This window comes from Apium graveolens, chromosome 8 (genome assembly GCF_009905375.1).
Source record: "Apium graveolens cultivar Ventura chromosome 8, ASM990537v1, whole genome shotgun sequence".
Classification (NCBI taxonomy): domain Eukaryota; kingdom Viridiplantae; phylum Streptophyta; class Magnoliopsida; order Apiales; family Apiaceae; genus Apium; species Apium graveolens.
In genome coordinates, this window is record NC_133654.1 from 124631835 (window position 1) to 124703923 (window position 72089).

A 72089-nucleotide genomic window follows, 5' to 3' on the forward strand; every position below is an offset into this window, starting at 1 on the left:
CCTCTCTTTCTTTAGCTAACTCCTTTTCAAGATAAGCATGTGTTTCTAACAATTTTTCTTTAACAAAAACAACATTATCTCTTTCTTTTTGATTTTCTAGCATGGAAAGCAACTCAATTTCTAGATGATCATTCCTTTTCTTTAACTCAGAGTTTTAACTCTTGATTCTATTATTCTCTAAGGTTTGATCCCTATAACTAACTGCTATATCTGACTACAAGTTATGAACAATTAACGAGTAAGAAGCGAAGAACAAGCAAGATGATACTTAAATTAAGACCAAGTGTTTGATATCCTCACTATTCGAGAGGTGAGGTGCTCTCCCAATTCTATTCTAATACCCTTTACCAATATCTCATGCGCTCCCCCTCTCAGCTCCCGTTCTTATTATCTCCCCCAGTAGACCAGCTGTGTAATGACTATTGCGCCCCTGGACTTGTACTAATATTCTCCACATGCCTTTTTCCTCTGTTTTTGTATTTTTGTCTCTTGTATGTGAGTAAAGTGGTTGGACCTCTGTCTAGCTTAGCATTACCCCCGGCCAGAAGTCTCACCTTGTCCTCAAGGTGAAAGTTTGGAAAGAACTGGGTGATATTCTCGAATTGCTCCCACGTTGCATCAGCAATCGACATGCCTTCCCATTTAATTAAGACCTCAAAATCACTTGACTGTCCTGTTAGTGCATTGCGAATTCCCAGAACTTGCTCCGGCTGATTTTCCAGAACCATGGAGTCAGACACACTAAGAGGTATGCTTGAGGTGGAGTTCACGTACGCTACTACTTTTTTCAACTGCGAGACATGAAATACCGGATGAATCCATGACTCTGAAGGCAACTCTAATTTATAGGCCACTGGTCCTATACGTTGTAAAATCAGAAATGGGTCGTAATACCTTGCACTTAGCTTCTCAAAAGGCCGTTTAGTAAGTGACTGTTGTCGATAAGGCTGGAGTTTTAAATAAACTTTCTCCCCAACCTGGAACTCCACCTCTCTTCGGTGTAAATTTTCCTGGAGCTTCATTCTATGTTGTGCCCTCAAGAGATTAGTTTTCAAGTCATCCAGAATAGCGTCTCGCTCTAGTAACTGATCCTCGGGAGAGGATAGAGCTGTTTTTCCTGGAAGAAACTTCACCAATGTTGGGGGTTCACGACCATATAGAACTTGGAATGGAGTATAACCCGTAGAGGTATGGCTACAAGTGTTATACCAATACTCCGCCCATGGCAGCCACCTTGTCCAAGATTTCGGCTGGCCAGCAACAAAACAACGCAAGTACGTCTCAACATACTTATTTACCACCTCGGATTTCCCATCTGTCTGTGGGTGGTATGTCGTGCTGTGACATAATTTAGTCCCTTGTACTTTAAATAATTCCCTCCAAAACAATGATATAAACACCTTATCCCGGTCCGAGACTATAGTAGCCGGAAAACCGTAAAGTTTTACCACTTCCTTGATGAATAATTGAGCTACAGATTGGGCTGTGAACGGATGCTTCAAAGCCACAAAATGTCCATATTTTATGAGCCTATCAACTATTACCAATATGGTGTCTACACCCAAGGATCTTGGGAGGCTCTCAATAAAGTCCATCGGTATATCTTCCCACACTTTGTCCGGAATCGGAAGCGGTTGTAAGAGACCAGCGGGACTCAAACTAGAAACTTTGGACTCTTGACACACTTGGCAGGCCAGCACATAAGCAGCCACGTGTTTGCGCATACCAGGCCAATACCAATTGGTTGCCAGCCGTTGGTACGTCTTAAATTCTCCCGAATGTCCACCGATTGGAGAATCGTGGTAATCTTGTAGTAAAACCTTGACCAAGGATGAATTTCCAGGATATACAATCCTCCCTTTGAACTTCAGAACCCCATTATCCAACTGATACCCATTCGACACCTCCTTACCGGCTTCTAAATCCAAGGTCAGTTGTCTAATGAAAGGATCTTTTACAAGTAATGGTTGAATATCAGCCCAGCTTGGCCCTTCCATAGATATCAGCATGCCAAATTCAACTGGTACCGGAAACTCCCTCGATAGTGCATCAGCCACCCTATTCGATGCCCCAGTTCGGTAGTGAATCTCAAAGTCAAAACCCATCAGCTTACTAACCCGGCGTTGGTATTCATTGCCTATTTCCCGCTGCTCCAGAAGGAACTTTAGGCTCTGTTGGTCAGTCCGGATAATAAACTTCCTTCCCAGTAAATAGTGTCTCCATTTTAATACCGCCAACACAATAGCCATCAGTTCTTTCTCGTAAATTGATTTAAGCCTGGCCCGAGTTCCCAACACCTTACTAAAGAATGCAATCGGATGCCCTTCTTCAGATAAAATTGCCCCCAAGCCAAACCCTGAAGCATCTGTCTCCACTACGAAAATTTTACAAAAATTAGGCATTGCAAGGATCGGGGCTTCCGTCATCGCCTTTTTTAGGCGTTCGAACGCTGATGTTGCACCAGGCGTCCACCCAAATTGATCCTTCCGAGTCTGATCCGTCAACGGATGAGCAATGTGTGCATAACCAGCTATGAACTTGCGATAGTAACCCGACAACCCCAAAAACCCTTTTAATTCTTTTAGATTACGGGGTACAGGCCACTCCTTTATTGCTCGCACCTTATCAGGATCCATTGCCACCCCACTAGCAGAGATAATGTGCCCAAGATATGCCAATTTAGGTTGTCCGAATTCACACTTCTTCTCATTAGCATAAAGCTGATGGCTGGAGAGGGTCTCTAATACCTTGGACAGATGTTTGGCATGGTCCTGCTCAGAGGGGCTGTAGACAAGTATATCGTCAAAAAAGACGAGCACAAATTTTCTTAAAAAAGGCTTAAAAACCATATTCATCAACGCTTGAAACGTTGTTGGGGCATTCATTAACCCAAACAGCATGACAAGAAATTCGTAATGCCCCTCGTGTGACCGGAATGCTGTTTTTGGAATATCCTCGCTGCATATACGAATCTGGTGGTACCCAGATTTCAAATCCAACTTAGAAAAAACCGTTGCCCCATATAGCTCATCGAGTAACTCATCAATCACCGGAATAGGGAATTTATCGGGGACTGTGGCTTTATTAAGGGCCCGGTAATCAACACAGAACCGCCAAGATGCATCTCTTTTCTTCACTAGCAGCACGGGACTCGAATAGGGACTTGTTGACTCCCTAATTATTCCAGCCTTCATCATATCCCAAATTAATGCTTCAATTTCATCTTTCTGAGACTGTGGATATCGATATGGGCGGACACTAATAGGGTTTGTTCCTTCTTTTAAGTTGATGCTGTGCTCATACCCCCTGGATGGTGGCAAACCTGTTGGCATTCTAAACACCTTTGAATGTTGTTGAATTATTTGTTTCAGGTAGGGTGGCACAGTGGATGTAGTTCTGGCATGCTCTTGTAAATTCTCATCTGCAACCAAATGATTGAACTCCACTAGGAATCCTTCACCTCCTTTGCGCAAGGTTTTAATCATGGATTTCAAAGATATTAGTGATCGCCCCAATGAAGAATCTCCTTTTAAGGTCACACTATTTCCCCCCAACTGGAATTTCAGTGTTTGGGTCTTCCAATTTGATGATACCGTGCCTAATTTTTCAAGCCACTGTACTCCCAATATCATATCAGAATTACCTAATGCTAAAGGAAGGTAATCTTCTATTATTGTAACCCCTTGTAAATGTAATACAATTGATTTACACTCACCCTTCCCCTGGACTCCATCACCTGTCCCTAAAGACACATCAAAATTCTTGGATGAAGAAACTGGAATTCCTAATTTTTGTACCGTTTCGAGGGACATAAAATTATGTGTATCCCCGGGATCTATCATTACTACCACACGTTTTCCTAAAACCTCTCCGATTAATTTCATAGTCTTTGGACTCGTGATTCCTACCACCGAGTTGAGTGAAATTTCTGGGCGAGGTGGCTCCTGGTCATGACCTTCATTCTCAGCCTTAATTATATCCCCCTCACTAATACATTCCTCCTCTCCCCCATGCATCAAGATCGTATTTTCTTCAGCACAATTCTTGTGAAGAAACCTCTACAATAATGAGCGCTCAGCTCTTTTTTTTACAACGATGGCCTACTGACCATTTTTCATCACAACGAAAACACTCCCCTTTTTCACGCTTGTGACGTAATTCCCTTTCTGACAACCTTTTAAGCTCACCCAAAGGTTTAGCAATTGGATAAGACCCCTGATTCCTCACATTTGTGGCGGTAGGTGAAGTGGAATTGGACGAATAAATAGAGGATGACTTCACAGGACTGAACGAACTAAACGAACTTGCTTGACTCTTAAAAGGCAAATAATTAGAGTTACCTGAGAACGAAGATCCGGTTGATACAAAGTGCTTTGAGTCGCCATTGAAGTGTGGCCTCGTTCTCAGTTTTTCCTCCACTTTCATAGAGAGTTCCATAGCATGATCCAAGCTTCTGGGCCCAAGCAACCTGACCTCCGCCTTGACATCCTCCTTCAACCCAGTGATATACTGTCCTTTAGCTATCTCCTCCGGTACGCCCACTAACGGTGCCATTAATTCAATAAATCTGCGACGATACTCCACTACGCCTGTAGTTTGCTGGTGGTTTAACCAATATTCATACAATGTACCTGCTGTTGTAGGGCGGAACTGATGAAGCAGCATCGACTTAAGTTCTTCCCAACACCGAATTGGTCGTCGACCTTATTTCCACTAATACCATAATAAAGCATCGCCATCTAAGGTATGACGGCGGCCTCCATTTGTTCATCATCTGTAAGCCTATAAAATTTGAAATACCTATTTGCATGCAATATCCACCCATCTGGGTTATCCCCTTCGAATGTCGGTAAATCCAACTCCCTGAACCTCCAGTTTCCCCCAGACGACCCACCGTGATAGTTGGACCCTGCTTCTCCAAAACCTCGAGTTGACCCGAACTCTCCCACTCGACCCGACCCGACTCCGGAAACTTCGGGTCGCCATGGCCCGAAATCATCTCCACTACCCACAACAGTACCTCCTTTACCCATCCTATACTCCGATGATGATTTCCCGACCTCCCTCTGGCCAGTGTTTGTACCCTTGAGAGATGTCATCGTCGAATGAATCTCTTCTTGAAATCTCTCTTGTTCATCCTTTAATATATTCATGAATCCCTCTTGTTTCTCTCTTGACCTTGAAATTCGATCTTTCAAGCGTTGAGACGTTTATTCCAATGTATTAGTGAGATGGTCAATTAGGGTTTTTTGCATCTCTTGCGTTGCGGCCTGAACAGAAGTGGTAATCTGATCGGCCGTGGTGGCTCGAAGGTCACTCATTCCTTGTTCTAGCATTTCGATGCGATGCTGATTTGTTGGTGGTGCTCCCATGATGTCCGAATCGCTAGGCTCTGATACCAATTTGCTATATCTGACTACATGTTATGAACAATTAACGAGTAAGAAGCGGAGAAGAAGCAAGCTTATACTTAAATTAAGACCAAGTGTTTGATATCCTCACTATTCGAGAGGTAAGGTGCTCTCCCAATTCTATTCTAATACCCTTTACCAATATATCATGCCCTCCCCCTCTCAGCTCCCGTTCTTATTATCTCCCCCAATAGATCAGCTGTGTAATGACTATTATGCCCCTGGACTTGTACTAATATTCTCCATATGCCATTTTCCTCTGTTTTTGTATTTTTGTCTGCTGTATGTGAGTAAAGTGGCTGGACCTCTGTCTAGCTTAGCACTAACATGCAGAGTCTTAAGAAATAATCTTAATTCATAGATATCATCAATATCAAAAGCAAGAATAGTCTGAGGTACCTTTAATTCAGCATTATCAGCCTCAACATCAGCATTTGCCAGTAGAGCATATTTGACCTAATCATCTGATTCTGATGAATCATCCCAATTTTTCTTCTTTGAGATCAAGGCTTGTGTCTGACTTTTACATCCTTCATAATATATGAAAGATCTTAGGAGAATATTCTTTTCTGTCTTTATCAATCATCTTTTATGGTTCTCCTGCAACAAAAACAACTACCTTCATTGGTTTATGAGGACCATCATAAATCCTATTTAGATATTCAGGATCTGTGGCTTCCAAACACATGATCATCCTGACTTTCCATATTGGATATTCATGTATATTCAGGATTGGCACCTTGATTGATTTATACCTACTCATGTTGCTGCTAATCTGTGATGTGGCTGGGGGTGGGGGTGGTGGATTCTATGGTGCTTCTTCTTTGTCTGACATTGTAGAATTGATTTTCAGATCTTCAACTGTTTATATGTCAACATCAAGCTCTGATACCAATTGTTAGGTCCGTAATCAACTGTAGAGGGGGGGTGAATACAATTTATGCAATCAATTCGACAAAGCTTCAACAGAATCAACAATTTTTATATTAACAAATTAAAATTGATTACAAACATACTCTCTCAAAAGGATGAACAAATATCCTTGAGAGCTTCTAGGTAATGCGAATGATATAACAATGTTCGCAATGCATTTAGCATGAACCTAATCTATGCTTTATATAGAGCACAACTACACAATCAAATAAGAAATTTTATTCAATTACAATAAGGAAACCTATCCATGTATGAATACTTTTGAGATAAAGTCCTTCACCGCCTTGAATTCCTTCTTTCCTTTTCCATATCGAATATCTAATGAAGTGACAAATCATGATGACATCATTAGCTGATCATCAAGTACTGATATAAGTACTGATGACGTCACTCTTTAGTAAATACTGATATAAGTCCTGATATGAACTTCTGATAGTTTCTGCTAATATCATCAATTATATCTAACAGAATCTACAATTGAAGAACCACTACAACTCATGCACATGGACTTGTTTGGACCAGTCAATGTTTTGTCAATCTCAAAGAAAAGATATTGCCTAGTAATTGTGGATGATTTATCAAAGTTCACTGGGACATATTTCCTAAAATCTAAAGATGGAGCTAGTGGAATCATTATCAATCATATAAGGCAAGTCAACAATCATCCTGATCTCAAAGTAAGAATAATCAGGAATGACCATGGAACTGAGTTCAAGAATTCTTTAATTAGGTTATTTTGTGAAGAAAATGGGATCATGCATGAGTTTTTAGCAGCAAGGACTCCACAACAAAATGGAGTGGTGGAAAGAAAGAATAGATCTCTTATCGAAGCTACAAGGACAATGCTAGAAGAATCAAAGTTACCAACTTATTTTTGGGCAAAAGCTGTAAATACTGCATGCTACACTCAGAATATTTCTTTGGTAAATCAAGCAAAATGCATGACTCCTTATCAATTGTTCAAGAAAAGGAAGCCAACACTAAATTTTCTTCATGTCTTTGGCTGCAAATGCTATATTATAAGGAATCAAACTGAGCAACATGGAAAGTTTGATGCCAAAGCAGATTGAGGTATTTTTGTTGGGTATGCAGTTGGAAAGACATACAAAGTCTATAATCTCAGACCAACATTGTTATGGAATCTGTACATGTTGTATTTGATGATAAGAAGATTGAAGAACTACAAGATGAAGGTTTCCATGAAAGCCTCAAATTTGACAATGTCGAGATGATCTGTGATGACAGTGATGATGAAAATGATCAAGAAATAATTTCTATGGAAAATGCAGAAAAGTTAGCAAAAAATGAAGCACAGAATTCTACATCCATCGAAAAATAAGGTCCAACATCCGTCGAAAGACATGATGCATCATCCGTTGACAGACAGACTGCATCACTCGTCGAAAGGAAAAATTCAGCATCTGTTGAGCCATCAATAGGAGTTGAATGTCAATTTAGATCACACACAGAAAGAACCCCTACTTTTAGTCAAAGATCCACAAACTCAGGGGGAGTTTCTTCTAATCAAAACTCAGTCACACATCAAGACAACTTTGAGGCCTCTTCATCTAGAGCTAATCTACCACAACAAAGGAAATGGACTCGAGATCACCCATTTGAACTAATTATTGGTGATGCACCTTTAAGAGTGCAAACAAGAAAAGCAACTCAATAAGAATGTCTATATAGCAGCTTCCTGTCACAGGAAGAGCCAAAGAAGATGGAAAAAGCTTTGTTGGATCCTGATTGGGTTTTAGCTATGCAGGAAGAGCTAAACCAATTTGAAAGGAATAAAATATGGAACCTGGTACCCAAACCTAAAGGTAAGAATTCTATTGACACCAAATGGGTATTCAGAAACAAGATGGATAAAAATGGAATAATAGTCAGGAATAAAGCTAAATTGGTTGCCAAGGACTACTATCAACAAGAATGAATAGATTTTAATGAGACTTTTTCTCCTGTTGCAAGACTTGAAGCCATCAGAATTTTTCTACCCTATGCAGCCCATGCCAATTTCAAGGTCTATCAAATGGATGTTAAGAGTGCATTCCTGAATGGAGATTTGGAGGAGGAAGTCTATATCAGTCAGCCTCCTGGTTTTGAAGACCCCAACTTTCCAGATTATGTGTACTATCTTTTGAAAGCACTTTATGGATTGAAACAAGCACCTAGAGACACTTTGTCAAAGTTCCTTTTAGAAAATCATTTCACAAGAGGTACTTTTGACAAAACTCTTTTCTTTAGAAATGTTAATGGCTCTAGTATACTTGTTCAAATTTATGTAGATGATATTATATTTGGCTCTATAGATGAAAATATTTGCAAAACTTTTGTCTAACTAATGCAAAGTAAATATGAAATGAGCTTGATGGGAGAACTAACTTACTTTCTTGGTCTCCAAGTTAAGCAAGTTAGTGATGGAATATTTATTAGTCAAAGCAAATACATTCATGATATTTTAAAAAAGTTTGACTTAATGAATTGCACATCTGCAAAAACTCTCATGCCCACTGCCACTAAGCTTGAATTGAACACTACTGAAAATTATTTGGACATTTCAAGCTATAGACGTACGGTTGGCTCACTTTTATAATTAACAGCCAGTAGGCCAGATATAATGTTTGCTACTTGTCTTTGTGCTAGATTTCAAGCTGATCCTGGAGAATCTCATTTAGTAGCCATTAAGAGAATTTTCAGATATCTCAAAGGAACACCAAAACTTGGCATTTGGTATCCTAGAGATTCTAGTTTTGATCTAATTGGTTATTCAGATGCAAAATATGCAGGTTGTAAAATAGGCATAAAAAGTATAATAGGAACTTGTCAATTTCTAAGAAACAAGCTAGTGTCCTGGTTTAGTAAGAAATAAAATTTATTTTCTACTTCTACAGCTGAGGCTGAATACATTGCTGCTGGTAGTTCTTGTGCACAGATTCTATGGATGAAAAATCATTTATTGGACTATGGTGTACATGTGGAAAATATTCCAATTTTATGTGATAACACAAGTGCCATTGCCATTACTGAAAATTCCGTGCATCATTCAAGGACAAAGCACATTGACATCAAGTACCATTTCATTCGAGAACATGTCATGAATGGTACCGTGGAACTTCATTTTGTTCCAAGTGAGCACCAACTTGCAGGCATCTTTACCAAGCCACTTGATGAGTCAAATTTCACTAGGTTGGTAAGTGAGTTAGGTATGCTTAATTATTCCTAAATTATTTTGATGTCTAAGCAATTTATAATGCAGCCAGAAATAAATTTAATTTTTCCTAAAAAGATGAAATTTTGGCTAAGTCAAAATTTACATCTCGACGGATGTTCATTATCCGTTGAAAGTGAATATCCGTTGAATTTCATTATCTGTTGAAAATCAAATATTTTTATTGGTACTTTATATCTCGACAGATATTTGTTTAATCTATGTCCGTTGAATTGCTTTAATCATAGCCGTTAATTCTACACTTTATCCATCGAATTTACTTACAGTGCGTATATATATGTCGATGGATAATCTTTAAATTTTTTATAGTTCTTCTTATTTTTACACGGCTATTTTTGGAAATTTTCATTGGGTACTTTGTTATACTTTTAATTTTTACTTGTTTATTTCTGAGAAAGTACAAAAAAGCCCCCTTTCATTTTTTATTTTACTTTTATCCTTCTCAAAGCAATTCATTTTCACTCTCTTCGTCTCCGAAACAAAAACCCTCTTTCTCTATAACTGCTTTCAATCACAACAATGGCACATGTAGTCAAGATTATGTCTCAATTTGGATTTGTTTATGAGAAGAACAACTTCGTGGCACTGGTGGACAAGAACATTGCTGCTTCTAAGGACTATCACAAGATGATGGACTTCATTTGCAATTGCAAACTAAGCTTTGCGATGCTTGAGTCTTCAGTAATATATTGTGAAGTTTTGGAGTAGATTTGGACTACTGCTGTGTACAATTTTAAAGATAGGACCATTTCCTTCTCTCTGAAAGGTAATGATTACTGTATTAATTGTGATGCAATTCAAGCATGCTTTCATTTTTCTGAAAACAACACCAATGTTCCATACACATACAAAGATGTAAGCACGATGCTTGTGTCTATGGGTTATTCTCTCAATCCTTCTAAATTAGGTGAGGTTAGGAGAATGGGCCTTAGAAAAGAATGGAGCTTTCTCCGTGACTCTTTTATAAAAGCATTTTCTAGTAAGATTAGCAATTTTGATGCAGTTACTTACTCTATGGTTAATATGATTTACATGCTTTTGAATGACAAGTACATTAATTTCAGTAACTCTGTCATGATAGAACTAGGGTATAAGTTAGTAGACATTAAAAAGAGGTCAAAGAACATATACTATGCTAGCAAATCACGTGTCTAAGGACCTCTTGATTGAGAACCCAACAAATAAGCTTGATTTCTGGGTCCAAAAAAAGAGGTTACTTGCTGATCTTAACAGGAACAATCTTCACAGTGAAGTGCCTCTTAACTATCTGCCAATCATGGAGGCACCTCAGGTAAGTGAGGTAACTATTTCTATCACTACTTTTTCCCAACCTCAAGTCACGTTGCAAATAACTGTGGCTATCTCATCTGTGACTGTGACCTAACAGATGCCTACCCAAGCCACAAAACCTACAATATCAAAATCCAAATCAAAGAAACCCCACTCTAGTTCCTCCCAAAAGAAACTAGTTTTAAAAACTACCAAAAGGACAAGAGGGGAGTGTGAAGGGTGGCAAGAAAGGTGAGGGATAGGGAGAACATCAAAGAAACCCTAAGGATAAGGTGGGTGAATTTAGTAAATCCCAGCCTAGCCACACTACAGTCTCCCAACAGGTTGTGGTGATTAATAAGGAAAGTAGCACATTGCTAGTTGCATCCTCCCAAAAGGATGTAACTATTGAAAATAGCTCTTCTCCAAGAGCACAGAACAAAAGGGGTAGGGACACCACAGACCAAACTCAAACCTATGTCAGAAAGAAGAAGTCAAAACCTTTGGGGGAGTCATAGGGCACACACACATTGCCAAATGCAGTCAAAGACTCAGTTATTGCACCATCATAAATTCAGGTTGATAAGGCTCCAAGATATGTGGAATCACAGCCAAAATCTCTCACAATTGAAACACCTCACACAAATAATTTACCTACAAACTCACTGGATGTGGATATGATCAACACATCAATTCCTAATTCTCCATATTTGACACTCATGGAGGAACCAAAATCTATAGTAAGTGAGCATTATCTTATAGATGATTTGTTGGCTCACTTGCCATTTCTTTCTGAAAATATTGAGAAATTTGTGCTTAATCTCAAATCAATGACCACAGATTTAACAGTAGTTTCATCTCCTAACTCTATCATTTCTAATCTCTCGACAGATATTCCTCATCCATCGAAAAGTGATTGTCTCTCGGCGGATAAGCTTCACAACAATTATCCGTCGACATTCACAATTGCTATTTCGACGAATATCTCTCATCCGTTGAAAGTCTTTATGCAGCCTGAAATTTCTAAACTTATTGCTAGTGTAGATGACTTAGTAGTTGTTCAATCACTCATAGGACTAAGGGAAGTGAGTGACTTGAGTGAGAGGCTGAGTTGCTCTCAGGAAAAAGGAGAGGAAAATAGTAAACAAATGCATGCTAATTCTTCCAGCATGGCAAAAGTGAGTGAGAGGAGTCCCACCTTAGATGGTGAAGGTGACGGTGTGAGGGTGGGAAGCCAATGGGAGCCCTTGATGTAAAAACAAAGAGATAATGAGAGAAAAACAGGTACAGAAGAATGGGAAGATCCCATTATTAGTGAGTTAAAGGATGTTAATGACAATGATGCAGATAGAGAGACACTATTTCAGCAAGAATATCAAGATGTTCTAGATTCTGTTTCTTTTGATGCTGAGGCATTTACTCATCATGTTCTAACATATCAGATTCTAGCTGCAAAGGGCAATGAGGATGCTGAGAAGACTCTTAATTTGGTACACACTACAACCTCTATGCTAAGAGCAAATGATGCAATTAATTCTCTTCCACCTACAGCTGGTGATGACTTTGACTATCCTTCTGGTGCTTCTGGTGGTTCTATTGGGGATGACTCTCTTGGAGAGGATGCTGAAGAAGTAGGCAGGAACACAGGGGGAGATGCAGAAACTCCAGCTTGGATGTTCATAAAAGACTGCAACTATCATCATTTCAAAACCACCTTGTTCAAACTTATTCATCAAACTCAACATGCCATTCAAGCCACAAACAATGCCAGCACCAAGAGTCTCCTACAGGCACATCTTGAGTCTTTTCAGTTGCACAAAATTGAGGCTCTCGAACACAATCAATCTGTAGATGAACTCAAGTATGATATTGAGCAAGTCAAGAAGGATCTCACCAAAAGACTGTATGCCAAACTTCCTGATTCCACCATGCTAACTATCAGTCAAAATCTCAGGATGGAATATGACTTGAATTGGAAAGTTAAGGAATTGGGTTCAAGGCTGTCAAAAGTGGAGGATTCAGTTGCTCAAATTCTTACCAATCAACAAACTCAAACTCATATGCTACAGCAATTAGTGGCTACTCAAACTTCAATCCCTACTCAACTTGATGATAACAAAAAAGGGATGAAGGATGTAATTGTCCAAGTTATTAAGGGGGAGAAGGATGTGCATATTCAAGTCAGTAAGGTAATTTTTCCAGCCATTACCTTCTCAAAGCCACCAGTGTTAGACAGTATTGACTTATTCAACATAGCAGCAGCTAAACTCAAGCTGAAAGAACAAATGAAGAAGATTGATGCAAGAATTGAGAAGGAATTTGGTTCAATTGCAAGTAAAGATGAATCTGTGAAGTACCACACACAATTGAGACCAATTCTAATAGATGTAATGAAGCTAGGAAATATGGAAAGAGGTCGGACCTCATTTAAAAGACAACAACATGCCATTGTGATTTTGAAGCCTAAGAAACACTCATCAAAACACTCAAGTAAAAATCCAATAGACCTATTCTATGCAACTCCCAAACTTGATGAAAAGAAGCTGCTAGGTCACTCAATTGCAAATCACAAAGATCCAAGAGACTCAGTTTTGAAGAAAAGGGTAGTAAAGATCTACAAGCATGGAAAATTAATTTGTATGATGACTAGACATCCTCAATTTGGAGAAGTCAAGAGAGAAAAAAAAATTGAGGCTCAAGTCTCAGAAAAGGCAGAAGCAAAGAAACAAGCTGAGAAGCCTGCTACCAAGAAAGAAACTGAGAAGCCTACCACCTTAACTGAAACTGCAAAGCTTGAGGAACCAAAGCAGAAATCAGGAAAGGGGTATATGATGGAAAGAGGCAAAAGGAAGCTGGTATTTGAAGAAAAAAAGGAAGAACAAAATCTAATTCAGTCTACTACTATAAATCAACCAACAATTTCCATAATGGAGCAAGTTGAAATTAAGGCCCATCCTGGTATGAACTTTCATGGTGAGCCAATCATTACAAAGGATGAACCAATAGATTGGGAAATCCTACATATTCCTGAGCTGAACATCCCAATACCAACCATTTCTAAAAGAAGAAAGAACATACCAAAAAAAGCAGTTAAGTCTATCCATTCCAATCCAAAACCTTATCTAAACCCAAGCCAACAGTCAACAAAGGAGATCAACTTTTCATCTGTGACATAAAGGAGTTTTCAGACATTAATCTTTATTTGGAAGAACTAGATGAAGTGAGAGCAATTGATGCCCACAACAGACTTCCAGAGAGACTAGTGTTCAGGTACAAGGGTGGAAAGGAAATCAGTTGGCCTCTTCATAGGATTCTCAATGAATGCTACTCTGTCTTAGTTAAAGTATTCTCTGCAATCAAGAAAAAATTTGGATTCACCATGGTGGCCAAAAAGGAGATACTCAATAAAATTGAACAAATAAGACAAAGCTGGAGAGACCCAAGTGCACTACCAAGAATCTTAACTATTCCTTACATTGGAAGTAGAGTGCATTTGAGGCCATATTGGTTGATGGAGTTCAAGGATGAAAAGAATACCAGAAGATTTTTCAGATTAGAAGACCAGCTAAAGATATCAAGCAATGAAACTTTCAAGAAAATGCAGGAGATGTTGGATCTATCTAATGAAGATGAATCTGAGTTCTACAGACAACTTCAACACCAGAAGTGAACAATGAAAATCTGGGAAAGAAGACTAGACACTCAAGGAGAAAAAATTAATTTGCTCATACTAGAGGGGCACCTTGAACAAAGCTTGTGAGACTTTTGTGAACTTTCTTTTATCACCTTTCAATAAATTGCAGCACTTATCATTTTATCTTCTATTGAATTATCCTTTTGTATAAGGTGTTTTGTTATCATCAAGTCCTCCTAAATTTATGCCTATAATTCTAGTAGACATAAATTGGGGGAGATTGTTAGGAATATGTTGTATGCTTGATGATATTTTACCAAAACACAATAGTAGATTTAATTAAGTATGTTTGTAGCTTTCAACGGATAATCTTACTTTGTCATCCATTGAAAGAGTAACTTATGTTTAAATAAGTCTTTGTAACACATTCTTGTATACTGTAATGTCTTAGAGAATTAGAAGTTGTAGGATATTCTAAATCATATTGGCTACTAGAATGATATGCAAAATAGGTTGACTAATTGTAAATATTAGATGTCTTGTAATTTTGCATAAATAAAATTGAGTCAACTGCTATGGAAATACTTTCAACGGATGTTCTACAAGGCTTCAACGGATGACCCAAGTCTCAATCAACGGATGATCCAATCGAGTCTCGACGGATAACAAATTCAAATAGGAGCTGATAGTGACTTGACAGTCACATGGATTGATTTTATACAAAAGGAATGTGGCAGCCTATTAGCAGGATTTTGAGAACAAAGAATCATTTCCATTTCTATGCTTACTTGAAGAAATACAAAGATGCTGGATAGAGAAATGAAGAAACATGTGATTAGACTTAAACATTTTTGTTTATTAGTTTTTATTTTTCATATATAACTTGGTTATATATAAACCAAGAGTAGAAAGTAGATAATAATCGATTGAAAGCACTGAGAAATAGTTAAGGCAAAATTTGTTAAGAATTTCTCAGTTCTTACTTTGAAAAATTACTTGTAAGTAGCTGTGTGTATTCTTGCATCACAGGGTTATAAATCAATACATATTTCTGGTGGAAAGATCAATCCACCAAAAAGTTTTTTAAATCTTTGTGTTTAATTACTTTATGTTTTGAATACATTCATATTTCATTCTGCACACTTGTATATTCAAACACTGATGTACTTGATAAAGAAGTTTCCTTAACTTTGAAAAGAAACCAAGAATTACATTCAACCCCCCTTCTGTAATTCTTTCGTTAGATTGTTTGGGAATAACATAAGGCAGAAGCACAGATTAGAAAAATAGCGGCACTCAGAAATTCGTAGCCTTCCCGAAACGAAAAATTAAGAAAAGAATCATTTTTCTGTTAATTTATTTCAGTGAGTAAATATTATATGATGCACACATATTTTTATGATTGTAAAATTACATGTAACAACTGAAGCGTGGAAGACACGTATATTTTGAAAAATATCGTACGCGATATTTATTTTGGAGATTTTTTTATATTTTAAAAGATCGTACAACCTACATCTTTCTGAAATATAAAATATTTATGCTAGTTGCATAATTTTGGGAAAATATTGAAGAAAGAGCATTATTTTTGGGAAAAATAAGTATCGCGTCAATTTTAAATTGACATATTTATTATTTTTGAATTACGTTTTAAAATATTTTGCATATACTATCTTAATAGTACATATATGTCGAAAAATATTTTATAACTTGTCAATTGGAATTGCTAAATTGGGTAGTTGAGATAACCATTTGAAATGATATATACTATGAATTGTGAACTTGTTTATTGTTGACACCTTATGCCTAGATAGGCAGAAAGATTACAAATGAAAAGATTGGAGGTGCGAGCTTGCCTTATCTCAAGTATGAAAAGAGATTGAAGGTCGATAGTTTCACCTTATCTCAAGTACGGAAAGAGATTGAAGGTCGGGAGTTCCACCTTATCTTATGCCGAATGCATGTGTGTTGATCTTGCATGATCTCGCGCGTGAGTTTGCATAATTATTTTGAGTACGAAGGTGCTCGATGTTATATACTAAACTCTAATTTTCAGTTGTTTTAGCGATCGAAGAATGTTTAGTTCTCCACTGAAGCAAGTTACACTGAAGAACTGGGGTCGTTGTTATGCCACATTTTGGCATAGCCAATATTTTCTAATAATCCCATAATTTATTAATTATTAATTATAATTAATAGTTACTTGCTTAAGGCCCAAGTTATCTTCTCTCTGAAACGAGGAAAGAATCAATTTCAATAAATCAATAAAAGAAAGTATCACTCAACGATATCTTTCAAATCACGAAGTTATCAAAACGCTCAGATTAAATCAAATTATACTCGATAATAGCCACATTAACGAAATATATCCCTAAAGTCTCTTAGGGATAAGTCCAAATTTCACAGAACTGTGTAGGCTAGATCCAATATAAATTGGTACACAGGTATCTTGGGAAAGGGATCTGATACAATGAGATAAATCGAGACACCTTCAAAGTCCAACCCCCCGTATTTTCATAAACCCTAATCTCTAAAAACAATCATATTCGTACAATTACGCTCAACAACCCTCCAATTTCGTGTTGTTACGAAATTTCTCCAACAACAATCTATATATAATTATAATTATTTAATATAAGTATATATATAAGACTATATAATGTCCAAAATTTAGTATGTTCATGCATAAAAAGAAGCTTGGTAATTGTCTACCAGATTCGTACCTTATGTGCCAAGAGAAAAACGAAATCAAATTAACAAACCAATCAAATATAAATTAATTACTTCTAATAGTATAATATAATATTTAAAAATTTAACAAAACTATTATATATTTATTAATTTTATATATAAAAAATTGTTTTTTATCCGGGCTTTTTGAAAAGTCCGGACTTTTATTTGGGTCGAACCAGACTTTTATCCAAGACTTTTCATATCCGGATTTTTAGGATTTCCGGCCGGACCAGATTTTTGATAAAAAAGGAGGCCCAGTTAAGGATTGTGGGCCGGTCCAAACCGGACCGGGTTTTTCTCCGGATCGGGCATTTCGAGTTTTTTTCCAAGAGGATCGGATTTCGGATTTTGACTATATCTAATTGTACAATAAGTACAATAAGGGTGTCTAATAAATTATTAAAATTTTGATATTTGTTATTTAAAATTAAATATATAATTTTATATATCTAAGAATACTTATATACTCATTTATTATTCAATATTTTATTATTATATATGCATTAATTAAAATATAATATATACAAGATATAGAAATTAATGTAGCAATTGTTGTATTATATTATCAAAATTTAATTAGGATATTTCTAAAAAATGAGAGATCTTCCTTATAAATTAGCGAAGTGTTCTATAAGTTCTTAAAAAGTAGCTACGAAATTATTGTAACACATTATTTACTTTTTCTTTGCTAATTAATTTTAATTTACTTTCATTACTTATTACTTAAATTTTAACTCAAGAACATTAACTAGTTTAGTGTACTAGGTCTTAAGTCTTTCATATTCAGCTGCGTGCCTGCAAATATGCATAACAGATCTCACTCTCAGTGACCGTATTCTATGGTTGAGGCAGAAGCAGAGGTAAGGAGCATGTCTTACACTTTATAGCTGCTTGGTTATATGGGTATTCATGTAGAAATTTTTTTTTTATCTAAACCAATCGCAATCTATCGTGATATTAAGGAATCATATTATACTTCCTTCACAAGGAAAATGTTACATTAGGGAAGAAGTTGACTAGGGAGTACTGTACGAGACATCTTCAATCATCACAGACCTTTTAACAAAGTTTCGTGCATGAAAAAAAGAGAGCGGAGATTAGGAATACAGAGAGATGTTATATATATGATCTTATTGGGGCCTTCCTCTAACACCTTAAGGTTTTAGATGAGCTGGTTACTCAACATGGTATCAGAGCTTAGGCAAACGGGAGAACTATGGTTCGATTTCCATCCACCCCCGGTGTTCGTTCAATTAATGCCACAAAGATGGGCGCCGGTGTCTGTTCCACTCTTCGACCCATAAATGGGCTTTCGAGTGAGGATTTACTGCCAACATAAAGCTTTATTACTGATACATGATCAATTTATAGATATTTTATGCCATGTTATACTTCTTTTAACCTTGTTTTGTGATGCTTTAGTCCTAAATAATAAGTACTAGTTGTTATTTAACTTGGATGAATGCCAAGTCTTAATTTTCTATGTTTATAGGAAATTATGGAAGAACAAGGTGCAAAAGAGAAGAGTATATGATAAAAGAAGAATTTAGAGGAGTTTAGGACCTAAGCTGGGAGGCTCAGGGCCTGAAGGAATCAGTGGAGAAAATGCACTTATCTCAGGGCCTGAGCTTGTGAGTTCAGGGACTGAGAGAAACATATTTGAAGAATAAGGAGTTCAGGGCCTGAGCTCTTCTGAAGAGGCCCTGAGGACATCATTCAGGACCCGAGGTTAAGGTTCAGGGCCTGAACTGACGAAAATTGTAATCAAATAGCTTTTCCCAACTTGTTTTGAATTCTCTTTTAGTTATCTTGTATGACCTAAAAAAGCCCATCCAAGTATATATAAACATATGTATTAGGGTTTTAATAAGAACAAAATAGAGATATTCATTTTTCTTAATAGAGAAAGGAAAGAGGCAGCTAGAAAGCGAGATTGGGAGAAGGAGCGAAGGGATTCGTCCAGATTTCAAAGGAACTTTTCAAGTTGTATTCTCTGTATTCAAATACTTAACTCATGATTTGTGGTTTTAATATATATTTGTTTACTTCATATATCATGAGTAGATAATCCCTTAATCCAAGAGTTGGGTAGTATTCTTTGGCTTGTTGTGTTTATTTAGTTGTATTGTGATTTTCTTGTGATTGTTAATCTGTCATTGAGGGCTTAACATAATTGAGGGAGTCGCGAACTTTTGATTGTATCTATAGGAATTATAACGAATCGGGAGAGGAGTTGTAATTCTAGTACATGATATGATAGACACAATTTAAGTATTGGATCGGGAGATTAATATGCAAATTGTGAAACATGTAATCCTTGGTTTTTAATAGTCTATAATTGTATTTTGTAGGACCATGGGAGTGGCTTTCAAGGGATAATTGTAGGAACTATAATCTACCTTGTGAGAGGATTTTATAAACATTAGAAGGATTGTTTTTAACAAAACAAGAGACACAAACTAGACAGTCATGATAACTATTGAAGAACCCTTATTCTTGGATTGTTTCTCTCATATGTCTTATACAACTTTTATTTGTTTATTAGATTAAATTAGTGGATAGTTAAAAAAACCCATAAAATTATTCTCCACACTTCTGAACTGTAAGAGATAAAAGACTTGAAATTGGTGTTGATATTAGTCCTTTCCTGAGAACGAACTTCTAAAAATACACATCAACAAATTGGCTCCGCTGCCGGGGAAGGCAGCAATATTGATTTTGATTTAATTGTTTCTTGTAGTTTGGATTTTATCTTTGTATATATATTATTTTCCTTCTTTTTGTTTTTCTTTGGTGTGTCTATAGGTTTCTTTGAGGTAGACAGCGTACAGTTTTGAGTTTGGGAGACAACATGTACAACAATTTTGGTTGGGATAACGCTCAAGACTTCATTAGAAATCAAGAACAATATCAAAATTTTAATTCTTTTCAGAATTTTAATGCTTATCAGGTGAACTCGTTCGATTGTTACAACTCATATTATGCTCCATACCCTCCTAGCACAGATGTTTCTTATTCTTTTGATAATCAATACCATGATGATTCATATGTATGCAATGGTGTTAATGAGAGTTTGAGTCATTCTAATCCTTCTTTACTTTCTTTGGGACTTCTTAAGTACTTTGATGACTCTAATTTTTAGATTGCTAATAAAGGTGATATTCCATGTGAAGTAGAATCAATAAGTTGGTACGAGGAGAATGCTAAAAGGAATAAATTTATTAAGGAAGTTCAACTTGTGATGCATGATGGTTGTCTTCAAGTTCCTCCTTGTGTCAATTTTCCAACGATCCATGATTTTTGTTTAGCAGTTGATGATAATTTTGTGTCTGGCGAGTCTACTGATTTAGATAATGATAGTCCCATGTATGATAACGATAATTTGGATGCAATTGAAATTCTACCAAATTTAGAGAATGTTGTTGAGCTTAATAAATTGGTAGACGAGATAAAAATTGATGAGTGTGCAATTAAAATTGAGGAGAGACTTAAGATTGATGAAATTGAAAGTCTTTCTTTGGAATATAGGGATCCAATTTGGGAGGAGTTTATGAGTCGTATTTATGATGATTATTCTGATGACTTTTCTAGCTACCTTGATTTTTCTAAGTCTCTTGAAAAAGTGTGGATCATAAAAAGTTTCTCATGTTTTTATGGATCTAAGATATATTTGCACATCCTAATTCTAATACTGATTCGTAGATATGTTTATTTATTTGCTTTTTCACCATATTGATAATGTTGGTTGTATGTACACGTCAAGCTAATGATATTAAAGAAGCGCTTCTTGGGAGGCAACCCAATATTATAATATTAGTTTTTTTTACTCCCACATGTTGCCTTGATGTGGTTGATTGAAGGGATTCAGGTGTTAAGAATGATTTTGAATAAGAATGAAGGGTTTAGCATGATCACACATTGGATTGACATGCTCCTGTAGTTGATTCGCATGCTCATGCAGCATAACTACATCAACAAAACAAGTGCTACGATGGCATAGATTCAATCAAGCTTGTTATGGATCACGACACTTCAAGCATATGCATAGGGGAGTACTTCTTTCATTCTTTTATATTATAGAATTATTATTTGTTGTATCATTGAGGATATTTACCCATTTAAGTGTGGGGGTGAGCTCAAATTGTGTTATAGTGTTATATATAAAAAATGAAAAAAAAATTGAAAATTTAAAAAATTTAAAAAATAATTCTAGCCTTGTAAGATAATACATATAGATTGCATTGTATCATATAGTTAAATATATGTTAGTTGCATTGTATTGCATATCATAGCATGATCTCAAGTTAGTAGTCGTCCAAGTTGGTGACCTATGATGATACTATGTGTACCTTGTTGTTGACTAAGTCTTGCTATGATCACATGCTAAAGATGTTACTTGTGTAGTGTCACTTGTGCAGAGGTTATTTCTTAACACAGTCTTATTATGTTCTTAAATTGAAACTTAGATATGCTTGTTTCTTGAGGGGTAGCCGCTTGTTGATGATTAGAATTTTGACTATTCCCTTTTGAGCTTAGTACGTAAACGCTTAAGTTTGGGGGAAGCAGTGAGGTGTAAATGTCTTTAAAAAAATTATAAAAAAAGAAAAAAATATATAGATGTATGAATAGTAGCAATAAAGTACACGCAAAAAAATGGTATGATTGACTAGGTTGAGCTCATTAAAACTCGAGTAATTAAGTCTGAGGGGACTTTATGCCTAGTAACCTAAAGCCTTTTATGGTTTGGGATTGCTGACCCAACACTCGCTACATGGGTATTAGTGCATAAATCTTTAGGGATCTCGACCATTGCATAGTTGAATAAACTACTTAATTAATGTACATGTACAATATGGTTTGCGAAGTCTTATTGCGGTCGTAACTCACTTACACTGAGGAGCCACCTAACCTTAGACCAAGCTTGTGAAGTCTTATGGCGGTTGTAACTCACTTACACTGAGGAGCCACCTAACCTTAGACCGAGCATATTAAAAAAACCAAATATAGTTATATACTAGTATTATATCAATAAAGAAGAAATAAAAATCCTTTGTTAACCCCGAATGATGGCTAGTGCTAAGTAACGAAGTGTTTAAGATCTATTCTAGTACTCAACTTGGGAGCTATTAACTCACATGACTTGTCATATTGAAATTTATGTGTATTTGTTCTTGGTTCATTAGAGAGAATTTTGTTAAGCTAAGCACACACGCACACTCTGTACTTGTGTGTACTATATGGTTATATTGTGTGTGAGTTTGATATATCTAAACTTGGTGCATGAGCTGAAGGTTATTGCTGACTCGGCATACACTATTATAGTTGAGATCTTTGTATTTTAGATCATTTAGTTGTATTCATGTAGTTGCATATTACATGTGTTAGATGGATTTTGTGGGTATATTCACTATAGGCCCTCACGAGACCTTACTCGTCCACTAGGGCTACCTTGGGGTTTAAAGGGCTTGTTGCATATGCCAAATGCAACCGTGATCACCTTACGGAAGTGGTATTAGTAGTAGTATATAATTATAATTTTACTCGAGGACGAGCAAAGGTTAAGTTTGGGGGTATTTGATACATGATCAATTTATAGATATTTTATGTCATGTTATACTTCTTTTAACCTTGATTTGTGATGCTTTAGTCCTAAATAATAAGTACTAGTTGTTATTTAAATTGGATGAATGCTAAGTCTTAATTTTCTATGTTTATAGGAAACTATGGAAGAATAAGGTGTAAAAAAGAAGAGTATATGATAAAAGAAGAATTTAGAGGAGTTTAGGACCTGAGCTGGAAGGCTCAGGGCCTGAAGGAATCAGTGGAGAAAATGCACTTACCTCAGGGACTGAGCTTGTGAGTTCAGGGCCTGAGAGAAGCAGATTTGAAGAATAAGGAGTTCAGGGCCTGAGCTCTTCTGAAGAGGCCCTGAGGACATCATTCAGGACCTGAGGTTAAGGTTTAGGGCCTGAACCTGACGAAAATTGTAATCAAATAGCTTTCCCAACTTGTTTTGAATTCTCTTTTAGTTACCTTGTATGACCTAAAAAAGCCCATCCAAGTATATATAAACATATGTATTAGGGTTTTAATAAGAACAAAATAGAGATATACATTATTCTTAAGAGAGAAGGGAGAGAAACAGCTAGAGAGCGAGATTGGGAGAATGAGCGAAATGATTCGTCCAGATTTCAAAGGAACTTTTCAAGTTGTATTCTCTGTATTCAAATTCTTAACTCATGATTTGTGGTTTTAATATATATTTGTTTACTTCATATATCATGAGTAGATAATCCCTTAATCCAAGAGTTGGGTAGTATTCTTTGGCTTGTTGTGTTTATTTAGTTGTATTATGATTTTCTTGTGATTTATAATCTGTCATTGAGGGCTTAACACAATTGAGGGAGTCGAGAACTTTTGATTGTATCTATAGAAATTATAACGAATCGGGAGAGGAGTTGTAATTCTAGTACATGATATGATAGACACAATTTAAGTATTGGATCGGGAGATTAATATGCAAATTGTGAAACATGTAATCCTTGGTTTTTAATAGTCTATAATTGTAATTTGTAGGACCATGGGGGTGGCTTTCAAGGGATAATTGTAGGCACTATAATCTACCTTGGGAGAGGATTTATATTAGAAGCATTGTTTTTAACAAAACAAGAGACACAAACTAGACAGTCATTATAGCCATTGAAGAACCCTTATTCCTGGATTGTTTCTCTCATATATCTTAAATAACTTTTATTTGTTTATTAGATTAAATTAGTGGATAGTTAAAACACCCATAAAATTATTGTCCACACTTCTGAACTGTAAGAGATAAAAGACTTGAAATTGGTGTTGATATTAGTCCTTGCGTGAGAACGAACTTCTAAATATACACATCAACTAATACAATCAATTTATAATATATTTTTGAATTTATATAGAAAATCAATATAAGCTAAATAGTCGTTGACAGACTGTGTAGTATTTGTTTAGTTGGACAAGTTGAGTTGGTAGTATTGCAACCTAACATTAGGATTATCAAGTTTAACTCAGATGAATCTGGTGGTGTATGTAATATGAATTCTTCCTGAAAAATTGATTTAGGAATGCCTGATCTGTCACGGAATTGGTTAGACAATGTTTGTGTGTGTGTGTGAATGTTGTTGGTATTCACAGTCACAGCCTAGGACCACAAAATCAATTTGTTTAGGGGTAACCCACTTCACGATTGTCTGTTAGGTGCATGCTACATCCTCTTTATGTAGATACTTGCCTATTAGGCTTTAGTAAATTGAAGCTCTCGATGCATAGACTGATGTCAGATATCTCACTGTCAGTTTATTTGAAATGGAAACATAATCACCCAAACTCTGTTATTGGACTGCTTCTGGAACTAGTTTTGTTTGCAAGGCTCGACATTAGTTACCAGCTGCATCACTAAGAAATTTAGACAGCTTCAATTGTGGTCAACCTGTTCTGTCTGTATGCTGTGTACAAAATAAGAACCGGAATACTATACCATTTTTTTTGAAAAATGGAAAACTACAACTGCAATGGAACCATCATTTGGTTTCGGTTTGAAAACTGCATAAAATAAAATCCTATTTCCCAAAACCAGAAATATTTCAAACGTGAAGAAACAAAGCTTAGTTCATTAGAAAGCTAGCTCTCCCATCCAATTGTACACAAGTACATAAAATAATAACACACTTTAAAGCATGCATTGTCCAGAGCCAATTGGAAAGGCCGGAATAATAGTCAAGTTATATATATATATATATAAGAAGCACGAATACTGAAGAATGACATAACAGTTAACAGTCTGATACTTCCCCTCCAGCTCCAATCAAAGCAAATGGACACATCACTATTCACTGCAAATGTAAAACACCAATAAAACTTGTAAAGCCCCTATCTAAATTATCAGCAAACATTTTCTCTGGGCAAGACACAAAATACTAGACAATCATATCAATATTCTACCAAATGGACTTACCTCTAAGGGAGGTCCGATTCTGAATCCTCTTATGAGATGTTCATCAGCTACAGCTTACAAATACAAGAAATTGGATGAGAGCCAAAGGGATGATCACGATAAGTGTAAGACTGCAATGTTTAGCGGTTCTTACTGAATAAAGTGAGAGGTTCTTAGCTGATGTACCGATTATTGTTGTTTTATTCTAATTAGAATGGTATGCATCTTATTCTACACACGAATTTCCGACCAACAACGCACAGTTAATCATTACACTAAATGCCCAGGAAACACACAAGTTACTAGATTTTAACCATCAGGAATGTGAAAATCTTCTGTACACTCTAAACGGAATACAGAGATGGACAGTAAATGCAATCACCACACCAATAACTTCAAACTAGAGATTCATTATTGAGTATCAGACAGTGAGATTTGACAAGAGCAGAACCATTCATACGTGCAACGTTTCTGTTGAATACAATTTGCAGTAGCGACTAATCACAATCAGATTACAAGGTTTCTAAAACAGTAATACCAGAATACAATATAGGTGTAGCTAGCAACTCTGTGGCTGAGACTATTTCAGGCATGCAGTAGAAGACCATAATTTAAAATTCAATCAGATTTTGGATACGCCTATGGCTTTTGCTCTAATATATTTGTCATAAACGTGTCCAAATTAGCTATATCCAAGTTGTCAAATAAGTCTAATGTTCTTAACTTATTAAAGTAAAAGCATAGAAGACTTCCAAGCATAGATAAAAGATAATTGTAAATATAGACTGTGTAATGATGCTAATCAGTATACAGCCCTTCCCACTGGTATTTATAAATCTCTAATGCACAACACAAAGCAAAAACTTGATCAAACAAAATAGTGCAAACTCACACTAGTACGTTTCTTTCTTCTTTCTGCAAATGTGAAGTAATTTCTCAGCCGCTTTATCCATATCTACGTCTCCTTTTTCTTTCATCTTCAAACTCAGTTCTCTAGCTTGCTTCCTCACCTCTTCCCCACTTTGGTCCACCAAAACCTTTCTTATTGCTTCAACAATGTCCTCTCCTTTGAATTTCCCTTCACTGTCTCTCGGTATATGCACCCCAACCCCGATATCCACAGCAAGTTTCGCATTAGTAGGCTGATCATCCCTCAACGGCATGGCAATAATTGGCACCCCAAATTTCATGCTTTCATTCATTGAACTCCATCCACAATGACTTAGAAAACCACCTGTGCTGGAGTGTCGCAAAATTTCTATCTGCGGTGCCCACTCTGTAACCAGTCCCAGATCTCCTACCCTTTCAATGAAGCCATCTGGTAGTAGTGAACATCCTTTTTCCTCTTTGTGTGGAGATCTTACCGCCCATAAGAAATTGCACTTGGCTGTCTCTAATGCATTTGCCACTTCTATCAATTCTTCTTTAGACAAATAATTTTCACTCCCGAAGCATATAAATACAACCGAGGATTTTTCTTTTTGGTCGAGCCACTTGATGATATTCTTCAGGTTGTCATCTTCATTTCCTGCTGAATCATTGACAAGCTGGCCAACAGGAATCACATTCTTCTCGGACAGATCCGATAGAAGATCAATATATTTTCCTTCAACTTCTCTACAACTCTTAAACAAAACAAGGTCGCATGATTGTTCAAAACGTAAGACAAAGTACAGAAGTGGCTTGACATCTTCTTTAGAAACTTGAAGTTGTTCAGCAGAAGGAACAAAAATTTCCGGGAAGGGGAAAATTTCACCTGTCCTTTTGTAAAAATGTAAGCCTATGCAAGCGCCTGATGCGGCGCACACAGAAAAATAAACAGCGGGAATATTGAGGGATGAAGCAACCTCTGCAGGCCAAGCAGGCATTACATCGTATATAACTAAATCCGGGTTGATGTCTTTGAGGATTTTAATGAAGATTGGAGATGCATTTTCGAAAGTTTGTTGAAGATTTTCACGGAGATTGAAAGGAAGGCCATTTGTGGTATGATAATGCGGTGGTAGAGCTGGAGAAGATGGAAGATGAAACTCTATGAGTTGTATATTATCAGTTTCATGAATTCTGTTCTTAATAGAAGCAAGGTTGATTGGTGTAGAGCAAAGATAAATGTTGAAACCTCTTTTGGTGAGTTGTTTGGCTAATTCTAAGAAAGGAGAGATGTGACCATGGGCCAAGTATGGTAACATTGCAATACTCATTTTGCCACCTTCACTATCCATTGGTAACACCTTGCTCTCCCAAAAACCAGACACTAGCTGAATCTTATTTTGCAGGCCAGGGGGGCTCATGTATTAACCATAACAACTGGTCACAGCTTTTTTCTTGAATAATTGAATCTTCGTTTGTCTTATAATTAGTGCCAATTTACAAAGTAATCATAGTCTTATGTTTTTATGCTTTACTATAATCCAAAATTAAAAAAGTTATATTCTAATACTTTTATTACTAAAAAAATCATTGATACTTTAATTCTTATCTTCTGCAAAAAGAAATCTTTAATTCTTATCCTTAATTAGCAACATCAAATGAAAAGATAACAAATTAATTCATTGACTTTTTTGGTTGATTAGGGGTGTGATCAACATAGATATTAAGATATTTTGACAATTAAGAATGCACAAATCATTTTGAAGAATAGCTGATTTTAGTTTTGGAGAATTGTAGTAGGGTCAATAAGTGAATATACTTTAAAATCTTAGGGAGGTTTCAAAACTTAAAAATATCTAGTCAATCCATCAAAATTTATCATTTCCAAAAGGAATCGATGATTTTGGTAGAGCATATTAAAACAAGTTTTGTAATTTAGAACTAGACATGAATGTAAATGTGTCCACTCTAAAATCAATCCCAGAGCAAAAGAAATAGTCCATTTAAAAGTGCAATTCAATGTTTTTGGACTTGAACATTGTAAAAGATCATAAATGAATATTGTTAAATGTTAATAGTTATACATTGTGTTCTAAGCTATATACATCAGGCTTTTTAAAACTTCTTCATGTGATATTCAGCAGCGCCTCACTATGGTTTTTTAGTGTAAATGTAATACAAATATAAACAAAACACATGCCAAAGATTTATAGAAATTTCAAATTTAGATCGTTAATATGGAACCCAATTAAGGAAGCATAAGTTGTGATAACAAAAACAAACAATTCATCCTATTCTTTCTTCTTCCTACAAATATTCATCAACTTCTCCACTGCCTTGTCCAGACCTTCATCTCCTTCTTTCATCCTTGAACTCAATTCTCTAGCTTTCCTCCTCAGGCATTCCCCACTTTCCTCCATCAAAACCTTTCTAATAACATCACCTATTTCCTCTCTCATATATTTCCCTGTCCAGTGTCTCCTTACCTGCATACCAACACCAATCTCCACTGCAAGCTTAGCATTGGTAGGTTGATCAACTTTCATTGGCATGGCAATAATAGGCACCCCAAATTTCATGCTTTCATTAACAGAACTCCATCCGCAATGACTCAAGAAACCACCGATGCTTGAATGTCCCAAAATTTTTGTCTGCGGTGCCCACTCTAAAATCAATCCCAGAGCTCCCACCCTTTGGATGAAGCCCTCTGGTAGGAGTAGGCGTCCTTTTTCCTCTCCTTGTGGGGTTCTTAAAGCCCAAATGAAATTACACTTAGTTGCCTCTACTGCATTTGCCATCTCTATTACTTCTTCTGCAGACAGATAATTTTCACTCCCAAAGCATATAAATACCACCGAAGATTTTTCTCTTTTGTCAAGCCATTCCACGATATCTTTCGTTGCATCACTTTCATTTGTAGCTGGATCGTGTACAAGTTGGCCAACAGGAACGATGTTCTTCTCCACTAGATCCGAGATATAATCAATATACTTTCCTTCGGCTTCTCTAAAACTCTTAAACAAAACAACGTTGCATGATTGTTCAAAGCGTGATGCAAAGTGCTGCAGAAACATAAGTTGATGTTCTGGAACTGGAGGTTGGTCAATAGAAGAATCTAAAATTTCTGGGAATGGGAATTTTACACCAGTCTTTTTGTAAGAATGTAAGCCTATGCAAGAGGTTGCTGCGCCGCTAACTGAAAAATAAACAGCTGGAATATTGAGTGACAGAGCAACCTCTGCAGGCCATGTAGGTATTAAATCATAGATTACTAAATCGGGTTTGATGTCTTGCAAAATATTAACAAAGGTTGGAGCTGCCATTTCGAAAGTTTGACATAGGACAGGATGGAGATGAGATGGAAGGCCATTTGTGGTATGATAATGAGGAGGTAGAGTTGGAGAAGATGGAAGATGAAACTCTACTAGTTGTATATTATCAGTTTCATGAACTCTGTTCTTAATAGAAGCCAGGTTGATTGGTGTAGAACAGAGGTACACATTGAAACTTCTTTTGGTGAGTTGTTTGGCTAATTCTAAGAAAGGAGAGATGTGACCATGGGCTAAGTGTGGTAACATTACTATACTCATTCTGCCAATTTCTGTGTCCATGGTCTACTTTTCTTGTTAGTGCAAATGGCAAACACAACGTACAATTGCATACATAACTATTGCCCAAAGATCTGATGACAGCTTTTACATTTGAAGAATCTTTTTCAGCATCCAAATTAGGATTTCAGATTTTAATGGATTCTATAATAATTCATGAATTTTAATTTATATGGTAAATTCATGATTTATTTAAAGGAAAATGTTAGAGACCCAATTTTTTTTCAAAATTTTTCCAAAACTGATGTGTAATTATTAAGTTTATAGCACTTTTCTTATTTAAAATTTACGAAGAATTGAATATTTACTTTTTAAAAAGATTTTGATGGAAGATTTTAATGGAATTTAATGAATTAATTTATAAAGATTTGGTGGACTAAACAAAATCCCATGAAATTTATTAAATTGATTCATTTTTATTTTTTTATTTTACGTTATAATAAATTAACTAATATTAGTTACGTGAATTGATGTTATTTTGACCGTAATTATTGACGATATATTCATTTTGCTTCGTGATGAATCGATTAACTAAATATCTCTCTTTATAAAATTGAGATCGATGATGTAATCAATGTGTTTTCTTTCAAATTGAATTGAATGTGCGACAATGAAATCGAAATATACGATCAAAATATAATGCAAATGAAAGCACACATTTCCAATGAAAATAATTTTTACTTATAAGAAAGAAATATTACGCAGTTTATTAAACAGTTACCACAGTTATTTACATGGTACAATTAGTGATAAAATGAATATGAGATAATTTTTAAGTTCCTTGGTAGAAAATGTAATGATTGAATATAAAAGTCGACATATTAAATATAATATTGTACAATTGACAATATGTATACATTTTTCAATATACTTTATTTTCTATGATAAATATATTAATAATTAAGTCAGTAATTCATGTTTATAAAAATTGGAAATTGGACTAAATCGGTTGAACTACCGATTTGTGATTTATCAAAAATTGGGAATTTATCGGAATATTAAATCAAAATAAAATCGGACATATATTTACATTATTTTTAAAATATATAGGTAAAATAATTATACTTGATGTGTAAAATTATCATGTTGTCATTTGTACATCCATACTAAGTTATAAAATTGTTAAATTCCATTAAAATAATAAAATCTTAATCATCTTTAAGTCTCTCTTTTCATTTTCCTTATCTTTCCAGTTTTCATTCGACGGTTTCTTCATTTAAAATCAATGTTTTTCATCAACTCAAGGCTGAGTATATTTCTTCTTCTTTTTCTTCTCTGCAAAGCCTAAAATCATGTGATTTATTCCTCGAATTTTGACCAGAAAATCGTCGATTTTGACCAAAAATGTCAAAAATATTTTATACTCCGATTTGTTCCATAATATCGTTTGGTTGCCTTGCGGCGATTTATCGAAGAAATTGGCGATTTCTGTAATAGTACAATAATCTTATAAATATTTTACTTATACATTTAAAAAAATCTTTAAACTAGTTAGTGTAAGAAATATGTTTCACCTTACTATTATTATTGTAAAATATTGTTGTAACCCCGATGAACTTGATATTTTAATATTTTATCATATATATTCAAAAAAAATTTTTTTTTTGTGTTTAATACTTGATACTTTATATTGTCGTTTTCAGATTAGCTAACATATTAAATTTATTTGTTGAAAATTAATTTGTTTTATATAGAGTATTCAAAAATAAAGAATTTAGTAATATGATTAAATTTTTAGATATCTAATTATTAGTTGTTAATATTCAATAGAGAAATTGCATTTTGTATCTCTTAATTTTGACCCAAAATCAATATTGTATACCTATTTTTAGAAATTGCAATTTGCATCCTTTACTTTGAAATTTGATACAAAATACACCCCTTTTGCCTAATTTCCTTTATTGGGCAGGGGTAAAATAGGAATTTCAACTTGAAAAATTAATTAACATATATTTTATATGTTCTAAATTGTGTTAAAAATTAAACTTTAGATATATTTTTTATTTTTTGAGTCATACTAGTAATTTCAAATTCAGTTTTTATTACATGGTGTTAATTCCAAAAATTTATAATCCACTAAAATTAATTTTTACAATATAAATATTAATATTAATTTTAAATATATATCAAATTTTAATATTGAATCAGTTACATCAATCTTTTAAATTATGTGACATTATTATTATTTTAGTGTGTATTTAAAGGGAAGAATTCATTTATTATAAATATTTTTAGCTTTTCGAATTATAACTACAAAATTTATTTATATTTTATATTAAAATTCCAATTTTACCCTTCATTATTTTAGTTGTAACTGGGTGCATTTTGTATACGAACTGAAAGTTAGGGATTGTAAACTGTAATTTATAAAAATAGGTATACAATATTGACTTTGGGCTAAAGTTAACGGATGCAAAATGCAATTCTCTTTATTCAATAATAAATGGTAACGTATTATTAATATTAATGAGTTAGGTGTAATTAATATATGTAATTAAATATGACAATTATTTATATTTATTAATAAGAAATAATAATGATTTAGGTGTAATTAATACATGTTATTAAATTTGACAATTATTTGTATTTTTTAAATTACGGGTAATTTAGTAATTTTAAGTGGAATAAAATATCTCATCCAACCCCCATTTACTTTATTATATATTAAATATATTAACTAATAATAGTAATATTATAATTTAAAATAAACAACATTAATTAAAACAAGTCTAAGCTCATCCCTCAATATCAATTATATTAACGAAAGGAGGATCATGAGTGTTTTTATCAGTTTAGAAATCCATCACTTGCTTATTTTCTCTCTTAGTTTTCTCATACAAATTTCTTTTTTTTATAAATTAATGGCAAGCTAAAAACCTCACATCTGCAATCTATAACAAGATAACATACAGTTTATATATATATTTAAGCAGAATTTCATATAGATCAAGTACCCAATAAATATCTTCTATTATAATAATTATAAAGATGAATAAGCAATGAACGGTAGATAGTCCGTTGAGACTCCTGAAGTTGCAAAACTCAAGATGACGGGGAAGTCGAAATAGGGGCATAACATTCACCAGGGACTCCGGTGAGCTATTCTTGATTCATCAACTTTATAATTGATTAAATGGTTTTGTTTATTTGGTATGCGATTAATATGTTAGGATGCTTAAATATATAGAAATAACCGTCATGTTAAAATTGTTATGGATTGTGGAGAATTTATAAAAACATGTTTTATGATTTATATATCTGCGTGTCTTCCCTCTTTAGGGTTATCAGATATAGTTAAACGATCCCCCAATCTGATCTGGTATCAGAGATGGAAATAGGCCGAACCTGAAGATGAACTGCAAAAACAGTATCAAAATCATAGCAAATAGTAACAAGCATGAAAAATAGTAAAAATCACTGTAGCAAATAGTAGGAAGCATTAAAAGTTGAGTGAAGTAAAGTTCAAAATTTCGGAATGAATAGTAACCGATGAATAGTAACCGATGAATAGTGAAAATTGAATAGTAATTATGAATATGAATAGTAAAAAATGAAACATTAATATTAAAATTTGAAAATTAAATGAGACCTACAGCAAAATTACTAAGAGAAAATAATAAAAGTTATAAATCTAAAATAATAGCAAATCTATTAATTTATTTTATAGTAGAAAATAAAGAAACAAAACAAATGTGTAAGAAAATTCTATATAGATAGTTAATATACTTATATAAATAAAATAAATAAATATTTGATTTATGGAAGATTATAAGTTAGAAAGTATTAAAATGATAGCAGATAAAAACTTTACTTTTAATAAAGATATAAATCAACATATTGAAAGTTGTAAAATAAGAATGCAAATTATAAATGAAAAATTAGATATTGTAGCTAGGTTACGAACAATGTTGGAAGAAAGAGATGAAAAAATTAGAAGACTGGAAGAAGAAAATCTTTTAATAAAATGAGAAAAATTTATTAAAGAAACTAATATGGAAATTCAAATAAAAGACTTAAAAGAAGTATTAACTGAACAATATAAATTAATAAAATAATTTAAGACAAAAAATTAAAAAATGAATTGGATAGATCCAAATGCAATAACTAGAAATAATAGAAAAATAAAAAAATCAAGAAAAATTAGAAATAGAACTTGATAAATTGCACGAAAGAAAAAATAAAATTGAATGGACAAGAGAAAATAGGGATAAAATAATAAGATGTTATTAACAACTTGGAAATATGATAATAACATTTAGAAATAATAAACTAAGAATACAAGGACTTAAAGAATAATTTTATCAAGTAATATAACTGGATAATAATACAGTTTGAAAAAATGTCATTAGAAAAATCAAGTGAAAAACAAGATGTATATTATCAAATGGATGAATACGAAAAAGGAACATCACAAACTCTAAGTTTTAAACCGAATATATATAATCAAATCCAAAGTAAAACAGAAGAACTAACAATAAAAAAGATATTCAAAACATCATATTTTGAAAGAAATAAAGAAGTTAGATATAGAGCTCAAAAACATGAAAATATAATAGATATAAATACGATAAATGGAAAAGCAAAAATAAATTTAATAACAGATGGTTTGATAAAAAGAGAACTATCCAAACTAAAACAAAAGGAAGCAAATAAACTAAAAAATATTTATTTTGGAGCAATAGAATTTACAATAAAAGCATATTTTCAGAAAAATATTGATACTCCTATACAGATATATGTACTAGGCGATAGAATAATAAGAAATATAGAAGATTCATTAATAGCAGTAGTAAAAGGTAACTTGTAATATCTGAAATTAAATTTATACTACAACCTGATTTTAGCATATCATTAAGTGATAAAAATAAAGAAAGATCTTTAACATTATATTATAAATTAGATGGAATAAAAATGCAAAAGGAAAGTAAAGTAATTAGTATAGAAACAAAAATAGTTTATGCTATGAGTGGAAACCATCATGTAAAGAAACAAACGGAATTAGGAATAATAGTACCAAAATTATACAATGATATATTAGAAATAATTGAACATAAAGAAGAATCTCAAATAACAATCCCAGAAGAATTTACAATAGATTTTAGTAATAGACAAATAATTCCCACACAAAGTATTAAACCAATATTAGAAGGATCAAGATTAAGTTTTAGAAGAGAACAAAACCCTATAAAATTAATTAGATCAATGAGTATGACCAGTAGAAATTTAGATTTAATAAAATTACCGTGTTATGAATCAGATAAATTAAGAATAAAACAATAATATTTAATGGAATATTTGCCAAAGAAGTTATAACAGAAATAAATACTGGAGCAACAAAAAGTCAAATAAATATAACTGAAGTTGACTCAAACAAATGTGAGGAAATAGAACCTCAAATAATAACTGAACCAAATAGTTCGAGAGAAACAATAATAACAAAAGGTATAAAATAAGATTAAAAAATTTAGACTTAGAATATAATATAAATCTAGGAGTGATAGAAAATGACGTTAGTTATCAACTATTATTGGGAATGGATTTCTTAAATGAAATAAAATATAATATAACAAATGAAGGAATAGAAATAAATGATCAGAATAAATTAAGATTTATAGAAAGAATATGAACCCTGAAAAGGAGATAAACACGTAGAAAGATGAAATAGAAACTATTAATAAGATAATAAAAGAAACATTAATTATGTCTCAAGAAAAAGAACTACAATACTTAAAAGAAAAAGAAAAACTAGAAGAAGAAGTAAAAGAATTAGAGAAAATAAAATGTAAGAAAAGAAAAACATGGATAATTGAAGGAGAATAGAGAAAATGAGTTTATAAATATGAATAATACTGAAATCCAAATAAAAGATATTTGGAACGAAATATTTATAAAAGAAAGTTTAAACGCTACATTGAAAAAGATGGAAGAAAATCAAGAAATTAATAGAAAAATAATTATGGAAGAAATAACAGCGTTATGGAATATGTCAGAAATCTCAATTTTTAAACAAATATTAGATAAGTTAACTTTAATACAAAATAGTTTAGAACAAAATAAAGAAAAGAAAATAATTAAAGACGACACAGAAAAACCAGAAATAGTACCTATAACGGTAATAGGAAGAACTAAAGAACCTATATTAATGGATATAAGCAAATCGAAACCTAAAATGAGTATAGGGGTTAAAAGAGCAATAAATGGTTTAGCAAAACTTCATAAGTCAGGAAAGTTCTAGAAGAATGTCTATAACAGAACATAGTGCTATAACATTTCTTAAAAAACATGAAAAAGAGTTAATGGAAAAAAAAAGACAAAAATATGAACCTATAAAATAAGAAATAAGAAAAGATGAATTAGAAGAATTAAGAAAAGAAAATGTTAAATTAAAAACTAAAATCAATATAGAATGGTTAAATAAATATAAATTTTATAAAAGAAAATATAAAATTCAAAAAAAAGAATTAAAAGAAACAAAATTAGAAGTAATAAATGTATTAAAAGAAATAGATAATTTAAAAAATGAGATATCAATTAAAGATAGAATTAAAAGGAAAGGAAATTATTAAGTCTGACGATAGTAATCTAGAAACGAATAAAGAACAGGGTGAGAGTAGTAATACAAGTGAATCAGATAGTAATCTAGGAGAAGAAGGATTAAATTACTTAGAAGAATCATATAATGAGGAAAAGGAAATGATAATAAAAGAAAATAAAGAAATATTAGAAGCCCTTGGAAAAACCGTAAATGCAATTATAACAAATGAAGAAAAAAGCGATGAAAGTGATATAGAAGAAAAAGAAACTTCGTATAAACAAACAAATTATGAAACCGAATCAGATAATATAATGGATGAAGACGCATACCCAGAATAAGAAATAGAAGATCATATAATAACTAAAAATAATATTAAAATGCCAGGAAATATACCTATAGGACAACAAAATGAAGTACAAGATTTCATAGGATCAATAAACCAATGAATAAATATAAATGGATATTTTCTAGAATTAGAAAATGTCTACGACGATCAAGAAATAAGTAGAAGAATAAAAGATTGGAATTTAGGGATGTATATAGCCATAATGAATTCAAAAAATATAAAAGATCTGGATTATGTTTTTGAATTAATATCAAAAACAATTGTAGGAAAGGCAACATTTTGGTTAGAAAATATTATTTATGAATTAAAGGGACAAGTAAGAATGTATGCTAGAAGCTGGAAAGATACGTTAAACGCATTTGATATATTATTAAAAAGAGAATTTCTAGGAGAAAGATGGTTTGTAGCTCAAGAAAATATAACAGTAGAAAGAAAATTAGAAATAACAATCTATCGAAATAATATGAAATGCTGTAGGATTAGTAAATTACCAGAATATACTATAAGTTTTACTAAATTCTTTTATGAAGCTAAGTTTTTACCTAATGAAAGTTTAGTATATCAACAATTGTATCATGATCATTTACCTTCACCTTATAATACCGAAATAACTAAATAATATAATAATCTAGAACTTAAGGAAAATACATTAGGAGAAAGAATTAGATTATTAAGAGCATATTTAACTCGAAAATGTGAGGAATATAGAATTCAACAGAGAATTAAAAAGGATAAAAAAACAAGGATTAAAAGAAATATGTAATTTTACAGAGAAAAAATTAATATTTGGATGTAATAATCAAAATTATAAAACTAGAAAGAAATATAGAAAATATAGAAAAGCAGATTATAATAATCAAAATGAATATTATAAAAAACAAAATAAAACTTATAGAACTTATAAATCATTTAATCGAAGATTTAAAAGAAGAAAATTTAAAAAATATAGAAATACTCCTGAAAATAGAAAGATATTTAGATATAAGAGAAAGTTTAGAAAAAGAAATAAAACAAAAATAGCGAATTGTAAATGTTGGAATTGTAATGAAAAGGGACATTATGCAAATAAGTGTCCTAAATTACAACAAAAAGGAGTAAAATACATATATACTACCGAATTAATAATGAAATTAGAATATATATAAGAGAAGATAATAATAACTGGTATGTTGAAGAAGTATTCTATATAAGTGAAACAGAACCAAAGGAAATAAATTATATAAATGAAAATGACAGTGATGATGAAAGTTTAACTATTGAATAAAATAAAATGGCACAGGTAGAATATAAACCTACTAAATATATAAAATAAAAGATATTTATAGATAGCCTAGCAGATATATGTTTAGCTACACAAATGGAAACGTACTAAAAATAGAATAATAGTAACAGGATTCAATAACCATAAAAAAGAAATAGATATAATAGCAGAAAATGTAAGATTTATATTAGGAAAAATAAGTTTTAGGTTACTTATAATATACCAAGAAAATAATATAAAATAATAAATGTTACTAGGAAATAACTTTTTAGATTCTTTTAAAACTCAAATAATAAAACAAGATAGGATAAGTCTGTTAACACCTTGTGAAAAATGGATAGTATTAAAAAGAATAGTACCTGTAAAATCAATAGAAATAAGTAATATCAAAGCAAAAAGAAAAACTAATTTAGAACTATTAAAACAAAAATATTTAAAAGCCTTAGAAATAAATTTTGGAGAACATCCAATGAAGCTATGGGAAAAAGAAAAAATATACGCTGAAATAAAACTAATAAATCCTAATGATATAATTAGAAAAAAACCAATAAGATATAGTCCAACAGATCAAAAGGAGTTAGAAATTCAAATTAAAGAATTATTAAACTTAGGACTAATACAAGAAAGTAAAAGTCCGCATAGTAGCCCAAGATTTTTAGTAAGAAATCATAATGAAGTAAAAAGAGGAAAAGCTAGAATGGTAATAGATTATCGAGAACTAAATAAAAAGACTATATTTGATGGATATTTCCTACCATATAAAAGAAATTTAATAAATCAAACAAGTAATAAAACATGGTTTAGTAAATTTGATTGTAAAAGCGGATACTGCCAAATAAAATTAACTAAGGAATCTAGATGTTTAACATCATTTAGCGTACCACAAGGACATTATGAATGAATAGTACTACCATTTGGATTAAGAACAGCCCCACAAATATTCCAAAGAAGAATGGATAAAATATTTAGAGAAATGAATAATTTTATTCTAGTATATATAGATGATATATTAATACTTAGTGACAATTTAACAGATCATTAGAAACATCTAGATATATTTATTCAGACTATTAGAAAATATGGAATCCTATTATCAGAAAAGAAATCAGAAATATTTAAAAACAAAATAGAATATTTAGAATATATTACAGATTCTGAAGGAATTCAATTACAAGAACATATATTAACAAAAATAAAAAAATTTAAAGAAACTTTAGAAAATAAAAAAGAAGTACAACAATTCTTAGGAATAGTAAATTACACTTCAGATTATATAAAAGACTTACCAAAATTAAGAAAACCACTACAAGATTTAATAAAGAAAAATAAAACTTTTGAGTGGAAAGAAGATCATACAAATGCAATAAGAGTATTAAAAACAAAGGTAGAAAATTTACCTAAACTACGATTACCCAAAGATACTGATCAATTAGAATTACTTACAGATGCTAGTGATATAGGATGGGGAGCGGTATTAGTAGCTTTTGAAAAAGATGATATTGATAAAGAAAATCCTTTAACATGTGGATATGCAGCTGGAACTTGGAAACCTAATGAAAAGAATTTTCATATTAATGAAAAGGAATTATTAGCGGTAAAATTAGGAATTAAAAGATTTCATTATCATATATTACATGTAAAATTTGTTGTAAGAATAGATAACACCCAAGTAAGATCATTTATATTCAATAAAATTGACCCTTTACCAGAATTAAATAAGAGAAGAAATTGGCAAGCATTCTTTAGTTGTTATGATTTTATTATTAAAAATATATCAGGTACTAAAAATATTCTTGCAGATTTTCTTAGCCGAGAAAATGGACAGGGATAATAAAAATATTCAACCGATGGAAACGATACTAGAAGAAATCAAGAGGAAGAATGAACAAATTGCAACCTTGACCCAAGAATTTAATAACCTTATAAAAACCCTTGAATGAGCTATAAAGCTTACCAAAAAATATTACACCCCAAACTTTTGTATCAAGACTAGCTACAACTCCTACAATATTATTAATGTTGGGATTTATTGATAAAATCATGGTTGATGAAATATTAAGAAGTATATCAAAAATTCCACCACTAATAGTTGAAATCGTTAATGCAATGATGCAATCATATGGACCAGGAGGAATATATGGAGTACAAGTATTTGATGCTTGTACCGACTTTGTAGGAAAACCAATAATAATATGTCAGATATTCAAGTATGGTAGGAATACTACTATAAAAGGCGACAATACTAGTCTCAAGTCTCCTATGCCATGCACAATAGAAGGATTTCAAGAATGGATGTCAAATAAAAGAGCAATTGGATTATCAGTTCTAAAATCCAAACTTGAAGATCTTATAAAAGGGAGGAAGGCATGTGTATTAGGAACAAGTATGAAAGGAGACGTAGAAGAAATACTAACATTATATTATAATGATGATGTTTTGAAAACAGATACAAGTGATTTAGCAGCCATGCATAACAGGATAACAGGTAGAAATTACAATCATGCACCAAAAACCAAGGAGTTTTTTAAGGATATTATTACAGGACAAAGATAGAAGACTGTAGTAGTTTTAAAACCCTTAGTAAAAAAAGAAGCATGTTCTAATCCTTTTGAGTAAGATTGTAATAATTCCTGTTATTTCAACATGTAATATTAAAGTAATTTTATGGCCCAAACAAAGTTTGGTGACCATGACATATTAGAAAATGTTTTTACGGCCCAATGAAAATTGGTGACTGTAGTATATGATTTTACGGCCCAATAAAAATTGGTGACTGTAATATATGATTCTACGGCCCAATGAAAATTGGTGACTATAATATATTAGCAAATATAAATAGTAAAAAAAAGGTATGGAATTCCAGATAAAAGATAGAAGGCATCAAAAGGAGTAGACGGAAAAGAGGAAGCAGGAAGAATAAAAGCAAAGAAGAAAAATTGCAAAGTTGAAAAAGAAGACAGAAGAAAAGAAAAAGGAATGGATGAAAGAAAAAGAAGGAAACAGACACAAGGAAAAGAGAAAGCAGGACAGAAGAAAAATTGCAAAAGTAAAAAAAGAAGACAGAAGAAAATAAAAAGGAATGGATGGAAGAAAAAGAAGAGAACAGAAGGAATAATATGCCAGAATAGAATATCATGTAATAGAAATCTCTCCCTTTATAAAGGAGGAGAATTGTAACGAAAGGAGGATCATCAGTGTTTTTATCAGTTTAGAAATCCATCACTTGCTTATTTTCTCTCTTAGTTTTCTCATACAAATTTCTTTTCTTTATACATTAATGGAAAGCTAAAAACCTCACCTCTGCAATCTATAACAAGATAACATATAGTTTATATATATATTTAAGCAGAATTTCATATAGATCAAGTACCCAATAAATATCTACTATTATAATAATTATAAAGATGAAGAAGCAAGGAACGGTAGATAGTCCGTTGAGACGCCTGAAGTTGCAAAGCCCAAGATGACGGGGAAGTCGAAATAGGGGCATAGCATTCACCAGGGACTCCGGTGAACTGTTCTTGATTCATCAACTTTATAATTGATTAAATGGTTTTGTTTATTTGGTATGCGATTAATATGTTAGGATGCTTAAATATATAGAAATAAGCGTCATGTTAAAATTGTTATGGATTGTGGAGAATTTATAAAACATGTTTTATAATTTATGTATCTGTATGCCTTCCCTCTTTAGGGTTATTAGATATAGTTAAACGATCCTCCAATCTGATCTGGGGCATAGCATTCACCAGGGACTCCGGTGAGCTGTTCTTGGTTCATCAACTTTATAATTGATTAAATGGTTTTGTTTATTTGGTATGCGATTAATACGTTAGGATGCTTAAATATATAGAAATAACCGTCATGTTAAAATTATTATGGATTATGGAGAATTTATATAAAAATGTTTTATGATTTATATATCTGTGTGTCTTCCCTCTTTAGGGTTATCAAATATAGTTAAACGATCCCCCAATCTGATCTGGTATGTGCTTCTGCCTTTTGGTAGTTGGTACTAAATAAGACTTAACACTCTATTCGGCACTTACGTTATGATTTAATGGATTTTCTCATTAACTGTTTGTTATAACTTATAATTTATAAATTTATCAAAATCTTGGCATTATAAGATCTCACGTTGCTAGATATTTTAAAATCCATTACTTTCTCTAATCCATTAAAATTGATTGCTTTCTAATTTTGTTTGATTTTTTTATTTTTTTTTGAGTATCAATTAAATATCCACAAATTTTGAAGGAATATTTAAAATTTGAATTAAATAGCTGCAAATTTTTCACGATTATCTAAAATCTATAATAAATACCTGTTGATTTCGAAAATCCATAAAAATCAAGCAAAATCGCAAAATAGTACACCGCTAAAAATAAAATAGAATCTTATATTTTATGATATTTTTATTATAATAATGAAATCGTTCTAAGTTTTATATACAATTTTTTAAAATTCAAAAATATATAACTTCCTTCCTTCAAAAAAGTATATATCATCTAATTGAAGAGCAGTGGAAAAAAATTTCGGCCAAAAAACGTAAGGAAAAAATATGCTTCTAAATACATTCCACACAAATCATTAACAATAAAATTATTGTCTTTAAATAATTATAATTTTTTTCTAATGCCTAAGAAATTTTACCCATTAATTGTTAAGAAATGCAAATATTTCTTATTTTTGTAATATAGGGAGGTGTTCGGCACATGATTTAAGTATAAATAAATAAAATGATTGTGCCAAATACCCCTTAAATATAAGACATCATTTTACGAACTTATTAGACTAAAATATTATTAAACTCGTGATCAAATTAACGCATAGTGTATTATACACATGGTGCCGGAAAAAAATAACAAAGGTTTTTCTTTTCAAAATACACACATGTATATGATGAGACACTCATGACACTATTTACGTATTATATGCCTCGGAAGTAGTCACTAGACCACTATGCATTAGAAGATGAGTTGGTGTTTGACAGGATACAAATTGTTACATAGAACTGTACCTGTCTCACCTGCTCGAGGTTCAGGCTAGATTCAGTCCAGTTCAATCCAGGAACAAAGCAATCCATATAAGAATCCTTATCTGGACCTGGACCCTGATCACTTAATCTAAGTCCGGGTCAATCCAGGTTCAGCTCAATTCAGGAACAAAGCAATTAGAATATGAATCCTCACCCGACCCAGACCTTGGTCACCTAGTCCAGGTCCGCGCTAGTCCGGGTGCTACTCTACCCAAGAACAAAGCAATTCCATGACCCATACACCAAAAAGCGCAAGAAGGAAACATTACGTGAGGCACCAACAACGACTAAAGAGCTCTCGTGAAAAATGGCAGTTATAAATGGATGAGAAGGAGCACGCTCCTGTACTGTCCTACCCTGGACACGTGTAGCGCATCCACGAGTCCTAGGTGTCCTTCCGCTCCAAGAATTGAGCGACCTGATTAAAAGGTACCAACCTCTAAACCCCAGCCTTGGGCTATAAATAGCCCAAGAAAGGAATATTTAGGGGTTAATCACTCTCTCATATACACACTCATACACACATCCTGTTGGGTTCCGAGGCATAAAATGTAGCGGATAAACGTAAATAAAACAAAAAAAATTTCGAAACCCAAAAACAGGATCCATGTATAATTGTGGACAGATTATGGAGATAACGAATCATACCTTTCAAGAGCTTAACTTTCACGAACTCAACGGAGATCCTAGCTATCACGCTTTGTGTCTACCTCTCGGAGAAACACCTCTATGGTATCCACACAAGCACTTCCAAGAACGTCTCACGAACTTGACCACGGAATGGATGTACTAGCCTCCTTCTTGACGATCCAAATTGCCTCTGCCTCTCTTTGCTGCTAGGGTTTTCTCCAAAAACGTACAAGCCTCTTTAACCTATCATTATGTATTTATAATGGCTGATTAAAAAGGCCCATAACAGCAAAGCCCAACCCTAGTAGGTATTGGATTAAATAATAAAAACGAATTTCTATTATTTAATTAATAACAAGTCATACTTAATTATTATGGGCAAAAAACATTCCTTTTAATTCGAATTTATATTATCTCAATTAAGTCTTACTTAATTATAATAAAATTCGAATAATCATCAATTAATTTAAATCAATAATTTAAATTAACTATTCCATTAAGTGCTCTATTTGTGCGACCCTATAGACTATTATTTAATTGGCAATAATTTTATTCTCTAATAAAATTATAAACAATGAGCGGTATCTAGTAATACATCATTGTTACCCAATTAAACAATAATTAAATCGTGATTAGATAAAACCTTTCGTGATTAATGTTTTTCGTGTAATATAATCCCTTTAACCATACATATTATAGATTAAACTCGAGGCATGTATTTAGTCATCCTCTTCAATATTTAATTCGGGTTTACTTGATCCATGAGTAGACTATCAAGACAAATCATTATTTGAGCATGACCATGCTTTTATAATCTCACTCAGTCAAGAGGCCAATAATATCTCTCCTAATTATAGGAGGGTTAAATCCTTTATCTATCATTCATATTTCTCATACGACTCATGATATACCCGATGTCCACTTTTATCATCACCCGATCAAAAGTAACTTTTAATGTAGTCAAAGTATATTAATCCTCGTATAGAAATATAATGATTTCAAGTCAAAGGATCGTTACACCATTATCACTGTGAGTCTTTCTTATGACTTTATTAAACATGAAGAATCTCACTGTGGGTCTGTTCAGTACCATGTACTCTCACATGTACCTATGTATTGACTTTAGTATCCCCATACTTATAACCAATGAGATGTGGTTATCTTGTCAAATAACATACTAGTCTATCTATGTATTATTATTGTCCTATATAATAATACTCGACTAGTGACCTTTAAGAATATGATATATTATATAATCTCAAGTTCAAGTCATGTACTTAAACTATACAATGTGTATCATGATTCGAAGGACATTTATTATTCTAACAAAATCTCGCAGTAATTAAGGTCATAATAAATACATTTATTGAATGATCAACTGACATAAAGATTTAAAAGAATAATGTATTGCCTCTAGGGCACCTACACTAACACATCCACCTTATATCTCTATCCTTATCATCCAAAAATGAGTTCTAACTCTCACACCGGACGCTCCGTGAGGCTCAAACCCCCTCCAGTGTTGTTTTCCAGATACCCAACCAAAGCTACACCACACGAGGGGTCCAAGCGCGGCGTCGGAAGGACCATACCGTGGATTGGAGTTATTCGGGGTTAAGATGGGCTATATGTAGAGTCTGCAATTTCGGTATTCAAAATGAAATGTGTAATTAGTATCTGGGTACGAAAATTTGGTGCACGAATACGAAAGTATAAGAACACGAAAAAATATGAATATTATTAGTGTTGGATTTGATTTTTCGATATAGATACATGAAACGAAACGAAAGTACACGGAATAAATAAATAAGTAATTTTTACAAATATAATATATATATATATTATAATTGATATATCTTATATTACATTCTATAACAATATGAATAACCTATTCTATTTATATATGACTTTTATAAATACTGGGAGTTTCTAAAAGTCACAACGTAAAACTTTTCTATTAGTGCGACCTAAAATCACATTTATTGAATATTTTTCCATAATGCAACTGTACCGATGTGAAAGTTAAGACAAAAGATAATTATAGAAATTTGTTATGCAAATCCGATTTATATAGTATTGATTTTATAAAGATTCTATTTTTTATATAATGTTACTGGTAAAGATGAACGATTATTTTATGTTATAAAATGATCGATCCCAATAACAAAATCATTCAAAAATTGGTATACTTACTTATTATTACGTAATATTTATGTCCGTACGGTTGGATTTTTAATTTCATATTAAAAAGTTATGAACTTGAGGTACACTGATAGAAAATTTTAGTATTATGTCTTTAGATTATGTTTTGCCATATAAAATATATATTATATTTGACTAATATATTCATTATCCTAAACAATTTAATTATCTAGTATAGTTTCTAATAATTGATATTTTTTGTATATAATTCGTGTACTTTTGTGTATCAAACAGGTAAATACGAATATATTAGATCCAGATTAGTGTCAACCAAATGATATACGAATTCAAATTCGGGTCCAGTTCGGTTTAAAAATTTTGACATGAAAATATGAAAATATACGAAATGATTGAACACATACACGACCTATTTCCAGGTCTAGCTTTACATATAAGGTAATGTAATTACGCCTTCTACAAAGATGCAACCGGTGGATAATTCTGGGAAATGGGTATATAGTATTACTCAAAAAGCATATAAATGCGATGTATTTTGGCCAATATTTCTGTTATATCATGCCTTGAATTGGTAAATTCCCCAAACACTGGGACTTCGTAGGTCTAGCTAGGATTATCTGTTTTGAGCCTATTTTATGGGCTTTTCTGTAACCGCCTAGTGAGTATTATATAAACTCTCTAGGACATATCCTAAATATATGTCGTAATCTGTATCCTCAAGATGAATAAAACTTTTCTCTTCTACCTATTTGTGATTCCTTATGCTTATTATAATATTTCTTACTTCCGTTATAACAAACTTGTATCGGAGCCAAGTTTCATTTCTAGGATTTGAATTTCGGTTCAAGGAGAAAGATGTCTGGTGGTATTAATGTGTAGGTCGAAAAATTTACTGGAAAAAATAGTTCCAGTCTTTGGAAAATCAAGATGTGTGCCTTATTAAAGCAACATGGGCTATGGGCACCTTTGAACATGAAATTGGCTACTTCAGGATGCGATGAGATGACCAGACTCGAAGAAAAGCACACTCAACAATTCTGTTGTTCATTACAGATGATATTATTACTAAAATCGCGGAGGAAGATAGTGCGTCAGGTTTATGATTGAAGCTTGAAAGTCTCTACATGATAGAGTGTTTAACAAATAAGTTGCTTCTGAAGCAACGTCTGTTTAGTCTACGAATGCAGGAACGTATGCCTCTTCAAGATCACTTAGATTAGTTAAGCATAATTTTATTAGAATTGCTTGATATTGATGTAAAGTTGAAGATGAGGATGTTGTTTTAATTATGTTAGTTTCTTTACCATTATCATATGAGAATTTTGTGCAATCGTTTATGGTTGGTAAATATATATTATTTTCCTAGAGGCGGTTAGATCTTCTCTTCAGTCTAGAGAGCTGTGCAATAAGGCGGCTGGTACAAGTAGAGATAATCAGGTTGTTGGGTTGGTAGCCAGCGGGAATATCGGACATGGAAATTTGGGGAACTATAAATCCAAGAAACCAGCTCCTAAGGGTTCAAAATCTAATGATGTTTGCAATTACAATAAAGAGAAGGGATGCTTGAAATCTGACTGTCTCAAGAAATAGAAGCAACATGATAAATTGGTGGGTACTGCTGCAGGTACTGTTGCTCTAGCTCGTGACAATTCTAAAGAAGATATTGCTATAGTTACAGCCAATCACATGCATCACTCTGATGTGTGGATTCTGGACTCTGGATCGTTGTAATATCCGGGATATATCGTGTAATTATTTTTGCTATTATACAATTATTATGTGTGTTCAGTATATATTCTGTGAGTTAATTGTTAAGTGTTACCTGTACTTGAATATTCAAAAATAATATTAATTGAGTATTTTAATTTTTATATGTCCAAAATAAAATATAGATAATTGTCATATCTTCCTAATTATTTTTATGTTGGTTTATGGATTTATAAGAATCATATGAAATTTCTAAAATCTTTTTCCGGGTAATTAAAATCTATTTTATAAAAACGGGAACCAACCGACGTCAGCCGTTGTTACGTTTTTGGAACCCGAAATTCTTCCGAGAACTCCTTCCTAACCTAATTGTAATATTTCGAGCATATTCCATGTTTCGACTTTTTCGATCCGGCTTACGGTTTATCCTGCGCGGGTCCCGGCGCAACATTTTTGATACAATATTCGTTTCGGTAAATCAATAAAACCCGTATTTTCGATAAACGGGAGCTTTTTATTAAACTATCCCAATTATCACTTCGTAATACGTGTAACCAGGCGCTGAGACCAAGACCGCAGTATAAATTGTACTAATTTGGATAATTATCCTGAAAACCGATACCGTTTGGATCAGTTTTTACAGATAAACGTACTGTTTTATATCCGGAATGATCCAACGGGATACAAATTTTCCATAATTATAAATAGCCTTTTACCGTATTTTATTTCGTATCAAAAATCATTTGCAGATAGTTAATTATATAATTTTCAGAGAAAAACCCTAATTACATAAACTGTTCTAAGAATCAAACAGCAAAACGAAGGCGTTACCGATCTCTGTTTTTAAAGCTTGAGTAACCAAAACGAAGGATTTGAGGTGTTCTATCAGATTCTGAGCTTTATTTCACTGTAGAAATCAAGGGTATTTTTCTAAAAATTTATTTATTTTCGAATTTATTTTATTAAAAATATGAATTTTTGTTCGGATGATTGTTTGTATGATTTGATGATTGCATGTTGTAGAGCTTGTTTTCCTGATGATTTTCATATGTCATACGTCTGATTTGGAGTTCAATAACATGCTCAAAAGTGGGTTTAATTTTCGAATTTCAAAATTAGGGTTTATAACCCGTATGATTGTTTTCAATTGAAATTTGGGGGTTTTTGATTCAGGGGTTATTAGCTGTTGATTTATAGTGGGTTGTGTTCCTTATAAAATTTGCAATCGATTGATATATAGCTCGTTAACAAAGGATGCTTGAATCGAAGGGAGTTGTGTTTTAAAGATTTGCGATGTTCGCCGGAAACCGGCGATGTTCTTGGCCAATTTCCGGCCAGAACAGGGATGATTAGAATGTTTTGAATGCATGAACAAGTTCCTGGTGTTGTGTAGTGTTGATCTGGAGGTGTTGGTGGGGTGAGGACGCCAGGATCGTCTTCTCCGGCCACCCCCGATTTTTCAGCGACTGAAACTGCAAAATTGCAGTTTAGTCCCTGTATTTTTGAAGATGGTGAAGTTTAGTCCCTGTAGTTTGCAAAGTTTTCAAAAATAGGATTCCTGTTTATAAAATGTTTAAAAATCATATTTCCTATTTATTTTTATTATAAAAATTCATTTTTAATTTCTGAAAATTCTGAAAATTATTATTTTAATTCCGAAAATTATTTTTAATTCACAAATAAATCTGAATTAATTAGTTAATTAATTTCAGTTAATTTATAATTGATTAATTGGTCAATTAATTCGAAAATTAATTGATTAGTTGATTTAATTAATTATTAATTGATTTTAATTAGTTATTTAATTAGATTTAATTATTTAAAAATGATTTAAAAATTCTAAAAAATAGTTTCGAGCTTTAAAATATTATTCTAAATTATTTCCAAGGCTCGATAATTATTCTAAAATTATTTCGGAGCCAGAATGGGCCAACCGAACCCTGTTTATTAACCCGAAATTGATCCAACGACCCATTTTAATTCCGAAAAATATTTTAAAAATCATTTTAAATACCCGAAAACATAGTTATGACCCGAGACTTCTTTATAGATGATATGTCATTGATTACGTGATGTATTATGTGTTATACGTGACCTGTTGTTTGACTATCGGTCTATATATTCGGTGTTTACTTGGTTATTGCATAGATTTCAATCCGTTAATCGGATTTGGGTAAAACGAAGGGTAGATAGAAGTATGTGTTGAATAGAATCCTGTGAGTTGATGATTGATAGATACTTATGATATGTGAGCAGAAGAGGCAAGGTGTAGGAAAGAGAAACAGGTAGTTGAGGAGTAAGACGATTGAGATTGAAAGCAAGTGCAGGATAGTAAGCTAATATCAGGCAAGTGTTCTGAACTTTCTCGAGATATTGTAATTCTTGATAGTCTTGTTGACAATTGAAAGTGCTTTGAAGCACGGAAACCTAAATCCTGATTTCAGTTGTAACACCCCCAGATCCGGGGTCGGGGATCCGGGTCGTCACGGTCTTTCTTTCCACAATATCACTTCACTTAATTAATAATAAATAACCTTATGCTGTGACCCCACACTAACACACACCACAACCCGTTATAGTCTCAGAGATGAAATTTAAATAAGTACAAGTCTTTGAATCCACAATTTAAAAGTTATTACAACCCAAAATGATTACTTGATAAATTTACAGTTAATTGCCATTATCTGCCACAAGTTATAATTATACATAATTGATTCTCAAAAGTAGATGGTCAGATCTACAATAGATCTACCTCTGCAGCTATAGCAGCTACAACATCAACGGGAAGACGCGGGACGCTTCCGACGCGCTTGCGCTGGGTCTGCTGGAGTCTGGCCATCTTTCCTAACTGTTGTTGTGTGATGAAGAAATAAAGCAAGGGTGAGCAGCAAGCCCACCAAAATAATATGTATAATGATTTACAATATATGAGCCTACTCATAATACTCATGAAAGTCTTGGTCAAAAGAAATGAACCAAGTTTGATATCTTAATGCGATGAAGTCGCAAAATATTCAGTATATATACATATATACTTTTCAAAATATTGGAAGTCCTCTTCCATGCATAATATACACAAAGTCCCAGTGTATAACTGTATAAAAAAATATCGTTGCAAGGTGATCTCATATATCTAACCTTGTCTCAACGTTTTTCTGAAAATCTTTGTCATTCATAAGACAATTATTAATTAGATATAAGTTTAAAAGATGAGGTTACCAAATACCCCAATATACTTATATCTTTCCCAATACTACTTGAACTACCACCGTTCAAGTTATAATCAGTTTCAAAAGTTCATCACATAGATGAGACTACAAGACAAGATTTGAATAGATTAAATCTTTAAAATATTATTAAAGGAAATGAAGTTATGACATACTTCATTAAGTTCTGATATATATATATATATATATATATATATTCATATATATCTCCCATACATTTCCTGAAACCTCTATCATGTAAAGTATGAACAGAATTGCAATATCCAATAAATTTGGAAAGGAAAAGAATTTTGGCATAAACCCGATATCTTGCTGATCAGGCAAAGATACCAATAAGTAACCTTTTCTACTAGTAGATGGATGAATCCCCCACCGGTCATCACCCTGGCCACATAAGGACCTTGTGCTGGACCGCCACCCGGCCTCTTACGCGTTGATGGACTGCCACCCAGCCACTTACACATTGATAGACCGTACCCCGGCCTGTCGCTTATGCCGACTCAATTAGATGGGCTTACTTCCCGAACATTGGGCAAGTAATCAATTCATTCATCAAAACAGCAACCTTGTTGCGAATATAAAATACACCATAGAGCCGGATTCCCCAGGTTTTGAGCGAGTATTTAAATCCCCTTAAAAAGGAAGATCTTAAATATAAAAATGAGTTTTGGGATCCGCTCTGACTTTAAAAAAATCATTTTGAAGACTCGAAAACACTTTATAGAGTGTTTGGAGTAAAGCTGATTTAATGAAGTAAATCAGTCCCCAGAATATTTAGAAAATGACTGAATATTATTATTTAAATAATATTCCCATAAAGAATAATCTTTATAAAAATAAATTGAAGTAGAAGTATTAAAACTTATACTTGAAACGAGTATTAAATAACCAAAGATATACTTTTATGAAAGTACTATCTTTATTTGAATAATCGAAAATAAGTTTGATTATTGACACCTTATTCTTTAATAAAATAAAGAATATACCTCAGCAACTAATCGGAGTCATAGATCCTCAAATGAATATTCAAATAATATTCATTAATTAATATACAAGAGTCATAAGCCCTCGAATGAATATTCAAATAATATTCAGATAAATAAATAAAAGGAGTCATACGCCTTCGAATAATATTCGAAATAACATTCAATAATAAAATAAAGTTAAAGTTATCGAATAAACCTTATTCGATTAATAGTTTGGAAAACTATAACCATATATATATAAATATATATATATATATATATATCCATATCCATATATACAAAATCTACTCGGGATCCTCGACTCCCGGTTTTAGAAAATATTTTCACCTTTGGGTCCCTATACTAAGGGTATATGCAAGTTACCGCTATTCTCTAGCATAGGTATTATCAACTGAACCAACAGATATATATTTCAAGAATATGAAACAGGCATGCATATATACCATATCACATGCTACAATATATCGCAAGAATTTGCTAAATAACCAATATGCATTTATCGCAAGATCATGCATATACAAATGTATACATCACAACAACAGTATAACGGATAGAATACTTGCCTGAGCGCTCCCGGATAGGCTTAAGCTTAGAGTGGGTCCGATAACCTATGAACAACAACATAAGTCGGAATTAAACCCCGGCCGCTTAAGAAACTAGACTTTAACCATTTAGAGTCCTAACGTTCGCTTTCGCGCTTAACGATTTACTTAAGTCGCTCGAGTACCCTCGGCTCCACCATTTTTAATAAATTAACCATTAAGGGTTTTAAGGCGATTCTTTCGCGAGTGTCTTACCAACTTCCTAACACACTTATCATAAATGTTTCATACATTAATTAACCCTTTTTGGTCTTTAACCTATGTTTCAAAGTAAGGAGAGGGAAAAAGTTTCGTTCGCGAAACGCCGTTACTTGAAACGGTCGTTTCTCCTAAACCGTGCATCGGAATCGAACGAACTACATATCAAAACGAAGCTCGTAACATGAGCTATCTAAACATGGCAGTGGTCATAATCTAGCAGGGGGTTCTCGGGTCCTAATGCTATGCACAAAAACAGTCCAAAGAAAATCGGATGTTACGACGGCTATGTTTACGCGATTTCCCAAATTTAAACCAATTCAAACAACCACAATTTCAACTCCAATTCACAACCCAACCAAACCTCCATCTAAACTACATTACAACAGCCCCCAATCAACTCAATATTACCAATTTATTCATCTAAACCAAGTCAAAAAAAAGTGACCAAGAACTTCAAATCTAACAAGCATCACTCCTAACTCCAAAATCAACAAAACCACTTACTAAACAAAGCTCTATCATGAGTACACACTCATTACACTAACCCATCATCTAACATTATGAAATCCAAACCAACAAAACTTAATACTAAGGGTTTGAGAAGTTATACCTTCCTTGGAGAGTGGAGAATCAAGAGAATGGCTTGGAATCACCTTTAAAGTCCTTATCCAAGCTTAATCTAAACAAAACTTCAAGAACACAAATTTTAGTTCTTGAAAACACTATTCACCATCTTCTTTCATGATTTATAGAAAAAGATTGGCTTGGAATTAGAAGCTTAAACTTATAGGAAGTATGTAACTATCCATGGGGAAGCTTAGATAATTACCTTGCTAAATAGTAAGTGGAGGAGCTTGGACTTTCATTTTTTAAGAAAAGCACCCGAGAGCATGAAGAAGAAGAAGAGAGATTTTTGTGTTTTGGCTTGATTTGCTTTTGGTTGGTTGATTTTTGTTGTTTGTTTTAGTGAATTACCTAGTTGCCCTTGGTTTTGTGTGGTTAAAAAGTCACCACATCTCCTTCCTTCCCATGTCATGCTTGTGTCATCCTCATGATGTCATCCTCCCCTCCTTGTCCTCTTCTCATTGGTTGGGTGACATCATCCTCTCTAATCCCTTTGATTAACTTCCTAATTGTTTGCCTAATGACCACTGATCTGTTATACGGTTCGCTTAACTTTCGTTTTCGTTTATCGTTCGAGGGATCATACCCGGGATCTTATTACTTAGGTTCCCTTAACCTTTCTCAATACATTATATTCCTTTTTATGATCCTCTATTATAATCCTTTAATTTAAATCCTTTTCATCCTGTTACCTTATACTCAATTCTCTCCGTATCTAGTGGATTTCCGGGAAAAATCAAAGTGTTCAGAATTGGATTCTGACGATCTTTACATACACTTATATACCACATAGAGTACTAATAATATCCCATAAGATCAATGACAGAACCCCTACATAGCGTGGCATGAAAAGTTTTCTCATTCAGCAAAAACACTATTCATAAGGGTTTCAAAAATTTCCAAAATTTGGGGTTATTACAGTCTCCCCTCCTTAAAAGGATTCCGTCCCGGAATCAAATAGAAAATAAATGGGGATACTTTCTTAGCATTACACTTTCTAACTCTCGAGTAAATTTTCCCATATTGTGGTCCTGCCACCAAACTCTGCCTAGTTTGATAATCCTTCCCCTAAGCACTTGTTCCTTTTCACTCTATAACCCTTCCTGGTTGCTCCATATAGGTTACGTTGGGTTGCATGTCTATGCGCTCATATGCCCCTATTTGTCTAGCATCCGAATTACACTTTCTTAACATTGATACGTGAAACACGCTATGACTTGCTACATGTTCTGGGGTAAGGCTAGCTCATATGCTAACTTCCCAATACTCCTTAATATATCCAAGGGTCCAACAATTGGTGGACTTATCTTTCTTTTCTTTCCGAATCTCATCAATCCTTTCCAAGGGATAACTATAACATTACTAGGTCCCCTATTTCGTACTCTTTATCCTTTTGTGTCAAATCAACATACTTATCATGTCCATCTTGGGCTACTACCAGCCGTCCTCTGATTAGATCTATCATATCCTTGGTCCTTTAGACCACTGCTGGTCCGAGCATCTTGCGCTCTACAACTTCATCCTAACATAAGGGAGATCGATATTGTCTTCCCTCAAGGATCTCATAAGGCGATATCTCAATACTGGCATATGATCTATTGTCGTAAGAAAACTCAATCCGTGTTAAGTGATCATTCCAATTTCTTTCAAGTCTATTGCACAGACTCTCATTATAGCTTTTAGCATTAGAGCTTTTGCTTCTCAATACCCATTCTTTTCCAGTTCGTAATCGCTACTACCTTCCATTCCTAATATTATACTGGTTATACTTTTGCTCTTTAGCGTTCTATAACCTTTTAATAACCACGTCAACCTTAGTATCACGAATGTGTTCCCATTCCGCATACTACCACCACTTTATTACTCCTTTTTCAGTTGTTTCTATTTTCCAAAATTTGATCAATCGAATAGAAGTAAAGGAATTTGTTGAGAGATCACTATGATCATGAACACTTGTTATATCGCATAGTCAGTACAGAAGGTGGCCAGCCTTTAGTACTTGACAAGCAATTAAACAATAGATGGTATTCTACTCGGCTTCTATCACACAGATAGATAGTCATTCGGCAATACCTCCCCTTCTGGAAGGGTTGTTCTTCTCAGCTTACATGAAATGAAAAGAAGAGAAAAGAACGAACTGAAGAGAATTGTATATTCATAAAAATTTTATTGCCATAAAATATCTGGCTTGGAATCTACCTCTGAACTATAGAGGTTTGTCATAGAAGAACAAAATATATATGTATTTATATCAACATCAAGTATTATAGCATCGCATTTCACGTGCCTAAATATTTTTTTGCTAATCCGTCCATCATTCTATGGACCCATGCTCTTCCTCGAGCATATACACAATCACCTTCGAAACTCCCTCGACATCGAAAATCGAACTTGGGATCTCATTCTATATATCACCGTTACTAGGATTCTATGCTCGCACCGCAACCTTCCTCGTATAATAATACGACTCTCTATTGATAAGAAAGAATAATTATTCACTAGGTAGATACTCTACTTAATTAGTCTATCAATGATAACTTATACACTACCACGACCCGATTAGGGGTACTCAATCTCAACACCCATTCCAATACAACTCTCATGGTTGTAATCAGCTCACTACTCGCAGAATCATTGCTGCCTTACTATGGTCCACCACTGACCCACTGTAGTCATTCATTTTCCATAAAGTCTTAATAGCTAACCATACGGAGTCCATACATGTCGTATCAAATCCTTCTAAGGAGGTAACATAATCACCATTCATGATTCATGGAGTACACTCCTGATTCTGACATACATACATGACATGAAGCAGATAAAATTGCAGAAGAGTTTCAATCAAAGCAACGATAGCAGGTTAATACCATTCTTAATCATATGCCTTAAATAGAAGACTTACTCAAAGGTTCGTTTAGTCCTTTTGAAACATGGTCCAGGCTCATTCTCAAGATAGTACCTTCTAAGATAGATAGCCCACTCATGGCGATTACACGAATTAAACCTTTACTAACTACTATTACGGTTGGGTATTGCACAGTCATCAGAAGGAATGACAATCTTCCAACCCAAAATACAACCATCACAACTTTAACCATCATCACTGTATTCCTTGGGCACAAGCGCCTACAATTTTCCTTTTACCGTTAAAGTGTCGGCCACCTCTTTGGCCTTTCCTGATAGTAATAGTTCCTTACAGTCAATGTCTTTTACCCACCTTCAACTAAATTTTCTACCTCATTTCAATCACAGCTTATGTGAAGATATTTTCCTTAAAATTTGATAAGTAAAAAAAAAATATCACCATTTTTCCATAAGTTATTGCCTCAATCTTTAGAGGTTAATCACTGTCACGACTGACTCTCAATCATACTTAGAACATCTTTTATCTTAGGTCCTAATTGCCCTGAACAATTTCGACCTTTACTGGTTCGATCCATACTTTCTCGTGGTTTAACACGTGCCCCACTTGGCATCATTATAATTATGTCATATTTCCTTTATCAACATTTTTATTCTTGAGAATTTCGAATATTTCCTTTCTCCTTGTAAAACCTCTAAGGTTATCGTTCAATCGTTCCTCCTGTATTCCCTATATACAGGGCATATCAAAATACCATTTACTAATACTAGAACCATTGTCTATATACTTCTGAAAAATTTCTCCACTGATCCTTAAAGGTTATTATTACCTTAATCCTTTCCAATTCATACTGTCAAAACTCATACTATCCCTATTAAGGGTGAAATGCCAACCTTTATGCATTCCCCTAGGATTCGTTTTAAGTTACCGATGTTCTATCCTTAATTCCACCTTTAAAAAGGTACAAGCATCCTTCCATAGATAAATAAAGTCATATATCCCTGATAGGGGTATCTTATTCAATCATTCCCACCTCGATAGTCTATACCTAACTTCATAATAGCATCCTTATTCAAATTGAGGTCAATCCATATGGCCTCCAAAAGATAACAATGGTCATCCGCTTTTCTTTCCTGATTTGGTAATGATAACATGGAGGTTCTGGAAGATATTGGTCATGTTCAACGTGAACTTCTTCTTAATAATTCCTTATTTACTTTTGTTGTTTCTCAACAGTCACCTCAATGTTGGGATATCTCTCATACCTGGCGTCTCCCTTTCTGGGTATCAAGCCACCGGTCTTACACTTCACATTCTTGAAGGTCACTTCCTTCATCCAATTTTCCTAATTTCTTACTTCCTTGTCTCCTCAGTCTATCCGCGTCTCATATTTAACCTTCGAACTATCTCAAGTTTTCCTCAAATCCTCCCAACTTACAGGGGATAAAATATATGTATCTCTTATGCCTTCACCCAGCAATTTTAACTCATGGTGAATCACCCTCATCTTGACGATTACATACTTTTCTATTTCTATTGCTACGAGTCTTTAGGGTTTCCTCATACCCAATTCCTTTATCATTCCTCAAACTCTATTGCCTTTATATTCCTTTCCACTTCAGTTTCTTTTTATTTTCCTTTCTCTTATCGTTATTTCATGAACCAACACAACATAAGCATTGATTTCAAACATCCCGTCATTCTGGATTCGTGTCCTCAGAACGAATCTTGACAACTTTTACAACTTAGATTCATAATTTATCATACTCGTCTGCCTTTGTTCTGGCTCTAAAGCTTTTACACTATCTCCTTATCTTTGGGAATTACTTTCCCGAAAACAATTGACTGGACTTAAATCAGTTTATTATAATCTCTTGCTCCGTGCCTTTCTTGGTCTTTCACCAGCGGGTGGTCTCTCTCTTAGGAGGGTAAGTGACAAAAACAGTCCTTTTGAGATTCGTCAATCATTTAGAATCTCAAATGATTCCTATATTTCCTTTAGCCAGGCTCTTGCCTCGGCTGGGTCAGCTTGTTCCATGGAACTCTGAGAGCTTAGCGACTTAAAGGTCCTGAAAGAATTTCTCACCGCACTGTCTCCTCAGGGTGGTGGTTGGGGATAATAGTCTAAGTTCTTTTTAGACAGGTCCATGAATTGCCGTATAGGAGTACCGTCTCGGGTCTCCTTTCCTTACTCGACTTTCTGTTTCCTTAGTATGAAATGTTTCATCCTACTCCCCATAATTGGGGTCATCTTTTAATTTAAAATCCTCATTTTCCACTCCATTATGTCATGGGTTCCTTCTATCTTGATGGCGACCTCCCTGACTATCACGTTCAGGGTTTGCTCTAAATCTTATTCCTCAAACTATGGCTCTCATCTAAGTTCTCATCCTTACGCTCTTGAACTTTCGGAACCCAAATTCTATAGGAATACCTCATTATTCCCTTATCATCTCTCTCGGTATTAATCTCATATCTATTTGTTGGCTCTCTGCCTTCATTCATCACTTTTTCTGGCACAATATGATCTTTTCCAATAATTCGGGCTGTATTGCAATCTCAAACAGCTTTTCGGTACCGGCTCCGGTTACCTTCACTTCTATTTCCATTTTCTCAAAATCTCTTATAAACTCTCCAAAAGACATTATCATCTTGAATCTCTCCTTTTTACTAAGGGCATCAGCCACCATATTGGCTTTCCCCAAATGATAAAGAATCTCCCAATCATTATTCTTGATTAGCTCTAACTGCCTCCTCTGGCATATGTTATGCTCTTTCTACGTGAAAATGTACTAGAGCACTTATGGCTTAGGTAATTCTCGCACTTCTCTCCATACAAGTAGTGCCTCCAATCTTTAGGGTAAAACTATTGCCACGAGCCTAAGCTCATGAGCAGGGATATCGAATTTCATATTACCTTAATTGTCTTGACATGTACGCGATTACCTTACCGTGCTGCATAAGCACGCACCCTAAGCCCTTGTGCGAAGCGTCACTAGACTTCACAAAATCTCCTTTTCCATCCGGCAACGCCAGCATAGGGGCCATCACCAACCTCTGCTTCAGTTCTTGAAAGCTGTTCTCGCATTTCTCTGTCCATTCGAACTTCTCAGTCTTACGAGTAAGCCGCGTTAAAGGGGCTACTATCTTTACAACTTGAACGAACCTCCGGTAGTGACCGGCCAATCCTACCTCTGGTAGTCGACCAAACCATGGTCATCAATTCATCAGTGGTCCTCTATTCATTCTTGTCAGGATCCTCCATGGGATCCTTCTCAGCAACTATCCCTTCTAGGACAACATCCTCAACCACTACATTCTCAATATCAACATCATCCGGTCCTGCATTAGGACACTCTATCGGATCCACAATCCGATCTCCAATTAGTAATAAAATATCATCGCGCTGTTGCTCCTCAACCTCAGGGTTCGGAGTCCCGCTACCATCTACGATAACGAACTACGCTTCTATCACGATATTTATAAGGGTTCCCATAAGGGTTTTAACTGTCAGTGCTACGTTAGGTAGCCCGACTATGAACTTGGCAAGAGTTATTATCTTAGTTAACTTATTATCTTAACGTCCCATCATCTCTGAGGTTTATAACGCTTAGCTCTGATACCATTTCTGTAACACCCCCAGATCCGGGGTCGGGGATCCGGGTCGTCACGGTCTTTCTTTCCACAATATCACTTCACTTAATTAATAATAAATAACCTTATGCTGTGACCCCACACTAACACATACCACAACCCGTTATAGTCTCAGAGATGAAATTTAAATAAGTACAAGTCTTTGAATCCACAATTTAAAAGTTATTACAACCCAAAATGATTACTTGATAAATTTACAGTTAATTGCCATTATCTGCCACAAGTTATAATTATACATAATTGATTCTCAAAAGTAGATGGTCTGATCTATAATAGATCTACCTCTGCAGCTATAGCAGCTAAAACATCAACGGGAAGACGCGGGACGCTTCCCACGCGCTTGCGCTGGGTCTGCTGGAGTCTGGCCATCTTTCCTAACTGTTGTTGTGTGATGAAGAAATAAAGCAAGGGTGAGCAGCAAGCCCACCAAAATAATATGTATAATGATTTACAATATATGAGCCTACTCATAATACTCATGAAAGTCTTGGTCAAAAGAAATGAACCAAGTTTGATATCTTAATGCGATGAAGTCGCAAAATATTCAGTATATATACATATATACTTTTCAAAATATCGGAAGTCCTCTTCCATGCATAATATACACAAAGTCCCAGTGTATAACTGTATAAAAAAATATCGTTGCAAGGTGATCTCATATATCTAACCTTGTCTCAACGTTTTTCTGAAAATCTTTGTCATTCATAAGACAATTATTAATTAGATATAAGTTTAAAAGATGAGGTTACCAAATACCCCAATATACTTATATCTTTCCCAATACTACTTGAACTACCACCGTTCAAGTTATAATCAGTTTCAAAAGTTCATCACATAGATGAGACTACAAGACAAGATTTGAATAGATTAAATCTTTAAAATATTATTAAAGGAAATGAAGTTATGACATACTTTATTAAGTTCTGATATATATATATATATATATATATATTCATATATATATATATATATATATATATATATATATATTCATATATATATCTCCCATACATTTCCTGAAACCTCTGTCATGTAAAGTATGAACAGAATTGCAATATCCAATAAATTTGGAAAGGAAAAGAATTTTGGCATAAACCCGATATCTTGCTGATCAGGCAAAGATACCAATAAGTAACCTTTTCTACTAGTAGATGGATGAATCCCCCACCGGTCATCACCCTGGCCACATAAGGACCTTGTGCTGGACCGCCACCCGGCCTCTTACGCGTTGATGGACTGCCACCCATCCACTTACACATTGATAGACCGTACCCCGGCCTGTCGCTTATGCCGACTCAATTAGATGGGATTACTTCCCGAACATTGGGCAAGTAATCAATTCATTCATCAAAACAGCAACCTTGTTGCGAATATAAAATACACCATAGAGCCGGATTCCCCAGGTTTTGAGCGAGTATTTAAATCCCCTTAAAAAAGAAGATCTTAAATATAAAAATGAGTTTTGGGATCCGCTCTGACTTTAAAAAATCATTTTGAAGACTCGAAAACACTTTATAGAGTGTTTGGAGTAAAGCTGATTTAATGAAGTAAATCAGTCCCCAGAATATTTAGAAAATGACTGAATATTATTATTTAAATAATATTCCCATAAAGAATAATCTTTATAAAAATAATTGAAGTAGAAGTATTAAAACTTATACTTGAAACGAGTATTAAATAACCAAAGATATACTTTTATGAAAGTACTATCTTTATTTGAATAATCGAAAATAAGTTTGATTATTGACACCTTATTCTTTAATAAAATAAAGAATATACCTCAGCAACTAATCGGAGTCATAGATCCTCAAATGAATATTCAAATAATATTCATTAATTAATATACAAGAGTCATAAGCCCTCGAATGAATATTCAAATAATATTCAGATAAATAAATAAAAGGAGTCATACGCCTTCGAATAATTATCGAAATAACATTCAATAATAAAATAAAGTTAAAGTTATCGAATAAACCTTATTCGATTAATAGTTTGGAAAACTATAACCATATATATATATATAAATATATATATATATATATATCCATATCCATATATACAAAATCTACTCGGGATCCTCGACTCCCGGTTTTAGAAAATATTTTCACCTTTGGGTCCCTATACTAAGGGTATATGCAAGTTACCGCTATTCTCTAGCATAGGTATTATCAACTGAACCAACAGATATATATTTCAAGAATATGAAACAGGCATGCATATATACCATATCACATGCTACAATATATCGCAAGAATTTGCTAAATAACCAATATGCATTTATCGCAAGATCATGCATATACAAATGTATACATCACAACAACAGTATAACGGATAGAATACTTGCCTGAGCGCTCCCGGATAGGCTTAAGCTTAGAGTGGGTCCGATAACCTATGAACAACAACATAAGTCGGAATTAAACCCCGGTCGCTTAAGAAACTAGACTTTAACCATTTAGAGTCCTAACGTTCGCTTTCGCGCTTAACGATTTACTTAAGTCGCTCGAGTACCCTCGGCTCCACCATTTTTAATAAATTAACCATTAAGGGTTTTAAGGCGATTCTTTCGCGAGTGTCTTACCAACTTCCTAACACACTTACCATAAATGTTTCATACATTAATTAACCCTTTTTGGTCTTTAACCTATGTTTCAAAGTAAGGCGAGGGAAAAAGTTTCGTTCGCGAAATGCCGTTACTTGAAATGGTCGTTTCTCCTAAACCGTGCATCGGAATCGAACGAACTACATATCAAAACGAAGCTCGTAACATGAGCTATCTAAACATAGCAGTGGTCATAATCTAGCAGGGGGTTCTCGGGTCCTAATGCTATGCACAAAAACAGTCCAAAGAAAATCGGACGTTACGACGGCTATGTTTACGCGATTTCCCAAATTTAAACCAATTCAAACAACCACAATTTCAACTCCAATTCACAACCCAACCAAACCTCCATCTAAACTACATTACAAAAGCCCCCAATCAACTCAATATTACCAATTTATTCATCTAAACCAAGTCAAAAAAAAGTGACCAACAACTTCAAATCTAACAAGCATCACTCCTAACTCCAAAATCAACAAAACCACTTACTAAACAAAGCTCTATCATGAGTACACACTCATTACACTAACCCATCATCTAACATTATGAAATCCAAACCAACAAAACTTAATACTAAGGGTTTGAGAAGTTATACCTTCCTTGGAGAGTGGAGAATCAAGAGAATGGCTTGGAATCACCTTTAAAGTCCTTATCCAAGCTTAATCTAAACAAAACTTCAAGAACACAAATTTTAGTTCTTGAAAACACTATTCACCTTCTTCTTTCATGATTTATAGAAAAATATTGGCTTGGAATTAGAAGCTTAAACTTATAGGAAGTATGTAACTATCCATGGGGAAGCTTAGATAATTACCTTGCTAAATAGTAAGTGGAGGAGCTTGGACTTTCATTTTTTAAGAAAAGCACCCGAGAGCATGAAGAAGAAGAAGAGAGATTTTTGTGTTTTGGCTTGATTTGCTTTTGGTTGGTTGATTTTTGTTGTTTGTTTTAGTGAATTACCTAGTTGCCCTTGGTTTTGTATGGTTAAAAAGTCACCACATCTCCTTCCTTCCCATGTCATGCTTGTGTCATCCTCATGATGTCATCCTCCCCTCCTTGTCCTCTTCTCATTGGTTGGGTGACATCATCCTCTCTAATCCCTTTGATTAACTTCCTAATTGTTTGCCTAATGACCGCTGATCTATTATACGGTTCGCTTAACTTTCGTTTTCGTTTATCGTTCGAGGGATCATACCCGGGATCTTATTACTTAGGTTCCCTTAACCTTTCTCAATACATTATATTCCTTTTTATGATCCTCTATTATAATCCTTTAATTTAAATCCTTTTCATCCTGTTACCTTATACTCAATTCTCTCCGTATCTAGTGGATTTCCGGGAAAAATCAAAGTGTTCAGAATTGGATTCTGACGATCTTTACATACACTTATATATCACATAGAGTACTAATAATATCCCATAAGATCAATAACAGAACCCCTACATAGCGTGGCATGAAATGTTTTCTCATTCAGCAAAAACACTATTCACAAGGGTTTCAAAAATTTCCAAAATTTGGGGTTATTACATCAGTTATTGTTCTTGAGCTATGAACCATATTCTTTCTAAGCCATTGATTATTGTATACCCAAACACGAACCACAAATCTACGATACTACTCCACAAATACATACAAACTAAATACCAGACACTGAACTGAATTATTATATACTCAATCCATGATATCTTATGCTTTGAAAGACCAAATCCTTGAAACCCTGAAACGTGGTTTCCTTTGTTATCCAATTCTTTCATTACCCAGCATTCAAGCTTTGAAAGTACCTTGTTGATCCTTACAAGGATTGAAACCTTTTCATTGTTAAACATTTATTGTTGTTAATTGAAACCCTTTCATTGTTAAACATTTATTGTTGTTAATGATTTTGGTTATTGTTTATTATTGCATATTCTGTTATTATGCTAGAATTGGATTGTTTTTATAAAATTGTGGACCAGATTCGTGGTCAGACCATATAATGGTCAAGTTAGGCCAATGTGTGCCTTGGATCCAGTAGTTAGAGCAATGCTGTGTGCCTTGCTCGGGGTTAGTGCGTGACTGATCAGCAGCCTAACCTTGGTTTTAAATTAAAAGTATAATATCCAATTCTAAATCATAATCCATTGCTCACTTGATATCATAACCATATTCACCTGATGATCATTATTCTCAGTTTTGTCATTGTGACTTGCTGAGCTAGTTAGCTCATTTGTGCAATGTTGTTTATATTCTTTCCAGTTAAAAAGGAACCAGTTGGTAAAGAGGATCCCCAGTCCAGCGCGAGAGCTAGGGGTTCAGGTTGAGAAAGCTGAGCTAGTAGGCTTCTTTTGGAATAATTTAAGTTTGTAAAAGTTTGTAATAATGTTTAATACTCAGTTTGAATTTGAAATAGTTGGGATTTGAACGGTTTGTAATATATTAGTGTGTTTGGCTTGTGTGCATACTTTAACCTGTTGCGGTCCGTGGTGGTTGGTAAGTAGGGTCATTGCATATATTATTATTATCTTTATTATTGTTATAAGCAGGTTATAATTAAGGTGTGTGTGTGGACCCCAAACTTCTGACCCGGGTTTGGAGGGCGCCACAATCGTCTTACCATATGTGTCCGTGCATGGAGTGGTTCACAACCTACGAGCTAGTAGAAGGCAGAAAATTTTCTATGGCTATCAGTTTTGTTTGTGAAATGGTTAGAATAGGCTCGGCTAAACTTCGAACACGTGATGGTAATTAATGCACATTGTATTATTAGGCATGTCCCACGAAGAACTTGATATCTTTGAGTATGTTAGACAACAAGGTTTATCCTGTTTATTATCATGTAAATGAGGGTAAATTGGAGTCACGAGTTAAAAAGGGAGTATTTGTAGGCTATATGGATGGGGTTAAAGGTTAAAGAATCTGATATCCATTTGAAAAAGGGTTATACTGAGTAGAAATGTAGTCTTTGAGGAAAAATTTATGTTTAACTCTACTGTGAAGTCTACTGTCGTTTCAGAAAGTTATAGTTTTTAGAAATAGGTGGAGGAGAGAGTCACTCAAGATAAGAGTGAACCACAACATGAAGTTTAACAACCACAGTCAGAATCAGAATCATCAGTTTCATCATTACCAGTAGTGAATCAGTTCATTTTGGCTCTTAATCGATTGAGGAAATCTAATTATAGGGTACCTTCATAGAAATATGATTTTGAAGATGTTATTCCCAAATAATCTAACAAATAATTATAGAATGGGGGGTTGAATGTAATTCTGGTTTCTTTTTTATTTCAAGAACTATTCAATCTTAAATATATAACAGTGTTTGATTAGACAAAGGTACGGAATGAAAATATTGATGTAATCAAACACAAAGTAGTTAAACACAAGTATTTAAAAACTTCTGGTGGATTGAACTTTTCCTCTAGAGATATATATAAGTTCGAGAACTCTGTGATGCAAGGATTGTACACAGCTGCTTACAAGTAGGATTATAAAGAATAAAGAAATTCTTTACGGATACATCTTTTTCTATTTCTCTTGTTGATTGCTTAATTTTCTACTAGCTACTCTTGGTTTTTATATTACCAAGTTATAAGTGAATAAGACAAACTAATAAAACAAAGTGTGTCTTTGTCTAATCACGTGCTTCTTCATTTCTCCATCCAGTATCTTTAAATTTCTTCAAGTAAGCATGAAAATGGAAATGCTTCTTTGTTCTCTAAAACCTGTAAATAGGCTGCCACATTTCACTTTCATCTAATCAACCCATGTGACTGTCAAGTCACTATCCACTGTAATTTGAATTTGAACATCCGTTGAAACTTCATTGGATCATTCGTTGAAACTGTGTTGAATCATCCGTTGAAACTTCATTAGATCATCCGCTGAATATGACTTGGATAATCCGTTGAAACCTTGTAGAATCATCCGTTGAAAGACTTCCATAGCAGTTAACTCCATTTCATTTATGCAAAATTACAAGGCATCTAATATAAACAGTTTGTTAGTCCCTTAACAATATAACAAGAATTACAGAAGGGGGGTTGAATGGAATTTTTGAAACTTTTTCTTGAAATAAAAATTATCTAACTCAAATATATATATAAGTGAATTGATTAGCACAATGCGCAATAAAAACTTAAATGAATCAAATTACAAGTAATTAAAAACAAGAGTCTTTAAAATCTTTCTGGTGGATTTGAATGATTCCACCAAAGATATATATTATATATCGAGAGAACCCTGTATGCAAAATGCTCACAGCTGCTTACAACAATTCAACAACTAAGGCTACAGAGAAATGCTAAGAATTCTGCTTACAAAATGTTTCTCTGCTATGTTGCTTAGATCGATAGTTCCTTAGTTGCTACTTCTTGGTTTATATATCACCAAGATTACAAAGTAATGAGACAGGATAATAAAACAAAAACTATCTAGTCTATTACAATGCTACTTCATTACTCTATTCTAGCATCTTTGAATAGCATGGAAATGGTAATGCTTCTTTGTTCTCGAAAACCCAGTTGAATAGGCTACCACATTCCATTTGCATCCACTCGACGCATGTGACTGTGTTGTCACTGTCAACAGATATTTGAATTCTTTATCCGTCAGGTTCATGATCATCCATTGAGTTATTGATCATCCGTCGGGTTGTCTAGTTGATCATCCGTCGATTTCATTGTAGTTTATCCGTCGGGTAGCAATCTGGCACTTGACTTCATTTCATTTATGCAGAATTACAAGACATCATCTATGTACAATTAATCAACCTATTCTGCATATCTAGTTAAAGTCAACATGACTTGAATACTACTTACAGAATCTATACAATGGTGTATGCAGAAATGTGCTACAGACTTATTGTTACATAAGCTACTCACTCGATGGATAATAAGTCATCATCCGTCGGGACTATAATGAGTCATCCGTCGGGGCTATACATATTATCCGTCGAGTGCTACATAATTTCACTAAGTAAAATCTACTAAAGTGTTTTGTTCAAGAAATCATCAAGTACACAATATATACACAATAATCTCCCCCAATTTATGTCTACTGGAATTGTAGCCATAAATTAAGAGATACTTGATGATAACAAAACACCCCAAAAATACAACTTTAAAAAGAAAATAGATATTACTGAAAAGTGCTTCAAATAACAAAATGTACAAATTTTTGCTCACAGTCATTTTCAAGATGCTACTCTAGCCTGAGCAGATTTATCTAGTTCCTTGAAGGTCTGGATCTCTTTCCAAGGTTTCTGTTGTTTTCTTCAATCTGATTTTGGAGCTGCCTGTGGAATTCCAGTTCATCAGATTCTGAGAGATTTAGCTTTCCTTGTATTTCCAAAAGAGTCTCATTGCTAGAGATGCTCAATTGGTCTTCTAATATGAAAAATCTTCTCACACCTTTGTCATCCATGAACTCCATCAGCCAGTAGGGCCTTAGATGCACTCTTCTCCATGTGTAAGGGATAATTAGAGTCTTTGGAAGTGCATCTTTAGCTCTAACACTCCTTAGCTCTTCAATCTTCTTCAGTACCAATCTTCTTGCAGTAATGTTGAACCCAAAGTTCTTTTTGAAGGATGAATAAAATTTAATCAGTACAACTTGGCTTTCTTGAAGGATCCTGTGAAGTGGCCACTGAATCTCCTTCCCTCCTTTGTACTTGAACACTAACCTTTCAGGTAGGTTTCTGTATGCATCAATTCCTCTCACTTCATCTAGTTCATCTAGATAGAGGTGTAGATCAGAAAATTCTTTGATGTCACACAAGTACATGTAATCTCCCCTATTGACTTTGGACTGATCTTTGACTACAGATTTGGATTTGAGAGGTGACAGCTTCACTTTCTTGACTGCTCTTGACTTTGTTCTTCTTGGCTTGCTAAGGATTGGTAGATTGAAGTCAGGAATTGGTATGTTCTCCCATTCTATTGGCTCATCCTTGGGCATAATAGGTTCACCATGAATATTCCTGTAGGGATCCACCACCCTGATATATTTAAAAAGCACAGAGGGCTTTGATGCTTGAGTTTTAGATGTGGATTCCTTAGGAAATTGATCTTCCAATTCCTTGTCAACAATATCCATTTTCCTTTTAATTCTTTTAGCCAATTCTTTGATTCTTGGAGATTTCTTCTGTTGTTCAACTTGCTTCTTTGATTCAGTAATTTCAAATGGCTGAACATGAATTTGTTGTGATGAATTTACAGCATGTAGCTTGGCTAAGATAGCAATTTGCTCTTTCTTCTGTTTAGCCTTTTTAGCATCTAGAGCAGCTTACTTCTTTTCCTGCTTCAATCTAGCCTTTTCTTCCCTCTTTGCTTGAGCAAATTGAGGATGTCCAGCCACCACAAAAATTTCTTTCCCATTCCTAAAAATCTTGGCAATTCTCCTTTTAGAAGCTGAATCAGCTGGATCTTTGTAGAAAGCAATTGATCTTGATAGAAGCTTCTTTTCATCAGGCTTGGGTGTCTCATACACAGTATCCAAGGGGTTCTTCAATGATGATTTTGAGTAGTTCACCCTTGGTTTAAAAATTATTTTAGCCTTTGGAGATTTGATGCAGGAAGGCTGTCCTCTTTCCAGATAGTTCATGCTCATCTCATTCACACTAATTTGCTTGACTTGAGAGTGATGGATGGCTGACTTAACTGGCTCCTTGACAAGTTCAAACTTCTTCTGTATTTCCTCATCAATCTTCTCCCAGTTGACTAAACTCAACCTCTCCTTATCAGCTGCTCTTATGTTGGTTGTTGCTGCATTGATCAGATCTATACTATCTGTAACTGATGGCTTTGAGATAGTAATTAAAGGCACAATTACTTTACTGATTTGAATTTGAAGCCTCTACCCCTCACTTGGTCCTTTTTCCCCCTTTTTGTTATCATCAAGTTGAGGTGAGGAGGGAGTTTGAGCAGCCACCAGTTTTTGTAGTAAATTTGTCTGTTGGGCTTGATGAAGATGAATGGTAGTTAAAGATGCTTCCATGGCTGACATTCTTGTGTCCAAGGCATCTATCTTGGTTGACAGATCAGAATTTTTCCTTAACTTCCTCTTGATGTCAAGCATTGTAGCTTCTGGAAGTTTAGAATCTATCTTGTCTGAAATGGCCTTCTTCATCTCCTCAATATCACCCTTCATGGTGTTTACATCCTTAGCATGCTAGAAGCCCTGGATTTGTTGAAGTTGCAGGGAGGCTAGATGTGCCTGAAGGAGATTCTTGGTGCTGTCATTAGTAGTGGTTTGAAGAGCAGTATTTGTCTAATTAATTAGCTGGATCAGGGTTGCCTTGATGCAATGCTCATCACAGTGTTTTGAGAAAGCCCATGATGGCATACCTGATCTTGAACTTGAGCCAACTTCTCCCCTATGTCCATTGCTTCATCTTCACTATCCCCACTCCCATATCCAAAGAAATCAACTGAACCACCAGTCTCATAGTCCACATCACCAGCTGTAGAAGGCAAAGCTGTGATGGCATCCTTAGCTCTCATCATAGACTGTGTGGTATGCACCAAATTCAGCATCCTTTCTGTATTGTCATTGCCCTGTTCAGCTAGAAGTTGATAAGCTGGAATAGGGTGAGTAAATGCCTCAGCATCAAGGGAAGTAGAATCTATAACAGCTTTAGGATGCTGAGATAGTCCTTCCCTGTCTGCATCCTGGACATTCATTGACTCACTAGAAATAACATCCATCCTTATAGCTCCAGTACCTGCATTTCTCTCATTTTCTCTCTTTTGTTGCATCCGGGTCTCACCCTGGCTCCCCACCCTCACACCCTCACCATCACCTACTAAGGTGGGACTCCTCTCACTCTCTTTTGCCAATCCTAAAGAAATCGATTGCATAGTTTCACTCATTTCCTCTCCTTTTTCCTGGGAGCAACCCAGACTCTCACTCAAAACACTCTTCTCTCTCAATCCTAAGAGTGACTGTACAACCACTAAATCTTCTGCACTTGAAATAAATGAAGTTTGAAGCTGTGCAGAGATACTCGACGGATGAGTGATATCCATCGAGTGAGTGGTTTTTCTATCCGACGGAAAACTGCTGTCAAGCTTATCCGTCGGGATATAACCACTACTCGACGGATGAGCAATATCCGTTGAGAGAGTAGAAATGAATGAGCTGGGAATAGAAACTATTGTTGACTCTGTGCTGATTGAAGATATTTTGGGCACAGATGATACAACAGTTCCTGAAAGAATTGGCAAGTGAGCCAACAAATCATCTAAAAGATGATGCTCACTTGCACTAGATTTTGGCTTCCCCAACAGAGTTAAAGAAGGGGAATCAGGAATTGATGTGTTTATCATATCCACATCCAGAGAATTTGTTGGTGAGTTGGGTGTTTGAGGTGCTTCTATAACTAGAGATGTTGGCTGTGACTCCACATTTATTGGAGCCACATCAAACTGAATTTGTGAAGGTGCAGTGACTGTGTCTGTTGCACCAGTTTGCACTGTGTGTGTACCCTGTGCATCCCCAAGGGTTTTAGATTTCTTCTTTTTGGCATAAGTTTGGGGTGAGCTTGTGTCCCTAACCCTCTTGGCCTGTGCTCTTGGTTGAGAGCTTTGTTCAATAACTACTTCCTTTTGGGAGGATGCAGCTAAAAATGAGCTTTTATCCTTTTTAAGCACTGCAGTTTATTGGGAAACTGCAGTGTGGCTTGGATGGGATCCACTCAACTCTCCAACCTTATTCTTGGGGTTTCTTTGATGTTCACCCCTTCCCTCACCTAACTTACCCTCCTTCACACTCCCCTCTTTGGCTTTAGTGGATTTTGCAACTGGCATCTTTTGAGAGATACCAGAGGGGGCTTTTTTTGATTTGGATTTTGAAATAGTTGTAGATTTGGTAGCTTGAGTAGGCAACTGTTTGGTCATTGACACAGTTGCCATAGCCACACTAGAACTCAAAGAAATTGTTGAGGTTGGAATAGTTGTAGGGATAGATGAACTTACCTCACTTACCTGAGGTGCTTGCATTACAGGAAAATAGAACAAAGACACATCCTTGTGATGATTGGCCCTGTTCAAATATGCAATGAGCCTTCTCTGTTGAACCCAACAATCTAATTTGTTGTTAGGGTTCTCAAGCACAATCTCTTCACAAAGGTGGTTAGCTAACATCATAAGAAATCTAGCATAATAAACATTTTTACCTCTTTTATTTAACTCTCCCAGTTTAAAGCCTAACTCAAATAAAACAAGGTCACTAAAGTTAAAATACTTATCTGTAACTAGCATGTAGAGCATGTTAAGCATGGAAATATTCACTGAATAAAAAATACTGATCTTTCCTGAGAAAACCTTTATAATTACATCATACATGAAACTCCATTCTTTCGTAAGACCCATTCTCCTAATGTCACTCAGTTTAGAAGTAGGAAGTGCATAGTTCATGGAATTAAGCATATTGATTATATCAGTGTCAGTTTGTGGTGAGGTTACATTGTCATCAGGAATTTTGAAATATGCTTTTATCACATCACTATTGATACATAATACTTTACCTTTAATGGTTAGTGTGATGGTCTTATCTGTAGAGTTGTAGGTAACAGTGGTCCATATCTCTTCAACAACTTCACAGAAGATTGTGGGTGATTCCATCATGGCGTAATTGAGCTTGCAATTCTTCACAAAGTCCATCATCTTGTGCTAATCACCAGAATGCTGAATACCCTTGTTCACTAGTGCAGTGAAATTGTTCTTCTCATAAATGAACCCAGTTTGAGACATAATCTTTACAACATGTGCCATTGTTAGAGAATAAGAGCTTGAAGAGAAAGAGAGTAAGTGCTTTGAGAGAGAATGAAATTAGAGCAGTTGAATTGAGAATAATAAAAGAAAAGCGATTGAAATGAAATAAGCTTTTATACTATCTCAAAAATAACTGATAAAAATAATAAAGTAAAATAAAGTGACCAATAGAAATTGCCTAAAATAGCCGTTTAAAAATAAACTGTAAAAAATTCACCCATTATTCGTCGTGTTATGCTTACAA

At 34.1% G+C, this 72089-nt stretch overlaps 2 protein-coding genes across 4 annotated transcripts; both read right to left on the reverse strand.

The window, feature by feature from the left end:
• Positions 1-24813: 24813 nt before the first annotated feature.
• On the reverse strand, positions 24814-27531 carry LOC141676909 (UDP-glucosyltransferase 29-like). Of its 3 annotated transcripts, none has more exons than XR_012557219.1 (3): positions 26077-27531; positions 25206-25258; positions 24814-25083 (listed from the first exon to the last, which is right to left on the reverse strand). XR_012557219.1 is itself a non-coding variant. In XM_074482631.1 (3 exons), exon 1 carries the CDS (start codon positions 27473-27475, stop codon positions 26078-26080), a length of 1398 nt encoding a protein of 465 aa, XP_074338732.1. In that variant the 5' UTR covers positions 27476-27531; the 3' UTR covers positions 24814-25083; positions 25206-25252; position 26077. The 3 variants fall into 3 exon arrangements, 1 of the variants encoding a protein (XP_074338732.1); XR_012557220.1 differs by having other exon boundaries at positions 25206-25315; XM_074482631.1 differs by having other exon boundaries at positions 25206-25252.
• Positions 27532-28269: 738 nt separating this feature from the next.
• Positions 28270-29697, reverse strand: LOC141678835 (UDP-glucosyltransferase 29-like). Its single transcript, XM_074485242.1, has one exon. The coding sequence runs from the start codon at positions 29663-29665 to the stop codon at positions 28346-28348; it is 1320 nt and encodes a 439-aa protein (XP_074341343.1). The 5' UTR covers positions 29666-29697; the 3' UTR covers positions 28270-28345.
• Positions 29698-72089: the final 42392 nt, after the last annotated feature.

Coding starts and splice junctions, on each gene's coding strand:
- LOC141676909 (XM_074482631.1), bottom strand. CDS start 27,475: ATGAGCCCCCCTGGCCTGCAAAATAAGATTCAGCTAGTGTCTGGTTTT.
- LOC141678835 (XM_074485242.1), bottom strand. CDS start 29,665: ATGGACACAGAAATTGGCAGAATGAGTATAGTAATGTTACCACACTTA.